The 72,089-nt window shown below is 38.7% G+C and overlaps 5 protein-coding genes across 5 annotated transcripts in view; 2 read left to right on the top strand and 3 right to left on the bottom strand.

The window, feature by feature from the left end:
- efhc1 (EF-hand domain (C-terminal) containing 1) overlaps positions 1-3,054 on the top strand; it is an 11,530-nt gene extending 8,476 nt beyond the window's left edge. The window contains exons 8-10 of the mRNA XM_036581133.1: positions 288-501; positions 1,733-1,912; positions 2,691-3,054. Coding sequence (XP_036437026.1) covers positions 288-501; positions 1,733-1,912; positions 2,691-2,716 — 420 coding nt within the window. The 3' untranslated portion in view covers positions 2,717-3,054. The remainder of the gene's footprint in view (positions 1-287; positions 502-1,732; positions 1,913-2,690) is intronic.
- A 3,524-nt stretch (positions 3,055-6,578) lies between these two features.
- tram2 (translocation associated membrane protein 2) lies at positions 6,579-21,130 on the bottom strand. The gene is made up of 11 exons (XM_036581149.1): positions 20,925-21,130; positions 18,305-18,368; positions 18,106-18,215; positions 15,775-15,891; positions 15,584-15,642; positions 14,169-14,253; positions 14,000-14,070; positions 12,239-12,343; positions 10,801-10,944; positions 9,611-9,768; positions 6,579-6,854 (listed from the first exon to the last, which is right to left on the bottom strand). The coding sequence occupies exons 1-11, from the start codon at positions 21,042-21,044 to the stop codon at positions 6,778-6,780; spliced, it is 1,110 nt and encodes a 369-aa protein (XP_036437042.1). The 5' UTR covers positions 21,045-21,130; the 3' UTR covers positions 6,579-6,777.
- An 8,893-nt stretch (positions 21,131-30,023) lies between these two features.
- xkr5a (XK related 5a) lies at positions 30,024-49,572 on the bottom strand. Its single transcript, XM_036581132.1, has 8 exons — positions 49,491-49,572; positions 46,072-46,255; positions 44,410-44,594; positions 43,599-43,811; positions 41,416-41,585; positions 35,731-35,842; positions 32,052-32,591; positions 30,024-30,793 (listed from the first exon to the last, which is right to left on the bottom strand). Exons 1-8 carry the CDS (start codon positions 49,570-49,572, stop codon positions 30,357-30,359), a joined length of 1,923 nt encoding a protein of 640 aa, XP_036437025.1. The 3' UTR covers positions 30,024-30,356.
- A 3,452-nt stretch (positions 49,573-53,024) lies between these two features.
- Positions 53,025-63,446, bottom strand: prdm1c (PR domain containing 1c, with ZNF domain). The gene is made up of 4 exons (XM_036581150.1): positions 63,348-63,446; positions 55,658-56,348; positions 54,447-54,575; positions 53,025-53,220 (listed from the first exon to the last, which is right to left on the bottom strand). Exons 2-4 carry the CDS (start codon positions 56,330-56,332, stop codon positions 53,119-53,121), a joined length of 906 nt encoding a protein of 301 aa, XP_036437043.1. The 5' UTR covers positions 56,333-56,348; positions 63,348-63,446; the 3' UTR covers positions 53,025-53,118.
- An 8,051-nt stretch (positions 63,447-71,497) lies between these two features.
- Positions 71,498-72,089, top strand: part of LOC118815180 (prolyl endopeptidase) — a 16,367-nt gene continuing 15,775 nt past the window's right edge. Inside the window, exon 1 of the mRNA XM_036581128.1 lies at positions 71,498-71,668. Within this exon, the coding sequence (XP_036437021.1) occupies positions 71,627-71,668 (42 nt within the window). The 5' untranslated portion in view covers positions 71,498-71,626. The remainder of the gene's footprint in view (positions 71,669-72,089) is intronic.

The raw sequence follows: 72,089 nt of genomic DNA, 5'->3' as shown, positions 1-72,089 counted from the left end.
AAGCAGAAACTAGAAAAGATTAGCTGCAGCGAGTTGTAACTTACCAATTGTTGCTCAGTGGCTGCAGTTATTGTGAAAAGAATGTGCTGCAATACAAATAAGAGCACAAGTAGAACCCTTCTCAACCAATCAGGTGTACTCAGAGCTAACAGTTGTGAAAATGTGTTATTTGTAATGGCACTACATTGGTAATAATAATAATAGTAATAATAATAATAATACACAGTGCTTAATTTTAGGCTGCTTTCAAACAGTTAAAAGAATGAAATCTCACTGTTTGCGTGCAGGACTCCCAGAATCCTCAGGACGAGGGCCGCCGCTTTGTCCTCTCCTATTTCCTGTCCAACGACATGGTCAGCATCTTCGAGACGTCCAGACGGAACTCCGGCATCATTGGTGGAAAGTTCCTGGAAAAGACACGCATCCCCAAACCAGGAAGCACTGCGGAAAACCCGGAATACTACGGCCCGGCTGACTTCGCCATAGGAGCCACTGTGGAGGGTGAGAGCAACCGAACCTCTGGAACATACCAACATCAGGCATGTCCAGTTCTGGTCCTTGAGGTCCAGAGCTTAGGTTGTGCTCTAACACTGTTCAAACCAGTCTTCAGGGCCGGTCCACATTTTTTGCTCTAATCTCGCTCCAAACATGTGCCTTTTAAGGGCATATATATCATAGAAAACCAAATTTTCCTTGCTATACTAAAAGTTTGAAATATTTTGTAAACAAGACTCCAAATGTACCATTCACTTCCCACACCATACAGCCCAAATATGGAAACAAGGCTGCAAAAACAGCCCATTTTGAATTTGTTGTTTTTGTGAGGTCACAAAAACCAACATATTTACATACAGTCATGTGCAGAAGTTTGAACATCACCAGTGAAATTACACATTTGATTTTCTAAGTAAAAATACGTGAACACATCCTCTACAAAGAATAAACTTAAATATGACATTTTCCTGCAAATATTAGTGCACATTTTCTATTTCTTTTGTTTTACATAATGGAAAAAATGAAACATAAAGCAAAAAATGTGCCATAACTTTTACATAGGCCATGTTTCAAGTTTTTAATTAATTCATTTATTTATATTCAGAGCTGAAAAATGTACATTTATTATTTTTGATAAGGTCCATCGTCTGTCAAATATTTGGGGATAATTAGCTTTTTTTTATAATTAACATTTTATTTCCACACACAATCAAGTTCGCAGATACAGTTACCTTGGGACATACATAAAGGTTGGAAAATGGTCTTGTAAAAATGATACATTATAACTGTTTTTTGGTACATAAGCCTATGCAAACATCCTAAGTGGACTTCAGGCTGCCCTTCAGTGCTACCAAGTATTGTTTCTTCAAAGAAACAGTGGAACTTAGTACATCCAGCATCCATCCACACAGGGACTGGAGTCTGTTGAACTTTTCTCTTTTTGGGTCAGTTTGTTCTCAAATAAAATGATAAATCTTCAAATTGAAATTAAACTCAAAAAGGAATTACTTCATTTGAATTGAAACGAGTAAAAGTAGATTATTTAGCCCTCAAAAATGAGAAAAAAAATGAAAAATCTTATCTAACCTGAAAATGTTTCGAGACACGACTGAATCGTATTGAATCAAATTCAAAATTGTGCATATTGTTACACCCCCAGTCATTAATGTCACTAATCTGCTCTTCTTCTGTTCTCCACCACATGCTGACTCCCGTTTTACCCTTATGTGTTGATTAGTGTTTAGGCACCGGTTTGTGTTGACGGACGCTGACCAGTATGTACTCGGCTACCTCGAGTCGGTCGCAGAGCAGGATCGAATCCCGGAGCAGACGCTGTCCTCACTGAGACAGGCTTTAGGTCAGAGCAAAGCGCTGGACTCAAACCACATGCCCCAGAACCTGCCTGAGGCGACCCCAGGTACAGTCACCACAACTGCAGATTGAAAATCAGTCGGTAGGAGTGGACAACATAACGATATTTTGTTAACAAATTGTGTACATCGCAGCCATCATCCACACTTGTAGACACTGGCCAAAGACATTCTTCATAAAACAAAGACAATAAGTGTCACAAAGGTGAAGCACCACTCTTATGAAGCACCAAATGCTATTTTAGGGCTGATATCCTTTTCAGTGCAGGGATTGCTGTGTAGACAGTTATTTGCTGGCGGGTTGTGTATAGTAAGGAGAAAACAAATGGCTAGAAGTGACCTGCCTGCTCCCTGGCTGTGTTTGTATGTGCCTATTTCTGCTTGCGTAAGTAAAAGAGCACCTCTTGTGGCAGAAATAATGGCTTGTCTTGCACCACTATTACCTACGGTGTTCCACAGGGGTCAGTACTAGGGCCAGTTTTATTCAATATTTTAATGCTCCCATCCAGTTACATTTTTCTGGCTGTTTAAATAGTCAAATTTACATGCACACCTACCAGACATGAGTTTGAGGGAGACATGCAGCGTTCAAAACACACAATTCTTTTAAACTTGGTCGACTTGTTACGTAACCTCTAACAGACTTGCTTACGTGGTTTCTGCTATTGAATGACACACTGTTACCTATAAACATGGCCTAAAGTACGTCACGTAGCTAAAAATAGCAGTAGCAGCCATTTTGAGGCCTGAATTTAGTTTAGATTGGCTTTTTTACCAAACTATTCCTTGCTATTGAAGGTTTTTTCTTTGTTTTTTCCTTCACAGATGAAGGACTTCCACCTTCTTCCTGAACTTCTAGACTCCTCCTGCAGCAGAGACGCTCATTCCCTTTTTCAGACGGCTAAAGATTCAGCCGTTTCTATTCTGTATTGCACAATGTCATTTAATCCCTGTCAATACGATGCATGGTTTTCTTTTCATCATCACTGGCTCCAGCATTGCCCCTCTTCATGACATTTCCCAGCTATTTTGCTTTATTGTTTAGTTTCTGCCACTCTGAGGCTAATAATGATGATATAGATGCATCCCTGCATAAATAAACCATGTGAGAACCATTTTGCTTTCTCTGTGAAATTAACGCTGGCATTCAGAGCAATTCTCTTCAACCAGAAAAAAGCCTACAAAGAACGTTCACTCCATTTGTCAAAAAAGATCAATATTTATAAAGCACTGTCATGTACATTCACATAACCCACAAATATATAAAGCACTGTAGTAGAAACTCCATTAATCATAATGTATTATAGAATCTGTGCAACCAGGCATTACAGCTCTGCAAGTGTGTGAGTTCATGCAGGGGTCTGTGTGTGTGTGTGTATCGACGGCCTCGATCAGGTGCAGTACATAAAGCCCAGGGCCTAAAATATGGCCCACCAGTAAACACTATACAGTCCATAAGTACAATGGTTCTCTAACAAACTGAAATACTTGCTCTAATAAACACCTATATAAAACGTCATAGTGCCAGAGGGGTAAACATGGAGGTTTGTGGTTCTGGGTTTGAAGAAACTGGCCCCTTTAAAGGGGAATTCCACCGATTTCTCAAAATTTCTGCATAAATGAATTATTAAGATGTAAAGAAAGTCATTCAGGATGGTTTGGTGTGAAGTGCTCCGTTCTAGAGAAACTTAAAGCCAGACTTGTTCACGGTGGTGGTGATAGGAACCAGACGTCTGCCTCTAAAAGCTCCCTCACAGAAAGTTATCACATGAAATTGTTACAAATATGCTGCTGATGCCTGATTATGTTTTATGATGGTTTTCATATACGTTTTTGGTCTAAAAGGTACTTTTAAAATCCATTCGTAATGGAGACGTACATGCAGATTCACTGGTGGTTTCTGGTTTAAATAAAGTGGCTATATTTGTGTTCAACATCGCGACCACTACCACTGTTGTAAGTTTCTCTAGAACAGACCATTTCACATCAAACCACAATGACCGACTTCGTTTACATCTCGACCACTGAATTATGTAGAATTTTTTTTTTTAAATGTGGTGGAATTCCCCTTTAAAAAAGTTGTACACTCCTGCCTCAAAATTGGCCTTCACTTTCACAACAGGAAGACTCAACTAAGAGCTGCATTCCCTACAAGGCCAAATCTGGCAAATGAACTAGGGTCCTCTTTCCTAGAAGCATTGTGTGCTAAATAACAAATGCCCTTTCAAACACTTTCTTAAAGGGGAATTCCTCCACTGATCTACATTTCCATCAATTTCGGCATAGTCCAGTGGGTAACATCCAAACAAAGTCATTTAGAGTAGTTTATGATATGGCTCATTGTAGAGAACCTTGCCAACTCAGATTCTTTACAGTGGTGGTTATAGGAACCAGGGGTCAACCAGGGGACCAAGCTTTCTTTGGGTACAGTTTTGCCTTAGAACACCCTGCAGGTAAAATGTTCATATCTAAACATTATCTCAAAACTATCATAAAACAACGCCTCAGGCACTATGTGGTGTATTCATAACCATTAAACCTCTCAGACGCCTGGTTCCTATCACAACCATTCTGACTCCGTTTGTGTAGAATGGAGCATTTCACATAAATCAATGAGTGACTGGTGGAATTCCCCTTTACAAGTGTTGCAATAAAGCTGCTGCCGCACAGATACCAAAAGTTTGGACACACCTACTCACAGAAGGGTTTTCCTTTTTTTTCCCCCCATTTTGCATTTCAGAATAACAGTGAGGACATCAAAACAATGAAATAACACATATTATCGTGAAGTAACCAAACAAGTGTCAAACTCTATTTTCGGTTCTTCGATGTAGCCTCCCTCTTAAAGACGTGTAGGTTCACTGGTGGTCCTGGAGAGTTAATAAACTGTGACCCCTGGTTCCTACCACCACCACTGTAAAGAAATCTGAGTCTGTAAGTTTCTTTATAGCGAGTCATTTTACATCAAAGCACTCTGACTGACTTTCTTTACATCTTAATGACAGAATTATACAGAAATTTTGAACAACTGGTGGAATTCCCCTTTTAAGACATAGTACCAAAAAACACCCTGTTTAGTTCTAAGGGATAAAGACAGTTTGGAAATGCTCATGTACAAACACAAAAATGACAAGAAAAGCCCTTTTAAGATTACGAAAATCATTCAGTAAGGTGTGTCCAAACCTCTGACTCACTGCACATGCCATATATATGCAGCCCTTACAGGTATTGATGTGTAGATACTGTATGATGTTTTTGTTACTTGAAACATACGATTTCTTAAAAATCTGGTCTTTTATCCCTTTTATTTTCAGTTCCTGTTGCTCAGTTGAAGGCACAGATAGAGAGGGTGTCTACGAGACCCAGCTCTCGACAATCAGCCCTTTATTTTTTAAAGTGATAGTTTAGCAAAAAGAATCAAATTTACACCTTTTTCTCCGTTACCTTAAATGTAGTTGATCAGCCAAGACATGTTCAGAGTCTGAAGTCTGATTCTTTAGTCTTGCACTGGAGCTACAAGGCTCATTTAGCTAGTGGTGGGCCAAAAATGTATATCACACTATAACATTTTTTTTTTTTTTAAATAAAACCCCTTTAGATGCTTAACTAACCCATTTTTGTAGCTTAACAGTGGCTTATTTTACTGGGATGTCCCATCATTTTTTTTAAAAAAAAGAACCATTTTAAAGAACTCAAGTAAATCTGAGATATATTTATTGTGCAAAATATTAAAAAACAAAACAGATAAACCTGTCAATACTGCTTTCTGGCAAAAACAGTGCTAAACGTTAAGTAACGCGTAAACTACAAAGCTGAAGTCTGGTAGCTTTTTGTTTGAGTATTCCGTTCCACCTTAAAAGGAGCAGCAGCTACATTCTGGCATCGGTACAGGTGATTGAACGTAACTGCTGCACCATTTAAGGTGGAACGGCAAATTTGAATAAGACGCCAACTTTAGCTTCGCAAGTCATTTGTCCCACACGCTTGCCCCTCCGACAGTTACGCTGCTGGAAAATCGGAAAATACAGCCACTCAAGCTATCAGTACCAGCTTGTCCATGGCTTGTTATGCAGACAAGGTAGGAAGACCACAACACTGTCTGACCCAGTCAGGTGGCTCCTCGTCCACGTTAGGCTAAGGCTAACCCTAAAAGACTGGCTATTCCTTTATGTCCACAGCCTTGAAAACAAAGCGGACTACTTTGTACTACATGGACTAGACAGCAGGAGGAGATCGAGGGTCTTAATTTTTATTTGAAACGTGACAGAAACATCTCTGACTCAGACACTCAGCTAAACGCGCTAACGTTAGCATGGTTTGCATTGTCTGTACGTCGTGTTATCTGTGATTATTTGTGATATACTGCTATAACGGTTCTGGCAAAGCTCACATCTGAGGACAAATTTCAACCACTACTACATGTAGCTACCAAGCAACGGAAGCTTATACACCACCAGTAAACATAGTGCTGACCAACTAAATTTGGGATAAAGGAGAAAATTACAATAATTTGATATTTATCGCCAAACTATCGCTTTAATATTCACACTTTGGGGTTGACCTGCTCACTGGGGGTCCTTCCTGGACCGCTTTAGGTCCTTTTAGCACCTCCCCAGGGCAGGTCAGTAATACAGTACTGATTCAGAAAACATTGAAGGCAAAAATGGCTTTAGAAGCTGCTGATGGGTGAGGAAAACTGATAAAGCAAATGCAAGGAATGTAACAAATACTGATAATGAAACATAAAAAGAATGAAAAGAAAAGCTGATGGTCTTTCGAGGGTGCAAATATCAACGTGATGTCACATCCTGTGTGAAATGCTGAACCACCCTCAGTCTCTGAAGATCTGAGCAGGAAGCAGTTCACGATTCCTGTCCTGTGTTGCACGACCAGCCCTAAGGAGGAGGCGGGGTTAAGGGGCTTTAAGCTTCTTCAGTCTGGGTGACGTTCCGTTCTCCGCCTTAAGAACTCCGTTCTCATGGTGACCAACTAGAAGACACACCAAATAAGAACGTTTAGTCATTTTCAAAGGGAAGTTCAACTGTTTTAGAGCAGCAGAGCAGCAAGAGTAGCACAGCAGACTGTATCTCCAACGCCAGAGAGGAAAACAATGTTCATAAATGTCTATATAAGGAAATTAAGCTGCAAAAACTGACAGTTATAAGTTAAAAGGAGTGTTTCAGCTCAGACAGAGAGGTACATGCAGGAGTACCCAAGGAAAATGTCTGAGTTTCTCTGCCATTTCACATTAAATCACTCAGAATGACTTTGTTTACATTGCAATTCATGAATTATGCAGAAATTTTGGGACAAAACCACAAACAGTGGAATTCCCCTGGAATACACAGTAACAAAAACAGGCTGTTTAATTCTAAGGAATAAATTAAAGGTTGGAAAAATTAAAGGTTGGAAACTTCCTCCCACAACAGCAGCATCTTCAGTCAGCAGTTCTAAAAAGTAGCCTTTTCTCTTGTTTTATTTATTGTATTGACACTTTTATGAGCTTTTATTTATTTTAAATCATTACATTTTTCTTATTTCAATAAAAAATGTTGTTTTATATAATGTACACTTATTGGTTTTTTTATGACTTATTTCTAGAATTTTTATATTTTATACATTTTTCACCCCCATTTTTTTCTTTTCTTATGCTGGCTTTTTTATTAGCCCTCCACTTTGAGCTGCGTTTTAATGTAAGAGGTGCTATCTAAATAAAAAGATTATTATTAGTAGTAGTACTATTGTTATTGTTATTATAAAATAAAACATAAAATATTGCTGATGGGCCCTTTATATGTACGATAATGGAACAACATTTTATTCCTACACTACTAAAAAAAAATTAGATTGTGCTTCATGATTTTGTAGTAAAGCGAATAGTTCTATTTAGAACCATGAACGGGTTCTTTGCATTGCGAAAGAGTTCTTCAGATTGATGGAAAATGTGCATAAATGTGCTAAAGACAGTTCTATATAGAGCCTTTTTGAAAAGGGTTCTAACACGGCACCCAAAAGCATATAGTACCAAAAAGGGTTCTTCTATTGTTACGGTGTCAAGCTTGTAACAATAGAAGAACGCTTTTTGGTGCTACACAGAACCCTTTTTAAAAAGGTTCTATATAGAACCATCTACAGCACATTTTCTATCAATCTGAAGAACCCTTTCATGATGCAAAGAACCCTTTAGTCATGTAATGGGTTCTCTGAGTGTTCATGGTTCCATATAGAAACATTTTCTTTACTAAAGAACCCATGAAGCACCATCTCTTTTTAAGCGTGTAGTACAGGTCGATTATTTCTATTCTATTCATCATAGAGTTTCTCAATGAGCTTCAAGGGTTTGATACGACAGTGATAAGTATAAAAAAAAAAATGGTATAAATGGTCAGTTACACTTGTTATAAATACAAAGTAATGAATATTACACTGGTAATATGTTCGCACACACCTATGCAAAGAAACCGGATCTGCCCTGTGGAACACTCAGCACTGTCGCTGTGTAACTGAAGAGCGTCTGACGCATATTTTGACCTATTAATACAAAATTCCTTCCCGGTCAGGTTTCTCCCGCTCACAAATGACAACAATTGAAGGATGTTATCTAAAATGCTACAGCCTGCACAGAGTAGAACCTGTATCACTTTTCAGTGGTGACAGTGCGTCACGCAATGTTTGTCTCTTTAACACCGTAACAGTGAGATTTTCAGACGTTTGTAATCACTTGTGACAATTTATTATATTATATACACACGATAATAACTTACGCAATGTAGATATATCAATGTAAATGTACATATTTTAAACTAGAATGGTATTTTCAGATGTTTCCTCCAGTGTTCCAAGTATTTTATGAACACAAAACATTAAGACATTATTAAACGATATACCAGGGTTGTCACAATCATAAGATTTTAGCTGCTGATTGTCATAATTCTGATTAATGATTTAATTATTAGCTGTACAGTCGAATCAATACACTCATTGAAACGTCTAGAGTTAGACAGTATAATGTGTAGAGTCGAGCAAAGTTTAATGTTCTTCTTCATAAGTGAAAATAAGGAAAACACTATTTTCCATACGACCCATGACGTCTCGGTGAACGCTTTACTGCTTTCTGTTATTTGCCTCAACTCGCCCAGTTTACATTGTTCGTATCTAGCAACTGTGGTTGTGAAAATTATTCATCTCAGATAATTGTGATTAGGTGATTATGTAATAATTGTGACAGGTCTACAATGTACTGTATCTATTTGCAATCATTTCTCATTGTCTCCACTTTTGAAACATGACGAATTCTAGATATTTTATTGTTCACTCTTGATTCTTTTTCAGTCATTTTAGATTAACCTATAGTTATTTCCAGCTTCCTGGTGTCCCGCCAGTTATCTGAAAACTGAAGTTGTACAGGATGAGCATGTTAGAATCAATTGATATATTTCTTTATTTAAGGTTCATTTTTCCATTTAAACCTGGATAACGTACAACATGTGTTCTCCGCTTTGACTTATTTTTACTTAGAAAATCGTCAAATCATGTCATCTGACTGTGTGTGGGTGGGGGTGTTGAAGTTTTGCATACAACTCCAGCTATGATAAAACGCACTGTTTCTTTAAATGGAAAAAAATATAATTTTAGAGTCAAATTTGAGGAAATAAAACAAATGTGACTACATGAAATGACTCGTTTGAGTATGAGCGTTATGTGTGTGTGTGTTTGTGTGTGTTTGTGTGTGTGTGTGTGTGTACCTGAGTCTCTTTTCAGTGCGCGGGGAGTTTGCTGCTTGGCGGCTGCTCTTTTCCTGGCCTGTTCCAGTCTGTACTCCCGTGTTCGCCTCAACTGGAAACGGAAGAACTTCCACAGCAGCCACGACTGGGTGGAACACACTAAGAACAACACCAGCAACCTGAACACACACACACACACACACACACACACACACACACAGATCAGGGTGTGTGCATAGCAGTACATCTCACCGTCGTTACGGGTGTAGAGTCTATTGTAAACCACACATTGAGTGTAATAAGTAAAAATAAGTGATGTGAAGAACTCTGGTTGCGCCTTAAACAGGCTGCCTTCACATGATGAAACTTTCATGCAACTTTAGTTGCTCGAAACCTACATGAAAGTAATTGTACTTGAGTTGCATAATGTAGAATGTCTTGCAACTCACGTGAAACTCAGCCGCAACTGCTGGAAGCGTCTCAACAAATTTCGTGAAACAGCCAATCAAAACTTTTTGAAGAAAACTAAAGCTGTTGCAGTGAGTCTAATCGAGGGCTGTCTGATGGGATCAGAAATTAAATGTGAATTTTTATACACTATGAACTGTCAGAACACTAGCTAGTCAGAAAAGTCAGAACATAGTCAGAACATTAACATTATTCCGTTTATAAAGTAAATAAATTACACCGTACAGAACAAACTGAGCTGCTAAAAACCTGTCAGTTGTTTGCAAAAATCCCCAGAGCACAAAAAAAAACACCATACAATTCTAATTAAAGCCAAAAATACCTACTGTTTATGTTCTTCCCTCAGTTTATTAGTTGCCATTTGTGATCATGTTATTAACTGCATGCAGTCTTTAAACAACTAAATGGACGTTTTCTGCATTTGAATTTGCTTTGTTTTCCCAACAAATATTCAAATGCTGAATTTTATTATGTCCACAGCTCAAGTCTTATAACAACTCAGGTGACTTAAACTCAAGCATAAGTGCCTCCTTGTCCTGACTGGCTGGACGGTGGTGGTCCACAGCAATCGTTTTTCCTCCGGACTTTATTACTCTGAGCATATATTTTGTTGACTGCTGCTGAAATGTGATGAGAACTTTGCAGAATATTGCAAAAAATTATTTCAGCTTAAAGCGGCTGACCTTACTTTTAACAAGCCCACCCTGAGTCAAAGTGTCTGTGTGAGACGGTGTGCGTCTAACCTGATGGAGAGTGTGTTGAAGTTGCCTGCCTCCCAGTCGAGGGTTTGATTTTCTGACCGCGCCAAACCGAAGCCCACAGCCAAGAACATCAGCGTCAGAGTCACCATACGGGTCAGAACAAACCCTACTGACCACAGCTCGAACCTGTAAACACAAAATAAATATATATAACAGCTGCTGGTGTATTAGGTCCAGCTATTGCCCATTTTAATAATAATAATAATAATAATAAAAAAAAACAAAAAAACATACCATATAGTAGGGCTGCATGATTCTTGATTAAGGGAAATTTACACTTAGAAGTGAGGTCACTTAAGATTCGATAAGATTCTAATTTTGTAAAGAACAACGTGCATATTTACTAAATACTTGCACGGTAAATGTTGGAAGATGTATGATAGCAGCTCAGAGATCAACATAAACATTTATTATGACCAAATCTGTGAATAAATTGCTTTATTAAGTGTTATTTAAATAGATGAATATACAAAATCTAAACAAAATAAACACAAAAATCCAGACCAGAAATCGACTGCTTTACCGCAAAAAAATGATATCAAGTGAAATAATCTTAAATCTAGTATCTCTTATTTTGAGATTGTTGTAAATTGATCATGAGATTATTTTAATTATTTACAGACAATTTTACTTGTTTTAAGTGATGAGTGAAATTCTCTCACTACTGTATAATAACACTGCTCATTTTAATACACTTAAAACAAGCAAAAACTGAATCGGTCAACATAATGAGGTCATTTAATTTGCCAAGATACTATTTTTTGCAGCACTCTGGTCTATAAATCAAATGTTGCCTATAGAGAGATTACAGTACTTTACAGTAAGGCTGCTGCAGTGGCAAAGATGATGTTATGGTGGCATGCATGGAAAACGCTTTGGATATTTAACTAATACTTCACTGACCTTAACAAAGAATAGGCCTGTATTTCTGCATTAAGCTAACCTGAAGCTTTGAGCATGGACTCATCATCCCTTGATGCGGGAAGCTTGCTGCACGCTTCTGATGACCGCTTCTGATCTAAAAATGTGCTTCTACTCTCTGGTATAATTGCATCAGTCCCCCCCACACTACCATATCAGTGTCACTGCTGTGCTGAGAATGGACCACCCAAATAATATCTGGTCAATGGTGGTCCTGTGGTGGTCCCTTTTGAGTGATGCACACGATAGAGGGGTGTTGATGAATTGCAGAAACAGATAGGCTACAGTCTGTAACTGTAAACCTACAAAGTGCACTTGCATTTGTATGCAAAAGTTTTAGCACCTGTGGTCAACATGTATTATTAATTTATGATCTATCGTTATTGTATGTATTGTAAATTTATTGATCTATGGTAAGTATTTCTGATAAAACGGTCATTGAGGGCAGCAACAAAGTCAGCGACCCCCCACAAAAAGCATGTATTTGTACGTCTCTCACATTTTATGATGTGTCTCATCGATAAAGTAGATGAGTCTGGAAAGATGGAAGCCCATCTCAGAGAGGTACTGCAGAAACAGCAGCACCAATCCCACACGCGTCAAACTGCAGAGAAGGAGAGAAGGAACAAACAGATGTATATACATGCAAACAGACAAACAGGTGAGAGTACATATCAACCAACACAGCATGACGAGTGAGTGAAATATGAGCAAAGCTCCTGATAATATTACAGTATCTAAAAGCTAAACAGCTGAACAAAAACAAAAACATATGCATTTGCATGTAAAAGCTTGGTCAAATGACACGTTTGTTGACTTTCTATGTGAAAATAAGTTGACACATCCTCTACAATGAACACACTTTTTTAATTTAACATGTGGAAAACAAAAGCTACAGCATGTTTATAGATTACGTTTTAGTTTGTTTTGTTTTTTTTCCCCAAATTGTTAAACTCAGCAAATCAACAGAAATTGTCCACTAAAATTCACAAAAAATGCAACATTTTAAGTTCTCTGTAGAGGGTGCATAGAACTGTAATTTGCAAAACAGCTACAAATAATGCTTGTAAATATGAACAATATTGAAAATTCCAGTAAAAATATGATAAAATACAGTGTGTAAGGCTGTGTTCAGACAACAGAGTGCATTCCACTCAAACGCTATTGGCAAGATGCGGATTCCACAGGCTCCACTCGTTCAAATTGAGTGGGTAAGCGCCGCCGTCACTTTTGTCACTTTTTAATAAACCTCTGCTGATCGTTCAACACAGTTTAACAATAAATGGTCTTAAACACTGGAGTTAATGTAGAACTGCTAATTCACCCTTTAACCCTGAAGATCAGCACAGACTGCTGGTCACCATAGCAACACCTCACCTAGCTAGTAGCTAACGAAACGGCAAACAGAGAGATTTAAGACAAACATCGATAATTTGGAGACAAACTGACTTTATTTTCGAATTTTGACAAATTTGAATTCATAATCACTCCAGCTGGTTTCCTGATACATTTAATCTGCAACAAGAAACTGACAAACACTAAAAAGTCGTGAAGCTGAAGTCAGTTTCTCATTCCACCTTAAATGGTGCAGCAGTTACATTCTGGCGCCTCAGGCACCATTTCAGGTGGAACGGGAAAATTCGAACAAGAAGCTGGTGAATGAAAAGCGACTTCAGCCTCGTAAAAAGTCGAACATTGAGAGACATTTTACAAGAAACAATTCCAGTTATGCGGAAAAGTTTCCTGCTGGAGATGCAAGAAAAGCAGGTACAGCTGAGCTAAAGCTTAAAGCAGAGCAAAGTAAGTAGCACATACTGAGACATATTTATAGCCAAGAGGGTAAGATGGATATAAAATATTGTGGCTCATAAGGTGGTTTCATTTTTGTTGCAAGGACAAAACGGCTCTTCTTAACGTTTGTGTTGCGACCCCTGGGCTATACATTTAGAGTGATGTGGTGTTGAACTTCCTGCTTACAACACCATCCATAAAGATCTGCTCCGCACCTTCTCGGCTTTCCAAACCTCACAGTTGAACCCCTTGTGGTTCAGACATGGATTTTTTGAACCCACTCTGCTGTCTGAACACAGCCTTAACAGGGACATCCAGTCTTGTTCACAAAGAGCTGGTGTGGTTCCAGGTTTTCATTCCAAACAAGCAGGAGCACAAAGGATCGGTCCTCAAACTGACCGCGAGTGCTCCTGCTTCTGTGGCATAAAGGCCGCAGCCACCGTATGATTCTGTAAACGCTGAGACTCACTTTAACAGGTACGCCGCCAGAATATGAGACAGGTACAAAGAAATATACTGCAGCTGACGAGGAATCTCCTCCTGCAACACACAAACACAGATCAATGTCTACACTTGCTCTTGTTTACACTCTTATACTCGTTTATACTTGTTTCCCTCTTTTCCTCTGCCCCCCTCACCTTCCGCACTTTCTGAAAGTAGAGCTCAGGCAGAGCGTGAAACCAATAAGCCAGCTGAGTGAGATAGAAAAACTTCACCTGGAACCTGAGAGTGAGAGAGAGAGAGAAACAGAGAGAAGAGAGAGCGAGACAGAAAGAAAAACAGAGAGAAGAGAGAGAGACAGAGAGAAAAAGAGAAAGCAAGACAGAGAGAAACAGACAGAAAGACAGAGAGAGAGAGAGACAGAGTGAGAGTCAGAGAGAGAGAGAAGTGAGAAAGAAAGAAAAAAGAAAGAGAGAGAGAGAGAGAGAGAAATGTTAGCTTGTATTTCTATGCTATGCTAACATTCTTGTTACTCCTTGTTTATTTTATAAATTGTCAGGAAAGAAAACAAAATAGTTTGATTTAGTTTGATTGAGTGATTTTTGATTTAGTTTGTTTAGATTTAGTAAAAACTAGTGATGCATTGAAATGTAAGTTCTTGACTGAAACCAAAATTTAGGACATACAGTCCCAAAACAGAAACAAAGCTGACCGTAAATAAATAGTTTACCTAAACTGAACTTCCTAAAATGATTGAAGTACGTTTGCTATAGAACGTGCCACAAAATCCAACATCCTCAACAACAGAGACGGCTGGTCATCCAAGGCAAAGAATTCCATAAATTTTTAGTTAAATTTTGCACTTCGGCTGTCATTTGTGAATTTCTTCATGCTCACATGGACGTTTGGTTTTCAGATGTTGAGTTTTCAAGTGGTTTCAAACCTCTAACGGAGAAGTGTTTGGATGTTTTCTCTCCATTAGATGCTCAACATGAACAGAGGTTATAAATGGCTTGTCTAATGTCTCTTGTAGAAACTGTGAAATAGCTCCACATGGCTGACATTCTCAGTGCTGCTGTTAAACTGTGTGAACACGTCTGTAAAGGCTGGTGGAAAAGGAAAGCAAACAAGGGTGGTAAACTTCATAGCTGCAAACATTACATTCAGTATGTAACTGCTTTTAAGGCGGAGCGGAAAATCTGAATAAGAAGCTGGCAACTTCTTATTCAGCTGTGTGGAACATACAAGCGTTTATAGCTTCTATGTCTCATTTTCAGAACCATAAAGACTTCAATTTTAACACTTTGCTGTAGACTTTTTTTATACGCTTTTTTTGGTCAAAATTTTCAACCTTTTTCTTTTTTTTTGGCCTAAAATTTCGCCAGCTGAAATGTTGGTGCATCCCTAATAAATAATACACAGTAGCTATTTTATTTATATGAAATTTTTGTCAAGTTAGTTGTCTTGACATGTGAAATTCTGGATAAAATTCTGGATATTGATAAATTATGTAATATAAAATTTATATTAACCTAATTTTAAATGTTATAAAGCTTTCTCAGTCATTTTATACAATTATGTATTTTGAACTGTGATGTATGTACGTGTGTACCTCAGGTGAGAGTGAGGGTAGTTCTCCCACAGGCTGCTGGGATGCAGAATGTAGCCTTCCTGCACAGAGATGAGAAGAAATGAAAATGATATTAAAGTAAATAAAGAATCTTATATATATATATATATATATATATATATATATATACAATATTATATTTCTGCTGGGGTGTGTGTGGGTATGTGTCTTACAGTGGCGAGGATATAGAAGCTCCATAAGCTGGAGACCAGGTAGAACACACATAGCTGGCCAGACTCGTTAAACTTGGTGTTTTTACTCTTGGACAGGTGGAGACGTCTGTTTATTTTCTGCAGAGAACAAACAAAAAACACACACAACATGAATAAACAAAAGATTTACACTAAATTATGTCTGATTTATGGCTGCAGATGATGTTGGTATCCATACTGTGGGGAGGGTAGAGATGTAATGGCTACATTATTCACTAAAGCTGGTAGCAGTATTGAGTCAAGAGAATGAATAGTCACTTAAAAGTCAGAGGCATCAAATCGTGAGTTTTTCAAACCACATCATTCGTCTTTACGTATTAACGTCACACGCGCAAGCTCAAAAAGAAGGTCCGGCTCAATGTTTAGGTCTCAAATGATCTCAAAATCAATATTATACTGCTAAAGATGTGACGACAATAGCAGATAATTCACTCACAACCTTGGAAAATGCCTCCTTCACCAAGTTTTGACTGAGTTCTCTTTCGAAGCGCTCGCAATCATCAGATTCAACCACTTGGGAAAGGGGTCCAATGCACAAACCGCATTATAAAATGTTCTTCCACACGAGGCATGTAGTTACACACTTCCACCAGAGAGGTCTCCAAATCCCCAAACCAGCTTTAGGTTCCACTACATTTAATAATTTAAGTCATTTATTAAATTATTTTCTTCAGTAATTTGTTTAAAGCACTTCACGGTCAGGATATTTACAGTCATTTTTACATTGTTAAAAATAAACAATCCACTCATGTGTTACAGTGATTGTACCACAGTTAAAGGGGTGTTGTCTTACATCTGTCTCACATTCATTCCACAAAATAATATACGACAATCTTAACAATTAAACTATAGATAATACCCAATAAGGATGGCTGTTATGACGGTATTATCACAGTTCGCTTTCTGAGCACACTGCAGGTATCAAGGCTCCGGACACGCCATTGGGATGATAAAAATAGCGTGCGGGATGATGTTTGAAATGTTTTGGGATGCTTAACGGATGACTGAGCGTAATGCACACAAGTAATGTCTTAAAATATAAAACCATAAAAAGTCATAAAAGCACGCCACTTGTTTACGTCCACCCTAAATACAGCAATGTTTAATCCAAAAATGCTACTTCGTTTAATAAGTAGCATCGTTTATTAAAATTTCCACCACTAGCATAATGCACATTTCCGTCAGCCCATCAATGGGAATTCCCATGTAATGTTAGCATCAAGCCAACGAGTGTGTCTTTTTCATACTATACCTTAAACATGGACGATTAAAGCTTGTAACACACACAGAGGAAAAAATGTTACTTTAATGTTTTGCAGTCTTTCTAATTTGGTCAAATATGGTAATACTATTCACAGACTACAGTTGAGTGATCGTTGTGTACAGTGATTAGCCAGCAATGTCACACAGCTCCTAGACTTTAACCCTTTCAGACTATTACCTGGATAACAGCTATGATTGCAATGATGAATAAAGTGATGCTTTAAAACATTACAGATTTAGATCAAACTCACAGCTCACTGTCAGAACGAGCGTGTACTGTAATGTGCATAAGAAATAGCTAGTATACAGTAATTATACACAATCATTAACATCATTTCAGCTCAAAGAAAATTTACTGAAACACTAAAACATACACAGTAAAGCACATTACAGGCTTCAAATGTCAGAGTTTAAACTAGTGCTGCCATCAGTGTTTTACCCAATGTGGGAAAGTCAATGTGCACCACCGTTAGCTTGGTATTTGTCTTTACTTTGCAGTCTCCAAGCTGGGACTGACTTCTTTGGCACTGACAGTATAACATGTTATCAACACTACTTATAATGCATTATATTAACAATTCATAATGTATAATAAACATGGCTATAAAGTGTAATTCAGTGTAATTAATTTTTATAAATGTTTATAATCATGTTTATAAATGTGCTTGTTATAAATGTGTTTATAGATGCTTACAAACGTGACATTCATAGAAAGTGTTACCATAAAATCTTTTAAAATGTTCCCCTCTACATCTCTGTTCGTGCTACTGGACTTTTTAGCCTGTTACCAAGAAGCTCTGTGGATGTCTGAGCTGAGAGTTTGATGGACATGATGACAGTAACTAGGAGAGGCGGGACTTGTTTAAATTTTGAATTTTGGTCAATTGTAGACAGACGGAAAGCGAAATATCAGGATACACACTGTGTATCGTGAACAACTTTCAGTATCACAATAATACATTACTGCCATATCGTCCTCTCCCAAATACCCATTACTACTAATGTGATCACATGCAATGTAATACTCACATCCAGTATGTACTCCTGGACTACTGCATGGAGGATGATGGTGATGAAGAGATAGAACAGGACAGTGGCACAGTCTTTCCAACCGTAATGATACAGAGTCACCTCTCCGTCTAGAAAGCACATAAATCTGCTCATTCTGGGCTTTTTCAGGTGAAAGGTTGTGATGAAAGGACAAGATGCATGTATGTACGTGTTGTACCTGGGATCAGTGTGCTGACGTTGTACTGTGGCTGAATGAAGAGAATGGCTGTTTTTGCCGTGGCCTGTAGGGAGAGACAAACAGACGCCATTGAATGAACACTGTTTTTTAAATATATCAAACTGTACTGACAGTATTATTTATTTGTTACTTATTTATTATTTACTTATTATTTATTTGTCTACTTATATCACTTTATAAAGAAGAATATCGCTGTTGTTGGAAGAAAACCTCGTATCTCCAAAAATTTTGGGCTGTTTCTTTAGGTCCATTGATCATCAAATTTATACACAATGTAAAGGACAACAGGCATTTTCAAGTTATGTCAAAAACTGAAAAACGTCAAAAACGGAGATACAGGGTTTTCTTCCAACAACAGGGATACACAAGATTTGTACATACATATGTCTTATTTTACTGTTTTTTTGCTGCAAAATCAGTAGCGAAATAGCTTAAATATTCAAATTTTTAGTTCCACCTTAAATTGAGGCGCCAGAACGAAACTGCTGCACTATTTCAGGTGGAACGGAAAATTCAAATAAAAAAACAACTTTTGAGCTTAGCCAGTAGCTTGTAAGTACATCATGGAGAAGTAAAAAAAAACTTTATTATTATTATTATTATTATTAGTTACACTAAAGTTACAGAGCCAAAAACACCAATTGAACAAAAAATAAGCTCAAAACAAACTGCTTGGAAGTAGGAATACTGCTATACTGCTTTATGAGCACTAAACAGTGGTTATAATATTCTTTATCCATCAGATACATCATAACAAATATTGTTGCTGTGAAGGTGACCAAAGCAGTAACACACTCAAAGTATCAAATAAGGCATGGGATCACAATGTGACCACACAGTGGGACCTTGTGAAACCAGAGCTACTCTGGGGATCTAAAACATCTCTGGTTAAACTGTAACTTGCTTGACTAAAATGCAGTGACAGCATTTCATGTCCACGATAACAACATTGCGCTCGTTGAATATCGCGATATACCTTATTAATGAACATCGGCGCATGTCTATAACACTGAATGACCCAGAGGAGAAGTGTGAGAATTCAGTTTAATGTCTCAGAAAGTTTGAAAATGTCCATGTGCAACTTCAGGCGGATCAGAAACAGTCTGGTATGGACTCACTTCACCTTACATAAAACAGCCAGTGTGAGGAATGAAGAGTAAAGTTCCTAGACTCCCTGAAAGGGCCCAACTGACCGAGCATATTAGCACCAACGTTAGGGGAAAACGGTGGTGATTAAAAAACGCAGCCAGCCATTAGCTCATGAATAACTGGGGCTTAAAGGGGAACTCCTCCAATTTTTCAAAAATTTCTGCATAATCAAATTATCAACATGTCAGCAAAGTCATTCAGAGCGGTTTGGTTCAAAATGCTCTGTTCTAGAGAAACTTACAGAGTCAGAGCTGTTCACGGTGGTGGTGATAGGAACCAGACATCTACCTCTAAAAGCTCCCTCACAGAAAGTTAGTACATGAAATGATTATGACTACACTGCCTGACAAAGCCTGACAAAGTGCTTTATGATAGTTTTGTGATACATGTTTGGCTTAAAACCTATTATAATCCATTTTTTCCATCCTTACACTGTAAAGGCAAGAACAGTCTCCAAAGGAAGCGTATTATTTTCTTAGTTATGACTATTTTACCATCATCAACACTACAAACAAAAACTCAGAAGATACTTGCAGGTTCACTAGTGACCCCTGGCTCCTATCACCACCACAGTAAAGAAATGAGTCTCTACAATGAACTACTTCACGTCAAACCGCGCTGAACGGCCTTGTTTACATCTCAAGGAGTGAATTATTCACAAAGTTTGAAAAACTGGTGGAGTTTCCCTTTAAATAGAGGAGAAATAGGTCTCGACTGTAAGGCCACTGTAGTCAAGCTCAGCTTAAGGACTGAGACGTGGCAGTTAGACATCTGCAGCCGAGAGAGAGGATGGGGAGGAGTGAGGGGTGTCTGGGCAATATTAGCAAATAAGAAAACCAGTGTCAAAGCTAAATCCCAGTTTTGAGTCGTTTAACTCCCCAAAACTTCCATCACTAAGGCGGCTGCGATGGAGTTAAGCCTTTTGCTGCTAACAGCAAACCTGGCGTTAACTTTGCGGTGAACTAACTAACCTAACTAGCTTTATCTAGCTAGTGTGGAGTGAAAGGCAGATAAGCTAACTTTACAGCCGAGATGTGCCAGATTTCGTCAAAGATTCTGCGATTTTTAATCACTCAAACAAACCAAATACACCAAATAATCCTCCTTGACACCTACGAGCTTCTGGCGAAGCTGAAAAGTTAGCTTCATATTCGAATTTTCCGTTCCACCTTAAATGGTGCAGCAGTAACATTCTGGCGCCTCAGGCGCCAGAATGTTACTGCTGCACCATTTAAGGTGGAACGGAAAATTCGAATATTTGAGCTACTCGGATTCAACTTTCCGTGCAAGAAAACAGAAAAATAAGCAAAATTTATGTTTAATCTACCAGCACAGGCTGTGAAAACTTAACCCTCCCTCAGCAGAAGCTGTCAAGGAAAAAAACAACAGCTGAGCGAAGCGAAGAAAAACACAAACAAGAAGAAGAAGAAGAAGGGAGTGCTGAACATACCTCGAACATCAGCCCTATCAAAATAAAAATGACCAGACTGAAGACGATGTCTGCGTGGTTCTGAATGAGGAACTCTTGGCTGAAGAAAGGGTAGCTCTTATTTCGTCTACGAAAGGCCATTTCTAAACTTCCAGACTTTTCTTTACTTCTTTTTTTCCCTCCACCTCCGTCCTTCTCCAAAACTTCACTGTCTGCTAGGAACTTTCTGAGCGTTTCTGCGCATGCGCGTCTCTTAAAGGGAGCGTTGTGGACATTCCTGATTGCAGGCGACGTAAGCGGAACAGTTAGATAAGCTGTGGCTGATCTTTTGGTTGAATCTGGTCAACTGGAGATTTAAACAAGTGGTCATTTCCTATAAAAGTATAAGGATCATAGTGCTCTGTTGTATCCATTAGCCTCTGTATTGGTGGATTTCTTTATGAGGGGATTCCCAGTGCTTGTGAGAAGTATTCACATGTTGTAATAGATGCTGGACAGTGTAGTGCAGGGGTGCACAACTCCAGTCCTCGAGGACCGGTGTCCTGTACATTTTGGTAGATGCCCTACTCAAACACATCTTGTAAACCTGCCAATTAACAAAGAAATTGGATCAGGTGTGTCTGAGCAGCAAGATCACCAAGCTATGCTGGACACCGGCCCTCCAGGACTGGAGTTATGCACCCCTGGTGTAGTGAGATGACACTGATGGACGGTACAAAATTATGAATTTTGTCAAATCAATGAGGCTGAGAGACGCAATGCAGAGCTACAGAATATTACATAACAGGACAAATAACATGTTAAATGCTAGTTTTAGGCCAGAATCCCCCTCTTATTCTCCAGGGTATATTTTGGTTTTTCTATCTGAATTTACATGACCAAATCGTAAGGCAAATTATTCAGTAACTGCATGAAATAAATGTACATTTTTATTTTATTTTATTTTATTTATGTATTTATTTATTGGTAAAAGCTCCCCTCAAATTAACAGGACGTGTTTTATGATCATACACATATTGATATAACTTACAATTTACTGCTGAAAGCCAAAAATAATTTTTACAGAGTATCACTGAAGAGACGCCATCTATTTATAGTTTATAGCCCAGATTTGTGGAAAAATGGGTCGACTTTCAGTAGAAAAAAAAAAGTGTGTTCAGCTTCTTCTATTATAAGGGTTTAAAATTATATCACCCATCTATTTGACTGGAAAGAAGACAGTTACAGCTCTCATATGACCCCCACCTTCTGAATGTAGCTTATGGAATATGAAAGTTATGAAGAATATGACGAAGTGCGTTTTGGAACCACCGGTGGTCTCAAGGAGTTGAAGAGGTTAATGTTTTGACCCTTGACTCAGATCTTTTTATGTAATGTGAATTGAACTCAACAGCACAACCAGGGAAAAAAAACAGAAAGAGCAATTTCATCGTATACAAACTACCAAAACAACCTGCTATTCATAATGCAAAATAAATTCTGCTCCAAACAAAATTAGAAACATCATAATTAGGACACATCTCTCATTTATTGAATTTATGAAGGCCTTACAGCAAACAGTAGATGGATTTTTCACATAGAAACATTATGTAACCCCCATCGTTTTGCTTGTATTACTTAAGCTACCATTATTATAAAACTGCATGCAAATAATTATTGACGATTAAATGTCATTTTATGCATATGTTCAAATCTTTTTTTTCTCTTCCAAACCTCTCAATCAGAGGAAAAGAAAAAAAACAGCAACAGTAGCTGGTCAAAGTCACACCAGTTCACCAGATATTAACACACACAGATGTGATATGGAGCACAACTGTACATTCCTGCATTGTGTAGTCCTTGAGTTCTTGTAAAAATCATATAAAGCAGAAAATGTTGTACAAAGAATATGCTATATATTGTTATTTCTTAGTCTTTTGCCAAACATATATAAACTGTACAGCTTTGTACAATAGTAAAGGTGAAACAGAAAGGACAGAACAGGTCATTAACACAGGGAACACTGGTTACAACAGCAAAATGGATTACAAAACCACCAAAAACAAGTCCAAAACAATGGATTTTACATGTACCGCCATATACATATCATTAATGTACAGGCATCCAGTCAGACTTTTAAATTACTGTGTGTTTCAGCGGTCCAGTCAAGACATCTCTGAACTATAGCCTGTCTTACATGGTCCAGTCAGAGCTGACCTATATCCACACTCCGCTCCACAAATGCATTCTTTCATAGCTACAGTTGTTGAGGCTGTACAAGCTTCACAAAAAAGAGCTCCTTAGTTCAACAGTTCAGTTCACTTTGCTCCCTGACAGAAAACAGTATCACATTTCCAGTTTGACTTTTTGGAAACCTACAACAAGAAGACCCTGATAGCAAGAGGAGAGTGGGCTGCTGTTGGTCCACTAATGGCAAAGCTGGCGGTCCACTGGTGTTTTGCTCAGCGTTTTCTGGGCGGCCCACCAGTGGTTAAGCAGTGTATTAGACAAAATTTCACTTATCATCCACTCATAGTCCAATTTACCTTTTTTTTTCTCCTTCCTTCTATTCTTTAGTTATACTTTGTAAATTAGTTTGGTAAATCATTTTAATCTAGCTCAGTGTCAGTAACAACATTTTCTATAAAATCACTTTACATCAGGACTAGTCTTTTTTTTTTTCTCTCAGTTGCTTGTAATATTTGTCTTTTTTATTTTCTAAAATAAAAGGCTCTCCGCATTTTGTACCTGCTTGGGGAGATTAAAAAACTAGTGAGAACTTGTATGCAGGACAGTAATCTGGGTGGTCTGAGGGTGGACCAGCAGTGGCCAACAGCGGGGTGCCAACCCTATCAAGCCAGAGGACTGAAATATGTTTGCCTCTGGGGAGTTTTGTTCTAGCAAGCTGAAATCTTCACAGTAACCTGTTAGCTACTTAGCTAACCAGTTGGTTGCATTTCTCACTGATTTAACATATGTTGAGGCATTAATGTTTGCCTCTAGCTACACACTATCTATGTAATAATAATAATAATAATATATATAACATTCCATATAATAGTATGCTGTATTTCACAAGTATTGCACTTTATTTATTCATTTCATAAACAAAATATAACATTAAGCTAGGCTGACATGCTACCAGGCAAACAGCTAACAGGCTAATAAGATCCCTTCAGAAATGTTCAGTTACAGGGTTCAAATTTAAATTACTGAAAGGGTCATATAAAATGTTACTGAAATAACAGAATGTCTATTCGGTCATCATTTGACTGTGTTTTGGCTGCAGCTGACGTCAACTGCTCAGGGGAACCACGGTTAGCTTGGCGCTAATGCTACACTGGACAACCCTAAGGGAAATTAGCATAATGCTAGCAGTGTTAATTGAATGAAAAACGGCATTATGAGGGACTGACACGGCTGTATTTGAGTCTCGTTCATGAAATGACAGGAATCCCACTGCAAAACCAACTGTTTGGCTAAGCACAACACAATGGATGAGCTTCCCAGTTGTTCCCAGTATTTCTTGGTACTGCATTATTGCGTACTGTGTCTTGCTGCTCCTGTTACCAGGGACCTAGCTAGTGCCCGAATTCAACCAATTCACTAAAAACAGAGCAAATCGAGACACAGCCCTTGAGTTTCAAGATAACATGCTACGCAACCGAGCTGAACTGTGTTGTTGTAGCTAATTGAAACAAGGCAGGTCAGAAATGATAATGACGAGTTTGTCACCATGCTAATGTTAGTTCGACAACAGTGTAAACTTTCACACACATACACAATAAAATATTTTGGGGGATTTTAGTCAATTTTCTCCATAATTTAGTCGTGGCTAATTCCCATCCTCTAGCTAGGTGTACCCCTTTGCTTTCTAATACACTCTTAATTTATGTAATTTAACAAAAACTGAGCTTCTTTTTAAATTTGAATGGAATTTTGGCTAAAATTGTGTAAAGCTTGTCTGGCCTAGCAACATGTGCTTTGAAAAAACATATTATGGAGCATGAATAGGTCAGTTCACCTGTACTTTCAGTGGTCCAATCGGTATTTCCTGTAATAAATGTCTTGTTTCAGTGGTCTAAAAAAGGCTATGACTGAGGCCTCATCTCAGCTCAAAACTAGGCCATTTTGGGGGAAGATCTATGCTGCGGGGTTGGGCAAATATCAGTACAAATAATACTTCTCAATAGAACTGTCATGCATTTTCTGTAACACCTTTTACACTTGCACTCTAAAATGTTCTGGCAAAATGATCCAAACCTGAGGAAGGTCCACTGCTTGTTGTCCACTGTAACCCAATGAGCTATTTAGTTCAGCTGTACAATTCCCCTTTTACAACAAGCGGTGATTATAGCCCTGTAACACTGGTTCACCTCTGTAAAGTTTGTGTTTATCAATTAAAGAGCACATACAGTAAAACAGACTCACATATAAGCCTGATATACATTACTGGTCAAAAGTTAGAGGACATTTATTTCAGATTTTTTATGATTATCCATGTTGTAACCCCTTAAACTCTACTGGCCCACACTTCAATTCTGAATAATTCATAGTAGTTACAGAATAAATTATAGTAGTTATTCAATACTTCATAGTAGTTACTTAATAACTAATATTAGTAACTAAATAATTCACAGTAGTAACTAAATATTTCACAGTAGTTACTTAATAATTCATAGTAGTCACTGAATGACTTGTAGTTACTGAATAAAAATATTAATAACTGAATAATGGGCATGCAGTTTAAGGCATAAAAGTGTACAAACCTGTATATAATCACTTAATATATCACTATATGTGTGCTTATAAAAGAATAAATAAGAAAAATAGAAAATAGTAGAAAATAAATTGGTGACTCAAAGCAAAGGGATATCAATGTGCACATTAATTCAAAGTTAAGTAAAACATATTGGGCGCTTTCCCTCAAAATGAATACATTTTTGGAAAGATTATTTTACATCAAGTGCTCAAACTTTTGACCAGCAAGCGTCCAGAGCAGTTTAGTGTTTCTAACACAGTGATTCAGCTCCTGAAGACCTTGAATAACTACTGAAGAGGACCAGATCTAAACCTGCATACAAAAACACTATACAGCACAAATTGGAATTTTTTCTTTTCTCAAATTCAACCAACTGTATAAAAAAAACAATCTAAAGTCTCTCAGGCTGCTTTTCGACAGCTGTAATGCTGTGCAGCTTAAATCTGATTCCTTTTTCTTTGTCAGATAATAATCTGTAAATGTCTACTTCAATATATTATTATAGGAAATCAAAAATCAAGCCAGAAGCTAACAGACTTAGTTAAGTGACTGTTCGCTGTTTAGACCGCATTGAGAAGCTGTCTCTAGATAAAGCTTCCTGACCCAGGATCACATAGAATTGGGGTGGACAATATGATGATATTTATCATTACTGTTATAAATCACATCACAATATGTTTTTCTGAGCATATCATGGCTACCATCGATACTTATTCATAGTTTTTAAATACCTAAAATGTCAACTTCAATTCCAAAAAAGTTGGGACAGTTTTGTGAAATGCTAATACAAACAGACAGCAGTGATTAGTAAATTCGGCTTTGAGGTTTTATCTTATAGGCTCTGTTGTTTTTTTGTTTATTTTGGTAAATACACATTCATTCCAAATATGATGCCTGCAACTCTTTCTAAAGAAGTTGTGACAGGAGCATGTTTACTACTGTGTTACATAACTTTACTTTTTAACAACACAAAGTTATCGTTTGTGGACTGAAGACACCGATCAATTCAGTTTTGAAATCTGCGCAACCATGCAGAATGTGGCATGATTTTGTCATGATGAAATAAGCATGGACATCTCTGAAAAAGATGTCATCTAGAAGGCAGCATATGTAGCTCCAAAATGTGTGTATATATCATTCAATGTTGATGGTGCCTTCACAGATGTGCAAACTCTGATTTCTGAACTTTACGCTGGTAACAGTCTGAATTGATGGTTATAGTTCTTTTCTTCTTTGGCCTGGAGAACACAATGTCTATTATTTCCACAAACAACCTCTCGCGGTCTTCAAACACAGACTGAAGATGCATCTCCTTTTACAGCACTTAAGTGAGCACTAATATAAGTACTTTATTGAAATACCTTATTTCACTCATTGAAATGTATTGCACTATGTCTAATTCTGCTGCTTTTCTATAGGTATGAACATAGGCTTTTGTCTCAAGCATTATCTGAGCTCAGGAGTAACTTTTTCTCTAACCTATTTGTACTAGCAAAGATACTTTCTCTGAGTAGACAACAAAGCACTTTTGTAAGTCGCTCTGGATAAGAGTGCCTGCTAAATGCTGTGAACGTAAATTTAAATGCCTGTCCCAACAGGTAACAAGTTCAGAATGTGTGTACATTTACAAAAAAACAATGAAGTTGAACCATTAAATATCTACTTTTGTACTGTCTTAATTTAAATGCAGGTCATAGTGTATTTTTACATCACTGCTTTCTGTTTTTATTTGCATTTTATATACTGTCCAAATTCTTTTGGACATATGGCTCAGTCAGCTACAGAACTATGTGGCTTCTGTTTAGAGACGCTTTGTGAAATACAGGATAATAACAGCATCAGAGATGAAGCCCCGACACTGAGACCGAATCAAAAAATAGCTCCCTACTTGGCATAAATACAATAAACAGTGCATTACAGCTTGAGCATAGCCTGGGGAGATGTTGCAAAAGCCATCGGCATGGCACATTTCTGCACATGCAATTTCACAGACATGATCAGCGGCTGGCAACCGATCACTCTGTTGTTTTAGTCTCTGTTCCAGCAGAGCTGATCTGCATGTAATAATATTGCATGCTGTTGTAAATGTACGTGTCGTGGTTTGGCGCTCGTGTCAAACAGGCAGCGATTTCAGATTCAGTCAGACAGAAGTGAAAAACGGCCTGCGGCTTGTGCTTTTCAACCCCACCTGCAGCATGTTGATTTATACAGAGAGAGAGAGAGAGAGAGAGAGAGAGAGAGAGAGAGAGAGAGAGACAGACAGAGAGACAGAGAGAGAGACAGAGAGAGACAGACAGACAGAGAGACAGAAAGAGAAGAGAGAGAGAGAGAGAGAGAGAGAGAGAGACAGACAGAGAGAAAGGTTTACAGCACACAAACATCTATTTTCAGTTTTCACAGCCATAGAATAATGGAATATTTATAATGTTATGAATATCGTGTCATGGTATGTGTTCAGTGTCACTGCTCAGGTTTCAAATGTTCAATGTGAATTTTTACATATGTAGCATGTTTTTTCCCCATTTCAGTTCTTGTTTTAAAGGCAAAAAATCAAATATACACAGTCGCCACCCTTAAAGGGGAACTCCACTGATTTTTCCTTCCTAATTCCTACAAAATTAAATGGTTAAGATGTAAACAAAGTCATTCAGAGCCGTTCGATGTGAAATGCTCCATTTTAAAGAAACTTACCGAGTCAGAATTGTTCACAGTGATGGTGATAGGAACCAGACGTCCACCTCTAAAAGCTCCCTCACAGAAAGTTATGACAGTGTGGTGTCTGAGACATTGTTTTGCAGCAGTTTTGTGAGAAAATTTAGGCATAAAATGTATTTTAATCAGTTCATTTTAATATATTCATAGTGGAGGGATACAAAAAAGGTGTTCTAAAGCAAAACAGTCCCCAAAGAAAACGTACTTCACATTTTCTGATTATTTCAGATTCAGATTTCTGACTATTTTACCATCATCAACATTATCATTACATATAAAAACTCAGAAGACGTGTAGGTTCACTAGTGTTTTTGGATAGTAAATAAAATGGCTATATTTGTGTTGTAGTCATGGCGACCCCTGATTCCTATCACCATCACTGTAAAGAAATCTGAGTCTGTAAGTTTCTCCATTTCTCATCAAACCACTCAGTTTGCATCTCAAGGACTGATTTATACAAAAATTTTTGAAAAATTGGTGGAATTCCCCTTTTACCCAAATGCACACAATTAGCCAGGGCACGTTTAGTGTCTGAGGTTTGCTCCTTCAGTTTTGTAGCTATGGGGCTAATGCTAATAAACAATGTCTAGCTAACAAACAATTAGCCAATTAGCATTGTCTAAATGATCAAACACATACTGTTATTTAAAAAAGAATAAAAGTATATGAAAAAAAATAAACGTCAGCCAACTAGCTGGGGCCAAACGTGATCTTGTATAAAAGAGTACATGTCTAGGAATAACGTACTAAACTTTTGGTGCTGGATTGCTGCTAACAAGCTAGCTAGCGAAATGCTATCATTAGCTAACTTTTTTGCTTGCAATAATTTATGTTTACTTGTATCGCACAAGTGACATATCAATGTCATTTAACATTAAGTAATCTCTAATAGATTTGCTTATGTGGTTTCTGACACTGTATGATACACTGTGATCGATAAACTTGGACAAAATTATGAACAAAATTCAGGCTTCACGATGGCTGATAGTACTGTTTTTAGCAATGCGATGGACTCCTGTCCACATTACAGGGTGGTTTGATGTTAAATGCCATGTTCTAGTTATAGTAACCAGACATCTGAAGCATTTAATGCCTCTAAATGCCACATAACAGAGATATATTACACCAAATGGTTTTAAAGGCGTTGCCTGGTGTCTGATACAGTGTTTTATGATAGATCTGAGATATGGTTTTAGCTTAAAACGTATAGTTTTCATCCATTCATAGGTAAATACAATTCAAAGACAAAACAGAACCCAATGAATATTTTTTCTGATTTATCACTATTTTACTTTCACCAACACACTTAAAAATGGTTCATCAAGGGTTCTTTAGTAAAGAAAATGGTTCTATATAGAACCACGAGCACTCAAAGAACTCTGTGCATGATTAAAGGGTTCTTTGCATCATGAAAGGGTTCTTCGGATTGATGGAGAACGTGCTGCAGATGGTACCAAATACAACTTCTTTAGAAAGGGGTTCTATATAGCACCAAAAAGGGTTCTTCTATTGTTACAATGTCAAGCTTGATACAATAGAAGAACCCTTTTTAGTGCTATATAGAACCCCTTTCTAAAGAAGTTGTATTTGGTACCATCTGCAGCACGTTCTGCATTAATCTGCACCCTTTAAGCATGCAAAGTGTTGTTTATGTGTTCGTGGTTCTATACAGAACCATTTTCTACTAAAGAACCCCTCATTTTTAAGTGTAAGTATTACATAAAACTGAGAACACTTGTAAGTTTGCTGATTATTTTGGATAATAAGTACAACTGATATACATAAAGGCTTTATTAAACATGGTGACCTTTGGTTCCTATGGCCACCAGTGTGTGAGCTGGTCCATCAAACCACTCTGAATGACTTTGTTTAAATTTAAATGATTGATTTATGCAGAATTTTTCAACCATTCCCCTTTAAGCACGTCTCTTGGCTGCATTTAGGAGGAAAACTGTGTAAATCTGATTTTCCTCCAAACTCTCCCTTCAAACTTTTCTTCCTCAGAGGCCTGAGTCGTCCTCCAGGCCTCGTCGAGACAGCACCAGCTGTCTGCGGGGGCCGGACAGGTGGGGAGCAGAGCCTTCCAGAGGCCCTGGGGCATCCAGCCGGGGGGCAGAGGTGTAGCAGGGGCCGCCCCGACCCAGGACTCCCATCATGAGGTCGCGGTCGCTGGAGGCCAGGCTGGGCTCCCCGAAAGCCTCCATGGCAGCTCCTGAGCCGAAGCTGAATCGTGGGTCACGGTCCAGGCGGTCCAGGCGGGAGTTGCTGGCGCTACTAGGGGATTGTGGGTCAGCGCTGAAGTAAAGCGTGGAGCTGGACTCGGTGGGGCAGTAATTAGGCTCTGGACTGTCTCCAAACACAGACTTCCCCTCAGGAGAACTGCGCTTACACTCCGACTCCGGAGACTCTAGTGGACTCTCCATCTCCAGACTGTCACCTTACAGAGAAAGAAAGATAATAAAAATTTAAATACAATCCTTGTCATGTTTTGTTGATTTTGTAAGTGCAAATAAGTAGACAGCCTCTACAGAGAACAGATGCACAACTACACTCTTAAAAAAGCTGGTGCTTTAAGGGTTCTTTAGTAATCAATCAATCCAATCAATCAACCACCAACCAACCAACCTTTATTTAAACTCGGAGTACACTGAAGGAGACCCTCATTTACAATGTAGCCGAGCCAATACAGAGATCAGAGGTTGAGAAGTCAAATAGTAAAACATAGCAAAGAAAATGGTTCTATATAGAACCATGATCACTCAAAGAACGCTTTGCATGATTAAAAGGTTCTCTGCATCATGAAAGGGGTTCGTCAGACTGATGGAGAGTGTGCTGTAGATGGTCCTATACAAAACCTTTTTGAAAATGGTTCTATATAGTACCCAAAAGGGTTCTTCTATTGTTACAATTTCAAGCTTGTAACAACAGAAAAACCCTTTGGGTGCTATATAGAACCTTTCTCAAAAAGGTTCTTATATAGAACCGTCTATAGCACATCATGCACATTTTCCATCAATGTGAAGAACGCTAATGATGCAAAGAATCCTTTGATCATGCAAAGGGTTCTTTGAGTGTTCATCATTCTAAATAGAACCATTTTCTTTACTAAAGAACCCTTGAAGCACCATTTTGTTTAAAAGTGTACTTTTTATTAGTTGAATTTAACATACTGGGGAAAAAATAAACATAAAATGTGTCCTGTGCAGAAGTTAGGGCACATTTTATATTTAATGTTTTTTTTCCCCAGTATGTTAAAAATAGACACACAAACAGAAGCTGCTCACTAAAAGTTAAAGAAAATGCCAGATTTAAGCTTCTAGCACAGTGGTGGTGATAGGAACCAGGGATCATGATGTTACAAATACAGCCATTTTATTCACTATTCAAAACCACCAGAGAGTTTTTATATGTAATGTTTATGACGGTAAAATAGTGATAAATATAAAAATGCATGCTTTGGGGACTATTTTGTCTCATAAAGCCATTCTTGTTCATACATTTTCAAAATACATTTTAGTCCAAAACTTTCATAAAACATGTCTCAGGCATAAAGCACTGTATTCATAACCATTTGATATATATAACTTTTTGTGAGGGAGCTTTTAGAGGCATTAAACTCTTCAAATGTCTGGTTCCCATCACTACCACTGCGAACTAAGTTAACTAATTTGTTCACGAAAAAAATTATGACGTACTGTTATCTTCGTCCTGCTCCTCCTCCTCTTCCTCTTCGTCCTCTCTCGCCTCGCTCACGCTCTCAAACTCCTCCTTGCAGTCCGACAGAGGAGCCAGAGTGTCGTCTTTGCTGTCAGACCGTGACACGCCCCCCATCTCTCCTCCGTCTACACTCTCTCCTTTCCTACGCTCCTCCTCCTCCGCCAGTATCCCTCCAACCCCCCCGGCGCCATACGCCTGATTTATTTTGGCTGGGTCACCGGTCTTCAGCGCCAGTCGAACCAGCAGCCAGTGATGGTGACGGCACTCTCCGTCCGCCTTGACCCCGCAGCTGCCCGCGTGTTCCAGCAAGGAGCTAGGGATGCCCGAGAGAGAGAAGGAGGGATGAGAGGAGGAGAGAGGCAGAGAGGCAGGAGCCAGGCTTTTGTCACCCAGAGAGAAAGAAGACTCGCCCTGGTCCAGACACGCGCTGCCCATGTGGGCTCCATGACGCAGACCCTGAGAGATTTCGGTGGACTTCGGGTGCAGGAAGCGATAATACAGCACCAGAGACGTCAGACCTGAGAGAGAGAGAGAGAGAGAGAGAGAGAGAGAGAGAGAGAGAGAGAATATATACACTATATGGACAATCGTATTGGGACACACTTAATCATTGAATTTATTCAGTCCCTTTGCCACAGGTGTATAAAAATCAAGCACCTAGCCATGCAGCCTGCCTTTACAGACATTAGTGAAAGAATGGGTCGTTCTAAAGAGCTTACTGAATTTTAACATTGTACTGTAATAAGATGCCACCATTGTAACAAGTTAGTTTGTTCAATTTCCTCCCATCTAGATATTCCACGATCAACTGGGAGTGGTATTACTGAAAAGTGGAAGCGTTTAGGAACCAGAGTGACTCAGCCACAGAGTCAGACCACGTCAAGTTACAGAGCGGGTCGCTGAGTGCTGAGGAGCATAGTGCATAAAAGTCTCTAAGGCTCTGCTGACTCAATAACTGCAGAGTTCAAACCTTCTTTGGCATTAATATCAGCACAAAGACTGCGTGTCGGGAGCTTCATGGCAGGGTTTCCATAGCCGAGCAGCTGCATGCAAGCCTTACATCACCAAAGACAATGCCAAGCATCGGATGGAGTGGTCTAAAGTGCCACCACTGGACTGAAGCAGTGGAAACGCATTCTGTGGAGTGATGAATCACGCTTCTCTATCTGTCAGTCTGATGGACAAGTCTGGGTTTGGCGAATGCCAGGAGAACGTTACCTGCCTGACCACACTGTGCCAGCTGTAAAGTTTGGTGGAGGTGGGATGATGATATGGGGTTGTTTTTCAGGGGTTGGCCTAGAACACTTAGTTCCAGTGAAGGGAATCTTAATGCTTCGGCACCAAGACATTTTGGACAATTGTACACTTCTAACTTTCTGTGAACAGTTTGGGGAAAAACCTTTTCTGTTCCAGCATGACTGAGCCCCAGTGCACGAAGCAAGGTCCCTAAGGTCATGGCTGGGTGAGTTTGGTGTGGAAGACCTTGACTGACCCACACAGAGCCCTGACCTCAACCCCATCACACACCTTTAGGATGAACTAGAACGGAGGTTATGAGCCAGGCCCTCTCATCCAACATCGGTGTCCAACATTACAAATGCTCTTCTGAATGAATGGGCAAAAATTCCCACAGACACTCACCAAAATCTGTAGAAAGCTTCCCAGAAGAGTGGAAGCTGTTATAGCTGCAAAGGGGGAGCAACTCCATATTAATGTCTATGGATTTAGAATGGGATGTCAGGAAAGCTCCCTATAGGTTTAATGTGTAGGTGTCCCAGTACTTTTGTCCATATAGCGTAGATTTCATATAACACCGTTCGGAATCACTTGTACAACCAATTCCAAAAAAGGACATTATGTGAAATGCAAATAAAAAACAGAACACAGTGATTTGTAAATCCACTTTGACCTGTATTTAAACAGCAGTACAAAGACAAAATTTTTCATGTTTTATCTCATCAACTTCATTGTTTTTTTTTGCAAATATATGCTCTTTCCAAAACTGATGCCTGCAACATGTTCCAAAAAAGTTGGGATCTGAAGTGCAATTTAAGACTAGGAACACTGTCCAAAGTTCAGAAAACATTTTAAATGAGGTGGTGTAATCATGCTTGGTTATAACAGGAGCATCCAGGAAAGGCTAAGTGCTTAATGAGCAAGGATAGGTCGAGGCTCACCCCTTGCATCAGCAAACAGTCCAACTGTTTAAGAACAACGTTTCTCAAATAGTGACTGCAAGGATTTTAGGTATTTTAGCCTCCATGGTGCATAATATCAATCAAACAGATTCAAAGAACATAGAGAAATCTCTGCAGGAATGCTGCTGTAGTCATAAATAGCCGGAATGTCAACATGACAAATAAAAGCCATATGTCAACATCCAAAAACGCTGCTGACTTCTCTGAGCTCAAGCTAATCTAAAATGGACTCATGCACTGTGTAAACGTTTATTGTAGTCTGATGCGTCAACCTTTCAGATTGTTTGTGGAAAAAAATGGATGTTGTGTTCTTTGGGCCTAAGAAATAAAGGACCATCCAGACTGTTACCAGTGTAAAGTTAAAGTATTAGTGGGCAACCTGCACATCTGTGAAAGCACCATTAACACATTAACACATTTTGGAGCAACATATGCTGCCTTTTAGACGCCGTCTTTTTCAGGGACATCTATGCTTATTTCAACATGACAACAAGCTCCATTCTGCATGTTACAACAGCAAGGCCATATATTTGGAAAGAGCACATAGGTACAAAAAAAGCTGTGTTTTTTCTTTGTTTTCAATTTCATACATACAAGTTAAACAGAATTTACTAATTACTGTTCTCTGTTAATTACTGTTCTCTGCTTTTATTGGCATTTCACATACTGCCATACAAGTCCTTTGGAACTTGGTTTGTAAATAATAGATTTAAACACACTGTGTCTAAAATGAGTGAATATTCATTTTCCTATACTCTAACATAATTTGCAGTAGTGTCACGGAGCCAGGTGTGGTCTCAGCCATGAGAAACTTTGGAGCTAAATGTAGGTGGAAACATACTCTTATTAGGAAGGGAACAAACAGGGTGAAATTTCGAAACCAGTCCAACACCTAATGAAGGCACACTGTCTAGCGAACAACAAGCCTGTCATTAGCACATGGATGTAACCTAAGCAGCAGAAATACATTTAGCACTGAGATAAAAATGGCATAAGAAGATTTAGAAAAAAGTATTAATCTGAGTAAACTGGAGTAACATGGAGTAAACTTTTTCCAGCATTTAGTGCTGGTGCTATAAAAATTGTGTAGCATAAATAAAAAAAATGATAAAATTACAGAAAATAATTTTATACAGTATTTATCTCAATAAATGTAACAAACTGTCATTCACATTGAGAAATTCAACATTCATTTTCTCTACAATAATTCATTTGTGGGGTTTTTTTTTTCATCTTTTAACAGCAAGAAAATCCAAACCAGCAATAATTCATCCAAAACAGGTTTACTGCCTAAAGGTAAGGCTCAGTATAGTTTGATCTTAGACAGTTAAAAAAATTTTCCCCGCTGCATGAAGTTGCACAGAACTGTACATCAGCAACTATGGACATCTGTACTAGTTGTTACAAACCTACTTACCCATCAGACTACAAAGGCTACAACACAGACAGACACACTCACCCAGCAGAAAGCTACACAGGACAGCAGTAGGGACAGTAAGGCTATCCCAGGATGCCTCGCTCAGGATGTCGGAGGCAGCCAGTACGAGCGTTGTATTCTCCAACAGCATCACCTGGAGCAGGAGTAGGAGCAAGAGGATCATTTATTCTGACGCTGGCTTTATGCTAACAGTCAAACGTTTAAATCTACTAAGAAAGTTTGAACCTACTGAGTAGGGCTGGGAGTTGATCTTAAAAAGAACAGATTCCCGGATTCCCGGGGTTCGGGAATCGAGAGTCGACTATGTGCACTCAGTTAACTGTTCAAAGTGCCAGAATTTGAATACTGAAATCCAACGCAAATATGAGAGATAAATTATGCCACATTTTTAAAAGGATTACTACTCATTTTCACTGATTCTAATATAAATGTATTACTCATTTTGCCTTGCCTTTTTTTATAGTTGCTGATTTTGCTGATGTATTTGTTGCTTCTGAAATCTTTCTTTTGACTTTTGGCACATTTTCACAGGGGCCGGGTCCTAAAAGAGGGCGCTCACCTGCAGTATCTGTTGGTCAACTGATTTGGACTGGCAGGTCTTCTGAACACTTAGCCCTGCCCACTCTTAGAGCCATAAATTTAAGTATATAAGGGAAACTTTTTTTGTTGGATGAGGCTGCACCACCTTTTGGGTTTATAGATGCTAGAGCTAACTAGCATAGCAGCGTCTGCTGAAAGGCTAATTAAAGCTGGGATAACACTACACGACTTTTACCCCCATTTTAGCCCCAACTCTCAGTCTGGCCTAGTCTGGACTGGTCAGCTCTAGTCTGCAGATTTTTGGGTCAGTTGGAGTCAACAGTTGGAGAGAGAGTGGAGTCGTGCCTGAGGGGCGCAGACTCAGATTTTTGGCCTCCCGGTTGTGTTTCAGACCAGTCGGAGTTTATCAAACGACCCGACTCTGAGCATAATCTAGTGTAAACTGGTCAACGACTCAATCTGAATGGATTCCTGTAACAGCCAATGAAAACTGAGAGCGTGAAAGACAAAAATACAGCAAGTAAACAAAGAAAAAAATGGCGAAAAGTCTCTCACGGGTGGAGCGAAGCTTTTTAATGAGCTGAGTTTAAGGCACAATAGAGTTTATGTACATTTAAAACTCTTAAAATACCAAACTGATCACATTTTTAAATCCATGATCCTCATTTAAGCATGTTTACCTGCTGCTTCTTTACTGTGTTGGTGCAAACAGCAGAGAAAACAGCAGCAGCAGCTCCACCTTTGTTTATTTGCGTCTCCTAGTAACAAGAGAACGCGACAGTTTGCGTGAGTTTGAGTGAGGTCAGTAAGTCCATTCGGTTCAGCAACAGCTTAAAAGTTGAGTAGTGTGTGATCCCTATTCGTTCCGTGTGTGATCCCCAATATTTCGGTCGCCCAAAATTATCTGCAAAAATAAATTGTCTGTGAAATGCCCAGTCTTTTTATAATCTGCTAAGACTTTAAAAGTGTAGTGTCCCCAGTGCTTAAACGAGCTTTGCAGCTGTTTAAATCAGAAAAGAAAGATTTCAAGCAGAAGAGAGATTCCAGAAGCAAAAATATATATCAGCAAAATCAGCAAAGAGAAAAACTAATGCAAAGACTGGCAAAATGAGTCATAAATGTATACCAAAGTGAGAGAAATTAAGTAGTAATCAGTTTGAAAAATGAAGTTCAAATTAACTCTCATTATTTGTATTTGCAACATTTTTTTATTTTTTTAAACTTTTTTACTTAACATTTTGCTGGTGAATTTTATTATTTTAGTAAAATAAAATAATTTGGCACAAAATTAACTCCACAGATTTCCCTCTGATGTTTTTCACAGCTTATTTTTTTACATTGTTTGTCCTTCACAACTAACCAGATATCCATTCATGACCTCTTATGGATACTCGAATGTCAAAATTAGTCGGCATGCACATCACAAGAGTCGGCTCGGTGATGTTTCCATTTGCCTGCACCCGTGTCACTGTTCTACACAGCCTTTCCGAAAAATAGAACTCACACACTGAAAGTCCAGCTGTAATTTACTTTAGACAAAGTGGAAAACGAAGTAAAATGTAAAATTAGTTATGAAAAACTGGCTTAAAATCAAACAACATTGCCATTACCAAAACATCTACCTACTTCAATGAGTTGACAGAGGAGAACCATGTACTGTTTAGCCCCAATCCGTCAGCTAAAGTTATTTATCTAGCATTAGCTCTCCAAATTTCCTTGCTAAGCTCAACTATAATTAATATTATACACAGTATTTTGTCCTTCTCTATGTCTAGTTTTTTTTAAATCAAAATTATTGTGTGGAACTGATATCATCTAAATTGATGTACATAATCTGAACTGACTCCGAAATTTCTGGAATTGACCAGCTCTCACAGAGCTACTCAGACAGCGTTCAGTTTCAGTGGGATTTTCCCTATTTGAACAATTTTCCACGTTTCAGAATAAAAGTGAAACACATGAAACTTCATATACAATGCTACGATCAGTGTACATATGTCTGTATTTCTGGTTTTAAAATAAATGAACACATAAGCATCAACTTCATCAGATCAAAATGTCTTTAAGATTAACACACATTCAGTCATATGTGTTCTGACTGGAAATGTAGATAAGACCACCCCCACACAGCACTCATTTCTTTTCATACTGATAATCTCACTACTAGTGCTGATCTTTGCACTCCAGCACTTTCGAAAAACAAAACCAGATTCAGTATCAGTTTCACAAAGGAATCACGCCACCCTGATCGTCTAAGCTGTTAGGAGAATGTGTTTAAAGTGGGGGCTACAATTTCTTATTCTAAGACATCTGTTGATGCACGCTTTGTGTTGGTCATCCTCAAGGCCTCATCAGTATTCAGTGGTCACTTTTCTTTCCACTGATGAACAGGGTAGAGGAATTGTGCAACATCAGATGGGCTAATTCTAAAATACACAGTGAACCTATATAGCATGCGTTTCTTATAAAATGGCCACAGAGCTGACCCACCCAGACATTGTGGGTTACCAAACCGAATGTGTATTAAACTTAAAGGGGAGCACGCTTTTCAGGCCCCTGAGTAAATATTCAGAACAAAAATCATGATATTTTGCAGTTTTACTACTAAAAATTCTAAAGTTTTTATTCAAAGGCTTATAATGTTTGAAACATGAAATGTCACGTTTTTTTCTCATGTTTTCTGACAGATTTTAACAGATTATATCAACATAATGTCTTATTTTCTCAAGATTTTGACTGATTATGCTGTAATAATGTCTTTTCTTTTGAGAAATTGACTGATTGTGTTGAAATAATGGTTTATGTTCTTGAGATTATGGCTGATATATATGTCTCACCTTCTTGCGATTGTGACTAGTCATACTGAAATGCCTTTTTCTCGAGATTTTGGCTGATTATGTCAAAAGTGACTAATTATGTCGAAATAGTGGTTAGTGTTTTTGAGGTTATGACTGATCCTGTTTTAAGTAATGGTTTACCGGTTTACCATTACTGGAAATTGTTATGACAGATGCTGTAATGTTCGGCGTCTTGGCTGTTAACTAGATTATGCTTAGCAAAAATCAGCATTAGCAAACATGCCACGACATGACGCTGATACAAAATCTGTCATGACAACTCATAACTGAATATGGCATGTTTTCTATGGCATGCTTATGTCAACATTATGCATCAGGGTTCAAGTAAAGTGCTCCCAAAGAGTCTTAATCACACAGCGCTGTGTGAGAGACTGTGAAAGAGGTAACAGTCAGAAAGTTGCTGCTGCTATAAATAACCTGAACTGCACTTGTACTGAAACTGTGTGTTCATGTGTTTTCGAAACACTTCAAGCCAGAAGATTTCAAGTTTGGACTTTTGAACAGCATCAAATCCAGACTGAACTCTTCCAGAATGTTTTTCTGGTCGGTTCAGAAACAACTCTGATAATATATACACATCGCCATACTCTGCTGTACTGAACTCCAAGTTCTACTGTCATTGGTTCTGTTGCCCTGGTTAGTAAGACTGGCTTTTCTGTTATGAGCTTGAAGGAGGTGTGTTGGTGAATGGTTGAGGAGACACTCTTTCCACTGTGAGTTTGAAGGGGCTGAGTGAGTGAGGAGTGTACAGACTGTGCTCTTCGTGCCGCTGTGGTGATTCACGGGAGATGAATCTTCTCTCTGTTTCATATGTACCCAAAAAATATCGCTGGTACATTTTTCCTTTGTTTTTTTTTGTTTTTTTTTCTCTAAGTTGCTTTGATGGCAGAATTGCATTTTTTTCAAACGTCTGGCATGACGCAGCACCTCCGGACACGTAAAAATAGCCAAACATGACTGTTCCCCTTTAATTCAACCTAAGTTACAGTGGCTATCAGACATAAGGCAGCCAAAACAACTGCCCAAACAGGGATGTGAATCCCACTCTCCAACATACATGACTGTAACGTTGCCCACTATTCTGTCCAACCAGTGAGTTATAGCTCTATTTAATAGCTTCATCTAAATCAATAAAAAAAAAAAACTTCTTTTTTTCATAATAACATGCTTTAGTGAGTTACAAGCACCTTTGCTGCTGGCATTATGTTTGGTTGTTGTTCAAAATAAACACCTTAGAATTAAACAGGTGCTTTTGTCGCTGTGCCTTTAAGACTGATGTATGTAAATGACCTCTGAGGAAATTATACCATTTTGAAGATACAAGGTTTTCTTCCGACAACAGCGATATATATACATGTGTACATACACACACATATATATATATATATATATATATGTATGTACACACACACACACACACACACACACACACCAGACTGCAAGTGATTGTAAAGCCATGCCGATTCGTTTTCCACACTAAAAACAAGCCGTTTTCCATCGTTACAGCAACAATTTTCATAATTCAGCTAAACACCGGGGCACTTAATCTGTACAGGAAGGCGCAGTGAGGAGTTTACTCTACCAGAGCTTTTAAAGGCCCCATTATTATTCAATACTTTAAGAATAAAATTGAATAAAACATTATGTGCACATTTTATTTAATATTATTTATCACTTTTTTCTGAGAACACCGGCCGTAGACAAGGACCAGAGAAACTATCTCTCCAGGTTAGAGCTAATTTAGCTGCTCTACGCTAACTTACTGTCATTTTAGCTCGTTTTTCTGCAGTGAGTTAGTTTGAGGTGAGCTGAAGTCTCAAAGCACATCTGCAGTTTATTTTCAATTCCACTCACATGAAGTAAATTTGCTAACAAACCTCTCTCCTCTCTCTCTCTCTCTCTCTCTCTCTCTCTCTCACTCTCTTGGTGAAATTTACTACTGGTGTGTGAGGCTACACACTTCATGAATGTGAACCCCAGTTTCCCAATGTATTTTTTAAGCTGTTTAGCTGTAAATCAGTCCTCACTAATTCTCTCTCAGTTCTTTTACCAATCATCGCCTTTCACACGTCACCATCAGGTTACTTGTCCATCATCAACGATATCCGACTGCATCACCCTATCGCCCAGGCCTACTGCATTCCAATCACCATTCATGACAATGATTTTCACTGTGCTCATCAGCTTCCCCCAGAATATAATGAATCACTGAATCAAATATTTTGATTCATTTGAAATGGACAGAACTAGTTTGGTAACTTGAATCAATCAGTAAATTGAATCATCAAGGCTGTGATGTAGATCTTACGGTATAAAAGCTGGCCATGCGGTAACGCGAGGGGCCGTCCTTCACATTCAGAAAGAGGAAGATGTGCACACCCCCCAGGATGAGGTTAAATGCACGCCAAGACCACCGGCCCACACAGATGTCCGTCTGCTGGGAGACCAACCAGAATGCAGCAATCAGCCAATGGGAACCTACCACCAGAAAGAGAGAGACAGAGAGATATTACACTTGTGTGTATCATTCTCATCTACAGAATTTAGTAAGAGAGCATTTTGTGGTAAAACACAATGGGTCAGATTCATAAAACACACTGCCAGATTTACAGTGATGATAAGAGCAAACAGCGTAGCGGAAACATGTCTGATCATTCATTAACAAGGATTATAGTTGCGTTTCACGGCTTGCATGATTTAAGGTGTGGCCACAAGTTTACTAAATTTAAATATGATGGTAGCAAATCATAACATGACACAATCCCGCAAAAAAAATAGTGCCTGAACCATTATGATGGTAACTTCCCTGGTAAGAAGCTGATAAATTATATTCATATTATATTTTATATTTCAGGTACTGAACTTAAAACTGCCCCATCTTCCTGTGTTAAACTCCATGTTTGGCGAATCCCCCTCCTGTGTGTGGAAAGTAGGTTTGGAAGTTGGAATCCAAATACGTGAAGAGTCATTTGACATGTTGAGATTCAAATTACATATCTGAATTGATTTTATTGCAAGAAGTTTCATTTAATTTCTTAATTAAAGGTTTCTGTAATTTTTGGTTTTCTTTGTTTCTGTTTCTTTATCATTTCCATTTTGGCAGCCAACCGGAGCTTCACTTGCCGTGGGTCTTTAATACGTATGGGCTCATTTACATGTTGATTTTGATTGGCTCTTGCCTAGGACACCAGTGAAAATACTGCAACAGTTAAAAAGACACCCGTGTGCTTATCATCGCCACGGTGACTTCATGAATGGCTCTTATTCATGGGTAGTGCTTTACTGCCGAGTTTCATGAATCTGGCCCAAAATCTTTCACCTTTTAGTCAATTTAAACTACTTTTAAATATCAATTTAATTTTATTTAACATTTAATTTCAAATTGCCACAAATTCTTTTTAGTATTTTGTCAAACTCTTTTTTATTTTTTGGTACGTCACAAAAATGGACCACATAATTTTTGAATAGGAGCAGAATCAATAAACATCATAAATCTCCACTTTCACTTTCAGATCTACACTGAGGCATTTTTACACCCCTATTGATTTACATTATGCACATTTACTAGGATTTATGCAAGCATAGCCATTTTTGGGGCCAGTAACTAGGTTTCCATTTTTATACTTTCATGCATATTTTCCATCTTCTTATTTTTATTCATATATTTATTTTTTTACAGAAGGAATAAAAAAAGACTTCACATAAACAGCCGATATTAAATAAATTCTCCTAAGTTTGCATATAAGTCTGCATGCTTGCTTGACGTAGATACTTTTTTACTTTTTTTGTGAATCATAAGAAATTTGCTGAAAAAAATGATGAAAATGTGAGCAAACGATGCTTCTGTGTTTGTGGCCATGGATGCGATAGAAGGCAGCAGCTACCAGCGAACTGCTGTCAACATCAAAGCGTACCTTTATCTATATCTACATTAAAGAGACAGAAAGTGCCAGCTGCTATATTTAATATATACAAACATTACATTATATAAAGGATATTTGCTAAGCTCAGTGTGCTCAGTGCATTCAGTCTCCCCACTCTTATTATGCAACATATAACTAATAAATAAATCTAAATAAAACTATAATAAACAAATCACCATTAAAAATGTTTTTGTTACATTTTGATATCCAACCTTGAGCGAATTAACAACTCAACCTGAAGAGGGCAGTGATTTACTAATAGTGTCGTATCTATATGAGCAGAGAAAAAGAACAATTATGGCTGAAGCCAAAGTCTGGGAGCATTTTAAATGAGCTTGATTATTAGTCGTTTAATTAACAATCATAATTGACTATCAAAATATTCATATTTTGCAGCCCTAAATGCAACCAAATTCCCTTTTTTTAATAAAATTTCAGGGTTTCACTTGAACTGGATTTGACAGCTGGTTGAAAACGTAGTTTGTGTCTTTAGGCGAGTGAAACCTCACTGGGCACATTAAGATGATGATGTATGCGCTCAAATGTGAGTTGCTGTGCCATTACTCACTCATGACCCCGATGACCCAGCAGCCGAATGAGCGTGCGAAGAGTGCCAGGCTGGCGAAGCGAGCGGCCAGCATCCCCGCCCTCCACAGCAGCTGGCACAGCAGGGCAGCGGGCGGCATCAGTAGGTGACCGGGCCGTGTGAGGCAGCATGACCGACTGTACAACACCAACGCCCAGGACAGAGACAGCAAGCAAACAGCGCTACACAGAGCAACTGTGTGGCACAAACACACAGATAAAGGAATATAACAATCAGTTAGGCATCATCCACACAATAACAGATCATCGCATAATGTCTGAAGCTTGCTTTTTTAGTTTTGTACCGGTGCTACAAGGCTAATGTGGCTAACAAGTAATAATAGCTTATACTTCACCAATTAGCACGTAAGCAGTCCCTTGGATTGACCCGCCTGCACAGCTTTACCAAAACTGTGTTCGTCCACTGTCTCTCTGTGTTCAAGTCATAGAAACGTATCCAGAGGAGGCTAACAACCAAGCGAAAGCTCACCTAGCAAGCGCACCAGAGCTATCAAGCTAGCTTATCTGTCTGTCTGTCGTCTGTCCATTCATTTATTTGTTCATTTGACCGGCCACATCAGCAGCAGCAGTAACGTGAATAAGATCCTTACCACCTTTAAAATGTTGCCATATATAAGCTGGATGTGCACTACTTGTTAGCTACATTAGCTTTTTAGCTCCAAGGCAATACCGAACAAGCACACCTCAGACATCAAACATCTCAGCTGATCGACCACATTTGGAATAAGGAGGGAGTAACTGTGTGAACGTAGTGGGCTGTCATAGAGGCTGACCTGGCGAGGCGAGGCTGAGTTCGGTTGCTGTGAGGATGTACGTCTGTATGAAGGACTGAGGGAGCGTGAGGAGGAAGACCTCCAGCAGACGCAGCGCCGACACGTCCGCCTGCTGCATCACCAGCTGAGCGTGAGACTGCGCTGAGCCCTGCGCATGCCACACACACACGCTGCAGTCCCACAGCCTGCGAACACACAAACGGTAAAGGGGAATTCCACCAGCTTTTCAAATTTTATGTATATTTAAATGGTTAAGATGTAAACCAAGTCACAAAAGTGGTTTAATATGGAATAGTGAGTTCTAAAGAAATTTACAGAGTTCTCAGCCGTCATGATATCAGATATCAGAAGTTTTTAATGCCTTTAAAAGCTACATCACAGAACATTTTCACACAAAACGGCTACAAATACATTACCTGATGTCTGTGGCTTTGATTTAGGGCAGTTTAGAGATAAGATTTTGGTCTAAAACAGGGGTGTAGCAACACGTAGGCCTGGGTTGCCTAGGTCTACCCAACAAAATGGGGAAATAATACTTAAGTCAAATTTTTAAAGATAATGCACTTTTATTTGATTTCTATGAGTGCTGTCACTGTATTATGGCCAATCATGTCATTACGCTCTCTGCCCTGCTCCGCCTTATTTTCGTAACCCTCTGATCAATTGTTGCTATCCACCATTGCTTCAAGCCTTCAGTTCATTATTGGTGCAGTAGTGTATGTTGTTTTCTAGCCACCAAAGCTAAAAACCATCGTCGGCACCAGTTTTAAGCTGAAATAGTGTGAAAATGCCAAAGCAAACATCTAATGTTACATCAATGTATCAAAGGGAAGACAACTGGAACATCTCAGTTGTTTGAGTTTGACTTATTATTAAATTGTTATGTTGTCTTCGCTGGGCAAACGGGCTTGTGACATGTGGACATGTGCTTTAAAGTGAAGGGTGCTGCAGTGTTTGTTGTGTTTATGTGAGTCTAGTATTGTGGTTGGTTGCTATAGCATGGTGAAATGACCACAGGGGGTGGAAGTGTTGGAATATGTAGGGTGATGACTGCATGGCTGTCAGGAACAGGTTATAGCTTGATATAACGATACTGCAGAACATTAGTGCGTTTGAAAATTGTACCTACCAAACTGGCCAACCCACTTTTTCACAGGCCTACCCAAAAACTTATTTTTTCAGATTTATCACTATTTTACCATCATTAACATTATGCCTATAAACGCAGAAGCCATGTAGGTTCACTGGTGGTTTTGGATAATAAATAAAATGTCAATATTAGTGTTGTAGTCATGGTGACCCCTGGTTCCTATCACCACCACTGTAAAGACATCTGAACCATTTATTATTTATTTATTATTTATTTATTTACTATCCAAAATGACCTGAACCTACATGTGGATTCTAAAATGTGATTTAGACTAAAATCCAAAACTCCTGAAAAACAACAACGTCTGAGACGTTAGGCAGCATATTCATAACCATCTCATAATAACTTTCTATGAGGGAGTTTTAGAGGCAGACGTCTGGTTCCTATCACCACCACTGAGCATTTCACATCAAACCACTTTGAATGACTTTGTTTACATCTCATATTCTGACGCATATTGCAGAAATTATGAAAAATCAGTGGAGTTCCCCTTTAATAACACACATACACACCTTTTGAAGATGCCCAGGTGGAGTGTGTGTAGGGTGATCATGCGACATGTCTGCTGTTCTCCGTCCGCCCTGTACCACAGGAAGCTCAGCACCTGCACTATCGACCCCGGCAACAAAAAGGCAAAGGTCAGCCCCGCCCACAGCACTTGCTCCTGCCACAGGTAGAGCCCAATGCAGAAGAACACTGGAAAACAGAGAGAGGGAGAGAAATACTGTTCAATCCATTGTATTTAAACACGGTGCTGGAAATTTGTAGTGAGTGGTATAGTCAAAAATTTATATCATGGTAAAATTAAAATTTCATAAAGTTTCAGTATATATCATGGTATAGTGTACGTACATATACATACACAGAATATGCAATTTAGGCAAATATATATATTAGGTATATGTACTGTGCAAAAACCTTAGGCACCTTAGTACATTGTTTAAATTTATCTTGGCAATGAATGTGTTTTTGTTTGAAGGAACACCATATGTTATGTTATTACAACTACTTAGATACGTGGACTACTACTAATATCATTTGTTTTTATTGTATTATAAGTGTATAATACAATAAGTGTTACTGTATTATTTTTCTAAGTAAATGGACCAAAGGAGGAGACGAGGAGGACGAGGAAACGACAGCGAAAACGAACAAAAGAACAATCTGAACCGTAACATGAAACCAAGGGAACAGAACTACGCAGCACTTACAGAGCCAAGCAAAAAGATAAGGACATGGGGTAAATATACAAGAGAAGACAAACAAGGAACACATCAGAACAAGACAAGACACAGGAGCAGGACATCAGACAAAAACAACAGCACATGGCCAGATACAAGGCAGGGCTTTCTGCATGCAGTAACACTAATGTGGTGGTGTGTTAGTGTGTGTTGCGCTGGTCTGAGTGGATCAGACACAGCAGTGCTGCTGGAGTTTTTAAACACCTCAGTGTCACTGCTGGACTGAGAATAGTCCACCAACCAAAAATATCCAGACAACAGCGTCCTGTGGGCAGCGTCCTGTGACCACTGATGAAGGACTAGAGGATGACCGACACAAACTGTGCAGCAGCAGATGAGCTATCGTCTCTGACTTTACATCTACAAGGTGGACTGACAAGGTAGGAGTGTCTAATAGAGTGGACAGTGAGTGGACACAGTGTTTAAAAGCTCCAGCAGCACTGCTGTGTCTGATCCACTCAGACCAGTGCAACACACACTAAACCCACCACTACTGCAGTGAGATCACCCAAATACTGCTCTGTGAGGGTCCAGGGGTCGACCACTGAAGAACGTAAACTAACAAAGTATGCAAAACAATTACGTAGTATACAAACTATATAGTAATGAGCTGATAAAATGGACAATGAGCGTAGAAACAAGGAGGTGGTCATAATGTTGACTGGCTGATCGTGTGTGTATATATATATATATATATATATATATATATACACACACACACACACACACATATACATATATATGTTATCTGTGCTTATTATTATTAGTAGTAGTTTTAGTATGGCTATTATTATTCATTTTAATAGTAGTAGTAGTATTACTTTACAACAATAGCATATAAATATGAATAACAATAATACCAACAAACAACAACAGTAATCATACATGTAAAAATATAACAATACTGTAATAACATTTATAAAAGTTTTTGTTTTAATTGTTGTAAATACATAAAATAAAGAAAGTAGTCCACATTCATATATACATTGAAAAATAAAACCTTTTAACCACTATAAATGTTTATAAAGTTTTATTTTATTGCCTATGATAATCATATTATTATTATTATTATTATTATTATTATACTTTATAAAAACAAAAAACAACAATATTCTTTATTACTATAAGTAGTAGTGTAGTAGTAATAGTAATCAACAACAATACTTGTTATTATTGCTGTTATTAATACTAACATAATAATAATAATAATAATAATAATAATGTTGTGTTGTTATAATTAGTATTATATAGTGAATAGCTAATCACAACTCACATCTAATCACATTTCAAAACACATTTCACATTTCAAAACAAATAAAATTTCTTCTTTTTCTGTAAAAAGTCTAGATAAAAACACTACCTCTATAGGCACACAGTTTATAAAGCCCTGTTGTAATGAATACAGTGTGGACCAGCAGCTGCAGTAAGCAGTCCTGATCTTTACACAGCAGTAAACTGCACAGTTCATTCACTTTCTAAAGCCAATAGCCATCAATTGTACTGTACTGTGCTGACTGTAGGCCAAAGCCTTGCACACACACACACACACAGAGAGCAGAGCATGTGCACACACACCGAATACACCAACAATCAAACATGCACACACACACACAGCATCAACCTGACACCTCAGTCTTCCACCTGATCTCGGCCCAGTGCCGAGTGCGAGACTGATCTACCTGCACAGGTGAGCGGGTTATCGCTCTAGGATGTGTGCGACTGATCAACTGTGTCAACACATATATTCTCAACTTCAACTCTCTGTAACCAATTTAAGCAACATCTAACTAACATGAGCTTGCTAAGCAAAATTCTGCTTCTTTATGTAGCTAAAGGGGAATTCCACTGGATTTTTAAAATTTCTGTATGATGAAATTGTTAAGATATAAACAAAGTCATTTAGAGTGGTTTGGTGTGAAGAGCTCCTTTCTAAAGAAGCTCACAGTCAGAATTGTTCACAGTGGTGGTGATAGGAACCAGACGTCTGAAGAGTTTAATGTCTCCCTTACAGAATTAATAGATGAAGTAGACAGATCAATAATTTTGATTTAAGATTTTGGCCTAAAAGACATCTAAAAAAAAAAAGTGGCCAAAGAATTTTTTCCAAGACCACCGTTTTATCACCATCAACATTCTACATAAAACTCAGAAGGTTCCACTGACAGGTTTTGATAAATAAAATGGCTATATTTGTCCTGTAAACATCGCGACACCTGGTTCCTATCACCACCACTGTAAAGAGTTTCTCTACAATGGATGTTTCACATCAAACCACTTTGGCTGACTTTGTTTACATCTCATCCACGTTGACATTAGTGCTTCTACTGTGACATCAGTCTGTCCTCAATACACTGTTTGTCAAGAAAGATTTGCCCAATCGACGTAGTGCTCCCAAAACAGAGCAACAGAGACACTACCACCGTCTGCAGTGTCCTACGTGCGCCCCCCCCCATACACACACACCTAGTACGCGGGAAAGGTGATGCCTCTGCAACATCTGCCGTGTCAACATGCAATTAAACCAAGGTAGTTAGCGGGCATATGCACACGTTTTGGCCCCGACGGCCTCTCACAGCTCCGTGCCCCGCAGCCGCATGCACGCCTGTACCTAACAACGCCGTGTTTGTTTGAACGGTGTGCTGCGTGGTGATGCAGGTGCGCCCGTGCATGTCTTGTGTGAAATCACTCACGTGCGGCTCGCTCGGCTACGAGCACGAGCGCCGAGGCGCCGAACAGCAGCACCTGCCAGCACGCGCTCCAGCGGCCCGACATGTTTTGGGTCACCGGCGCGCGGGGGCGCGAGGGCCGCGGACTCCGTCTGCCGCCGCGGTTCGTCCGTCCTCGTCCATCGCGTGCGCCGTCACTCCCGTCCTCCTCCCGAGCTCCACAATATCTGACGTCATGGGCTCGCGATTTAAAGAGACAGGGAGCGTGGGAACGCGGATGCAGCGTCACGCGCCGAGGCTCTAGAGGGCGCGAGCTTACAACACGCATATCCGAAAACAAGAAGTGCTGTTTGCAAATTTTATTTTTATTTCATTGTATTTATTGTTATTATTGTTATATATTATATGTTCATAGGCAACCATGTAATATATTAGAGCACAGTGAGCTGCACAGCTGAAAAGTCCAACACAGACCAGCACAAATTCCATGCTGGTCTAAGCTGGTTTATACTGGTTCATGCTGGTCTAAGCTGGTGTATACTGGTTCATGCTGGTTTAGTGCTGGCCTGGTGCTGGTTTAGCTGGTCATCCAGCATGAGCATGCTGATTGACCAGCGTGCCAGCATCCAGAACACAACACATGCTGGTAACCAGCCATGTTGGTCTGTGCTGGTTTCGGGTGTTTCTAGCAGGGTATTATATATAATTATTGTTAAAGGTGCCATGGAATTCATTTATCCAGCATTTTAAATTGCTCTCTGGTGTCTATATAGAAGGTACGTGACTTTGGTCAAGATGAAAAATGCCCAGATGCAGTTTTACACGCCCATTTCCAACCCTATGATTTGGCCCTGTAAACAGCACACTCTGATTTCTTCGATCAGAGTAAGGTCTAGACATCTGATTAAGAAATCCCATTAAGAGATCTGGATTTTAGCTCAGTAATCAGATTTCTCAGTGTATGTGAACTCTTATCCTTCATTTAGTCAAGCACGTTGTTGGTTTCAGCTTCGCTCCAAGTATTTTGCTGCTTCTCGCGGAGACGCTGCTCGCTTATTTCTGATACCGCCGTCTGGTTTGCACATGCTCAGACTGAGAAATCCGAAAGAAATCAGAGTAAGAGTTCACATACACTGAGAAATCTGATTACTGAGCTAAAATCCAGATCTCTTAATGGGATTTCTTAATCGGATTTCTCGACCTTACTCTGATCTAAGAAAGCAGAGTGTGCTGTTTACATGACCATTTGAATAATCTAATAACTGCAGAAATCTGATTATGATTAGATTATTGAGTGCATGTAAATACACTCATTGTTGCAATCAAAATAAACATGTATTTTAATAGTCATATGGACAAAGTAGCAGTAACAAATCAGACAGGGGCAGTAACCCTGACAGAGAGAGAGAGTGGTTAGCAAGAATGACCTCAAGTACACCTTGGAAGAAAAGCAGCATAATTTTATTGCTGAATTATAAGCTAATAGTGCAGAATCCATATCAAGAAGCATATAATTATGTAAGTGTAAATAGCATGACGTTACTTTGAACATCAAGTGTCATCATTCTGTTTGCACTTAGTGTAAATAGCATCTGCCAAATAAATAATAAAACGCTAAATTTTATACAGATTGAATACAATCTGCAAATTTATATTATATTAATATACAAATATACATGATTCATAAGTTTGTCTGTTATCATGAAAATTGAGGAAGATACAATTAGAAAAAGCTAAATAAAATAAAATAATAAAAATTTCATACAAGGTGAATACAATGTGCAAATATATATTAATATATTAATATAGAAATATATTTGAAGGAAGATACAATTGAAAAAAGATCATCCAAAATACACAAATGTACTCAGTGTCTCAACACAGATAGGCAAAATATGCTTCAGTACTGCTGTCAGAACTCTTTTCAGCTCCAGTTATAGGATTTTCTAATGGTGCCTTATACATTCATGACATAGTATTAATTTTCTGGAATACAATCTCATTAAATTAACATACAATGAAGTTACTTTACCATGAACACTTTGTCCTTCTCTTGTAAGATTAGTACTATTTAAGACAGTGACAGCAAGCTCCAGGTGTTCTGTAGTTCTGCTCCAGTTTACAGAGGTAGCTAAGTAAGGGCGCTGGCCGGTGGGCAGGAGCCAGTGATAGTTTGGAAAAAAATTCAAAATTTACACAGTTTTCCTCCCGCCAATCAAACATGTTTGGTGTCTGAAATTTCTTGCTTTAGTTTTGCACTGCAGCTACACGACTAATGTAGCTAACAAGTAATAGTAGCTTAGCATGGTACAACCCATAGTAGATAGTTCTGGGCTGATTCTGGCTTTCCTACTAGTATCCTAGTGTTGGATGATGTTAGGCGTGCGGGCCAGATGCTGCACAGCTTCATATGGTTTTGCCTCGTGTTTTTCTTCAGTTAGCAAAATTTTTCTGACCCATTTGTGGGCAACATCCTTGATTTGTTCTGGCCCAGTATACTGCTGAGTTTTTGGCCCTGATCTGGCCCACACACTGTAAAGTGAGTAGAACTAAAGGATGGCCCAAATCTGGCCCCAGTCTGGCCCAACTACATTGTTGGTCCACAACATTCACACCGGAATTGTCCTACAAAATAGGTCCAAAACTGTCTGCTATCTGGGTATCTGTGGGCCAATTCTTGTGGTAGTCGACCAACACCCACATAGGAAAGCCAAAATCGGCCCAGAACTGTCTATCTGGATATCTGTGGGCCAGTTCTTGTGGTTGTCGACCAACGCTCACATTGGGAAGCCAGAATCAGCCCAAAACTGTCTGCTATCTGGGTATCTGTGGGCCAGTTCTTGTGGTAGCTAACCAACACTCATGTACGAAAGCTAGAATAGGCCCAAAACTGTCTGCTATCTAGGTATCTGTGGGCTAGTTCCTGTGGTAGTCAACCAACATTCACACAGGAAAGCCAGAATAGGCCCAAAACTGTCTGCTATCTAGGTATCTGTGGGCTAGTTCCTGTGGTAGTCAACCAACATTCACGTGGAAAGCCAGAATAGGCCCAAAACTGTCTGCTGTCTGGGTATCTGTGGGCCAATTCTTGTGGACCAACACTGTAATTGGGTTAGATTTGGGCCACATTCATTAATTGAACTTGTTGTACAGTGTGTGGGTCAGATCTGGGCCAAGGACCCAGACGTATACTGGGCCAGAACAAAGCAAGGATGTGGTCCAGAAAAATTTTGCTAACTGGGAAGGTGCATGCTTAAATCATCACACACTTTCCTCAAACTGTGTGGAGTTGTTAAGTAAACCTCTATAAACATGGACAATCGTATAGACCAAATTCAGGGCCTGGAGATGCCTCCTGCTAATGTTTTTAGCTATCCTAGCATAGTTTTGGATAACAGTGTGTTAAACAACCACAAATTTTGGAAATGTCTTGACAACTCCACACGGTTTGAGGCAAGTGTGTGATGATATAAGCAGTTTGCACACTGCTCATTATTGGGCTATAAGCGCCCATTACTTATTAGCTACATTAGCCTCATAGCTCCTGTGTAAAGCTAAGGGAGCAAACGTCAGACGCCAAACATGTCTCGGCTGGTCATTTAGAGTAAGGGAGGAAATTGTGTGCATTTATTTTTTCATCAAACTGTTCCTCTCAGGTGAATGTGCTCAGTGCTTGGTGCTTGGGTTGGAAACATATGTGGCGCCTCAGGTGAGTCTTCAGATTACTGCTGCTGCTGAAACGGCGAGAACAGCTCTGATCGAGAGAGAGAGACAGAGAGGTTAGCATGTGCCTATGCAGAATAAAAGGGTACAATAGAATAAAATACGATATTTTTTTCAATGGAAGAAGCAGATTAAAATACACTTTGACTTTAGGCTGGATAAAATAAGAAATGTCTACTTCATGTTTTTATTTTTCTTCTTCTTTTTTGATATTATTTCATTCATCTTACTTTTTCATTTAAAGCATAATGTTTCAGTTTCCAGTGTAAAAAACTTCAAATTTAAAATGAATCACTAAAAAGAATAGTACTTTTGTTAAAGTCGCTTTCAGTTAAAATACTTCCTCTATGAGTTTGAGTCATGACTGTTATACTGGCCAAACTAAGTGATAACACGACATACAAACAGTGCAAACCACACCAGTGTTAACCCCTTTAGGTAAACATCTGAGTCAGGGATGACTCAGTCCCGTTTCAAATGAAAATATAAACGCAGCAGACCCACAATCACCTCCCTCTGTCTAGTCCATTTCATTCGAAATAGGCCGCTTTGTTTTTTCAAGATGGTGAACATAAAGGCACAGCCGGATGTTTGAGGTCAGCCTTGGCCTAACAAGGACACCAGAGCGATGAGGCCTGGCCAAAGATCCTCCTGACGCGGTCAATGTCACGGTCTTCCGGCCTTAACTTTTAGAAATACATTGAAGCTGAAGTTGGCCTCTTAGTTAAAGTTCTCAATTTACCTTAAATGTTGCAACAGTTACTTTTAGGAGCCTGCTCAGGTGCCAGAATGTAACAGCTGCTCCATTTAAGGTGGAACAGAACATTCAAACAAAAAGCTGTTGAATAAGAGGCCAATTTTAGCCTTGAAGAAATGAAGACATGAAACAACATTCAGCACCTGCAGTGCTAGTGTTTGAAAGCAGTATCTATATATTGTTCAGTTTTGTTAATAATAAGCCAAAAAAGCATCTAAACTGGATTTATTTAACCTCTGAAAAACCCAGACTTATTACAAACTAACACTTATTATTCAGTAACTACAAGGACTTTCATGCAAACTGGCTGAGCTATTCTTAGGCTATAGATGTGTGTAATTAGACTTTGGGCCCACAGGCAGGCCCTGGCCACGTAAAGGGGTTAAAAAAAATAGTACAAGATATACCGAAAATGTCAGAATGTTTAATCATACAGTGCTATACATTTTGAAAATTTTTGAAAACTGTCCTAACTAGGCTTAAATAATGCCTGGGCTCACCGAACACTTGTATGGTTTCTCCCCTGTGTGCACCAGCCTGTGCTTCTGCAGGTGAGCCAGCTGAGTGAAGTCCTTCCTGCAGGTCAAGCATTTATACGGCCTCTCTCCACTGTGGACCCTCAGGTGGACCTGAGGTGCAGAGAGAGAGGTTGAAGAGGAGAAGCATGAAATTGAGTGAAGGAGAAAGCCAGGCTAATGAAATGCATCCATGATACCAATGATGTGCAGTTATTCTCAGCATCACCACTAGGGGGCCATAATTGGCATAGAGGCCAGTGTCTAAATTTTAATCACAAAATTGTTACCAGAATATTACCAGAAGCTGCATGTCAGCTTACTAAACACTCTATCAGCATGCAAAATGTAAAGTTTAATGGTGCCTCTGTGGATAATTAAGCAATAGAACACAAGACGGAGTGTGTCATTGCCAATATCATCACAGCTGATAACACACAACCTCAAGTGCTCTATTACTTCTATATAATAGTTCTGCAAAATGAAGAGAAGTAAAGCAAAGGAGCCCCAAACGTTGTATCAAATGTGCTTTAATATCAGCAATTCCTTTAGAATTACAGATAAAACTTTGACAATATCAGGTTCAGCTCAGTTTGTAAAAGATTTCATGGCCCATCTTGTTTGACAAATTGTATTCAGTTCATTTCTGGCTAATTCGAGTATGTTTAGTTGTTCTGCTGTTACAGTCGCTGAATGAAAAGGTGGCTTAACCTACGCTATATTCTCCAAAAGTATCCAGATGCAGGCTCTAATGAATGAATTCAGATACTTTAGCGTGCACACATTGCAGCCATTAACACAAATATCCAGTTGCACACTTACAGCTTGTATAATTTCCAAATAAAACCATTGCCAATAGACTGGGATGCTCTGGAGCAGCTGCACATGAGCCTAAGGTCACCATGCCCAAATTAAGCACTGGGTAGAGGGGCATAAAGCCCCCCAGCATTGGGCTGTGGAGCAGTGGAACTGCGTTCTCTGGAGTGATTGCATTGTTGTGGCTGAATGCAATCAAATCCTCACAGCAATGTTCCAACATCTAGTGTAAACACTTCCCAGAAGAGTAGCAGCTGTTTCTGCCACAAGCTTCCTATTAATACTAATTCATTCTAATCAGTAGAAACTGACAATCAGGTGTCGACAAACTTTTGGACAAATAGTTCATCTGCTACCGTTTCCTGAGCTGACTCACTAACCTTCAGGTTGGACAGCTGGCTGAAGTTCTTCCCACAAACGTTACAGTCATACCGGAGCTTCCCGTTCTGCCTTAGTAACGGGTAGGGCTGTTTCCTGACCCCTACGACCTCACTGCCTCCATCAGTGCTCAGATCTAAGGCCTCTTCATCCTGGTTTCCTCTGGCAACTGAGCTGGAGTTGAAAAGTTCAGGGATGAGGGACGTGTCCACGTCGGAAGAACCGGAAGAGTGACTGGTCGCATTAGTAATGGCCTTTTGAACCTGATTACGTGGCATTGATGGAAAATCTGGCATTTTTAATTCTACTGAACTAGAAACTCTGGTGTCTTTGATTTTATTAGTCAGAATTACGTAAGTGTGTGGAAGTGTTCTTTGATGCAACATCCAGTCAAGTCCCATTGGCTGCTGGCACAGTCTGGGGCGAGGAATGAGTGAAAAATGCCCATGGATGGGTGGTTGTGCATAGTAAGGCCATGGCTGTCCACCGGCATGTGGTGCTATTTTAATGACCGAAGAAGGTGCCAAGCCACTTATAGGGGTCAGTGGTATTGCCCTGTATTGGTGTGGGGGGTAATTCTCTCTCAAATAATAGGCTGACTGACGGCTTGGTGGACAGAAGTCCCTCTCCAATATCTCCAACACTGTGTGACCTCTCTTCCTTGTCGTCGTCATCATCACTGGACTCTTCAGTCTGCAACGAGAAACATTAGAGAGGATGTTAAAGAGACAACATTCTTTCTGTGATAGCCACTGTAGATTCCCTTATTCTATTACTATCCAGTCCAGAGACTGGTCACTTTATAAAGTTTGAAAGTTAATAAAGTTTATAAATAAAGTTTTGTTATGAAACATCTTTTGCATGCTAAATAACATAATACATAATAATACATATATTTATTATCACCAACAAAATAAGACCCAAAGCAAGCATATGTTCTTTATATTGATTGTTTGTACAATTTTTAATGGAAAAGTTTCTCAGCTCTTGGAACTACTATACGACGACTGCATGAATGGTTCCTAAAATCTGAATAACATTCAGAATAATTTTCATATCATAATAATAAACCCAGAGCATTTTAACACAAAGCATACACACTACAAACAATGGTGTCTTGTCAAGTGAAATGATATTAAATCTAGTTGATATGTCTAATATTTCCCCTTTTGTAGATGATTGTGCACTTATATTATTATTATATATATTAATATATATATATTATATTAATTATAAGATTTTCTAGCTTCTTTCCCAAAAACATTTTACTTGTTTTAGGTCATTTATTAAGTGAAATTATCTCACTATACTGGCAGATATATTCACTGGTTTCAAGTACATTTCTTAAAACAAGCACAATTATCTGCCAATATGGTGAGATAGTTTTACTCGATAAAATTGCTTAGTAAAAATGTCTATTAATAAGGTGAATAATCTGAAATTAAAACATACAATGACCTCAACAGGAGAAATATTAGATTTATTGACTATAATTAAGATACTTTTACTTGACAAGATACCATTTTTTGCAGTGCACTGATTTACATTACTATTGGGCAATGTAACAACATTCAAAGTCATTGATAAAAAATGATCGGAAAATATTACATAAGCTATATTCCATGTTATCTGGATTTACATGTAATATTGCACACATTACACACATTTTATACACTAGAAATAACATTGGGAATATTCAGTATTCTGTTTGGATCTTTATCCTGATGATGATACATATGTTCATTTTTCAAAATTTGGCAGATTTCATGTGCCTAATTCATTGTCCAGTATACTGGACAATGAAATCAATCACATCTGTGAAGGCACCATTAATGCTGAACTATATATGTTTTGGCAACATATGCTGCCATCCAGACGACGTCTTTTTCAGGGAAGGCCTTGATTATTTCAGCAAGACAATGTCAAACCACATTCTGCATGTAGTACAGCAGCATTGCTCCATATAAAAAAAGTCTGGGTGCTAAACTGACCTGCCTGCAGTCTAGACCTGTCACCACTGAAAACATTTGGCACATTATAAAATGAAAAATATAACAAAAGAGACCTCGAACTGTTGAGCAGCTGAAATCCTATATCAAACAAGAACATGGAAACATTTCACTTTCAAAACTACAGCAGTGTCTCCTCAGTTCCCAAACACTTAAAGAGTGTTGTTAAAAGAAGAGCTGATGAAACAGTGGTAAACATGACCCCGTCGCAACTGTTTTAGAGATAGATAGATGTGTAGCCAGTATCAGTCACACAACACAGTACAGTAATAATAATAAGGGTGAAACAATACAAAAGGAAGAGTAAATATAAAAAAATCCTATCTACAGGCTTATATACAAATAGAAATATACAAAAATCTGGAATAAGATTTATAACCTGAAATGAAAAAGGCAGTGCAAAAATGACTGTACAAGGAGGCGCAGGTAACGGCATATCATGATAATACTGAATAAATATGTGCACATATTGGTACCGAAATAAAATGTCTGGGTGTGGAGTGTCCAGATATGCAAGATGTGCAAGAAGCACATTTTTGGAACGTGTTTTTGGCATCAAATTCAAAATGGGCATATTTTTCAAAAAACAATAAAATTTCTCAGTTTCAACATTTGATATGCTGTCTTTGTACTATTTTCCTTTAAAAATATGGTTTACATGATTTGCATATTATTGCATTCTATTTTTATTTACATTCTGCACAGCATTACAAGTTTTTTTATTTCTTATTATTTTTATTCTATATATATATATATATATATATATATAATAAGAAATAATAAGAAATAAAAAACTTGTAATGCTGTGCAGAATGTAAATAAAAATTTTAATGGAGGTTAATGAAAGAAGATCTTATTCTAAGTCATTTTTAAACCATTTCTGTGGGTCCGTTTGTCATGAAATTTTGACACAACGTAAAAGCCCACAGCCATTTTCAAATCATGAGAAACAACTAAAAACAGCAAAAATGGAGATACAAGGTTTTGTTCAGAGAACAATATATTACTGTATTATTATAGTGATATTACTATAATTGTATTTGCAAAGAAAATGCGCTTTACTATGTTTATTAGGCACTGTTTGCTTCTTTTATCTCGATTTTCAAAGCCTTTTATTATCATATGCGTCTTATTCACTGTACAATAACGGTTTGAGGCACTGGCCACTAGGGGGCTCTTAACCAGTGTACAGTTGTATTACGTCCTTTGCTGTGAAAATAAGAGTTTTGCTTGCCAGCTTCTATCAATCGATCAATCAATCACACCAACAGCATTTTCTCCATCAAATTTCATGCAGTGGGCTCTTTCACATCTTAAAACAAACACCGAACGTATGATATAGTGCGAGGATTTACATTATGAATGTACAGAGTGAGAACTGAAACTGAATTTGGCTCCGTGTGCCCTCACTGTGAGTAAGATCGGTGATGCAAAGTGTAACGCTGAATGTGTTTGGCATTCTGTGGAAATGAAAGCGTGTGGATGCCAAAGATTAGAGAGCGTGTCGGTTTTAGTGCAAGCGTATGTGAGCGTACAGATGGATATTGTGGTTTCTGTGCTGACTCATTATTCAGGCTGGTGGGTAAACGGTTCGGAAGAAATTATGATGACGTCTGTCTCTCTCTGCTGTGAGTATGCAAGGCTTAATTTCTTTAATCAGTTTCTTTCCCTCTCATTCTCTTTGGTGTATGTAGTTTTGCGGGTCAAATCCCGTAACGGGAACATCTGGGGACAACCATGAGAGATTCTGAGCTGAATGTGGGTGGAAAATGTAGATTTCGATTGCATAAAGCTGTAGTGGGGAACTCCGGTCCTGGAGGCCCTGATTTCTGCACGGTTTGGTGATTTTCCTGCTCAAACACACACCTGATTCGGCTGAGCAGTTAAGGTTAGTAAAGTGTCAGAGCAGAGAAGACTGAAAGCTGTGCTGGACTGTGGGCCTCAGTTCCCCTCCTTTGGTATGAAGTTTGCATCATTTGATCTGACAGGCAAACTTAATCTGTTAACTGTCTCCCCATTTTTGCCTGAAACGGCATACTCAAAGCAAAAGCAGTGCTGTTCCCACACACTTTGGGCTACAGTCATGATCTTGATCTCACTTGAAAGACAAAACTCTCAAGTTTTTTTCCCAACCGTGAGAATTATTGTGTGAATTACTGACACAGAGTGACAGAGGCTAGAATGGAGGAGTTTATTTCTGCCTGACTCACAGATCACTAAACTGATCTCTAACTTTTGCTGTGTTATCAAGACCACATATTTTGGATTGCGATGTCTCTGTGGAGAGCAGCGAGGCTTTGAAGGTGAGAACACACAGATTTGTTGGCGCTCCATCATTCAGTGTTTATGTTGCAAACGAGATGATTGTTACTGCTGTGAATAACGGATCATACACGATGCGTAAAATAACCCCTTAACAGGCCAAGGCCTGCTGGTGAGCTCAAAGTTTTATTACACACTCCTGTAACCTAAGAATAGCTGAACGAGTTTGCATTGAAATCCTGTAGTTACTAAATAAAAAGCCTCAATATTTAATAATCCTGCGATTTACAGGGGTTAAAAACCCAGAAGTGAACACTTTGACAGAAGTCTGCTGGTACCAGTATAGTGATCTAGATATAATTAAACAATAAGGAGGTCATAGGTTCCTTGTTAAGGTAGTGAGATTGAGTAAACTAACTCTCTAACTTGTGCGGACGACGGATACACTCAGAATTTTGTAAAAAAAAAAGGATGAGAACTGATTTATATTAAGCCCTTAACATTCCAGGCTTATCACATGCTAAAATGTATTATTAAGTAACTGCAGGGACTTCAGTGCAAACTAATGGAGCTATTCTTAGGCTATAGAAGTGTGTGATAAAACGTGTGGCTTGGTAATGGCTTAAACAAGGGAGAAACTGGTCCAAAAATAAAAGCGAGCCGGGGAAATATGTCAAGAAAAAGCGCAAGTGGGCGCGTACTGTAATGAATTGTCCCCAGACCGTTACTCTCGTTACCAGATCAGTTTGTCAGCTTTACCAAACAGCATCTGCTGGACATTGTGATGAAAAAAATGAGCCTTTCAGAGCAACATATCCTTCAAATATTCACAATCACCCCCTCTATACTGTAAAATAGAACTAATTTTTGTTTGGTTTACTTTGTTCATTTGTTAAACTTACTAATGCAAATCTAGTGACACATACAACTTCTTGTATACTGCCTTAGGTACTTAAGTAAATCTATTTATTCATCCATCTTCTAAGCTGCTTATCCTCCTGGGTTGTGCTGGAGCGTATATTGGGCGGAAGGCAGGAAACACCCTGGACAGGCCAGGGCAGACACACACACACACACACCCACACCTAGGGGCGATTTAGTATCTCCAGTTCACCTGACTGCATGTGTTTGGACTGTGGGAGGAAACCTACACAGACACGGGGAGAACATGTAAACATGCGACCTGCATTCATATATTTCTTGTGCGAATGACTGACGCATTCTGAAATGTATAAAAGTCTGTGTTTTAGTTTCTCTCTGCTGATTGGCTGATGTTTGGCCTGTAAGATTATATTATGTGCTACTACTAAGTTAAGCAACAGTACAGAGTAAATGCACAGACAGCCACCTTACAGATTTGCAAACGTGTAAATTGAGAAATGACGTTGAGGTCTCTGTGTTCTGCTCTGTGAACATGTGTGTGTGTGTGTGTGTGTGAGCCACTTCCTTGCTGTGTCAGTAAATGAAATCGATGTGTGCCCTTTTTAGTGGTACAGACGAGGAATGATGTGTCACAGAAACCCAACACACACACACACGCACACACACACACACACACACACACACACACTCATCTCTTCTAACTGCTGAATGTGTCAGACTTCTACAAGGGTACATGTGTGAGAATAAATATAATATATAAAAATTGGGTATACATTTTAGATTGTAATTGATTATGTTTTAATATGTTTTTTACATTTTATGTACTATTCTGTGTATCGATTACTCAAGTGTGAGTAACAAACAGTAAATTATATATGTACAGATTACAGATTAATATGTTTATATCGGACAAACGCCTTGTATCTCAAGAATGGTTTACAGGACAAGGAAAAAAACATTCTCAACTTTTAATGTTAAGTTATTATTAAGTAACTTTTAAAGTTAAGTTAGTGTAACATGATGTAACATTTCTATAGGTCCATCCATGGAATTTGATCACAATGTAAAGGACAGCGGCCATGAAAAAAAATGATAAAAATGGAGATAACCATAATATAAATACGCATGTATGTGTAATTAATGCAACGAAAATGGAAACATTTATGATATATATATATATATATATATATATATAATAAATAAACTGCATATTACAATACATAATATAAGCACTTATACATGTGTGTATATGTATTTACATATATATATATATACATATACATATATACATATATAAATATATATATATATATATATATGCAAGTAAATAAATTATGCAATGAAGAAATACAATATTGTAAACAATAATGTTATTTTATTATTTATTATCATTTGTAATAATATCAGTAGTTTTACTATAGCACAGCTTTAGTATATGAATAATTTTTTGAAAGCTGCATATTACAGAGTCAAACGCACACACGCAGAGGAAGGGCCGGTCCGAGTTTGATCATGTGATGAGTCACAGCTGTGGGAATATTCAGAATGTTGGAGCCGTAGTCAGAGTGAAACTTAATGACACAGCACACGCACACGCACACACACCCGCACACGCGCTCATACACCCTGCAGAGAGGATGTCAGCGTTTGAAAGAGTGAAACTGTGTGCAGATGTTTGAGTGAGAGTGGAACTCACTGCATTCATGCCTTTCTGTGGTGATTCTTTCAGGACTAATTAAGCCAAGCACACGTTTACACGTATACACAGTATCCTGAGGGCCGACTGCGACATCCTGATTAGATCTGTGTTGTATTGACTTTAACTTCTACCCTAACACTTTTAAAGCTACCTTGCCCACTTTTAAACTTTCTCCTGCAATGCATGCTGTTATATCACTCTGTATAACAGTAAATCTTACTTACACATAAATTGTAATGAATGCAGATTTGTCCTCATAATCTGTCACAGAAGTAAACATTACCAGCTTTGGGCTGCTGTAAAAATCACACGGAACTGAAGAAAATCAGCTGTTTTACATCACACTCCCCTTTATTTAGGTCACTTTAAAGGGGCTTTTGAGTTTAGATACTCTGACTTTCACTTAAACAGGGTTTCTAAGTGTAATACTTGTGTAATTGTGTCTCACTACATTAACTTTTCAGTACTGTTACTCGGAAGTGTGTAGTAACTCAGCTCAATTAACTTATTTTCAGATACAAATACAATACAAATCTACGCTTTTCTCAGTTACATGTTACTCATTAACATTTAGGTACTAATCGCCTTTTAATTTCCTGTTCACTTTCATTCTCTTATGTTGATTTTAGCATCTGTACTGCTCTGTGGTTGGTCACAACTCTGACTTTTGAGGTTTAGCTCACTTGCTGTATCAGTGAATGGAGCAGACGTCTACTTTTACTAGTAACCATGTAACATATTTGTTTTTTAACACTTACAGAATATTTCAGCTTTAGATTAATAGCTGAATATTACGCCTGTAGTTGAAAGAGTTAACAAATCAATGTGTTTTACACTCACCGTGATTTTCGAGCCAAACTGTGTGCCGTCTCTTCTTCTTTTTCTCTCCTCTTCTATCCCTCCTTTCCTCCTCCACCTGTGTGTGTGTGTGAGTGTGTGTGTGTTTGTGTGTGTGTAGGAGTTTGTCTCTCTCAGGTATTAATACAGCCCCCCCACTCCCCTTTCACTCCTCCTCCTTTCATCACTCCCCTCCCTCTCCTTCTCTCTCTCTCTCTCTCTCTCTGCTTAACACACTTTCACTTATTTGCATATTTGCGTGTGTGTGTGTGTGTGTGTGTGTGTGAATGTATGTGTTTTATAATTAGAATCACAATCAAAATCATTCAAATTCAGAATTAGAATCAAATTCAAAATGAGAATCAGAATCTGAGTTAAAAACAAAATTAGAATCAGAATCAGATTTTGAATCACTTTCACTTATTTGCTAATTTTCCATGTGTGTGTGTACATATGTGTATTTGTATGTCCGCATGTGTGTGTGTACAAGTGTGTTATTATAATCCATATGGGAATCACAATTAGAATTACAGTTTAAATAGAATCAGAATCATATTCAAATTCAGAATTAGAATCAAATTCAAAATCGCAATCAGAGTCAGAATAAGAATCAGAATCAGACTTAAATACAAAATTTGAATCCGAACCAGATTCAGAATCAAAATCACAATCCGAATCAGAATCAGAATCACAGTCAGAATTAGAATTAGAATCAGAATCAAAATCAGAATGAGAAGAGAATTAGATTTAGAGTCAGAACCACAGACAGAATTAGAATTGGAATCAGATTTAGAATCAAGACCAGAATTAGAATTAGATTTAGGATGAGAATCAGAGTGAGAATGAGAACTGATTTAGAATCAGAATCACAGTCAGACTTGGAATTAGAATCAGAATCAAAATCAGATTTAGAATCAAAATCAGAATTAGAACTAGGATTAGAATCAGAATCGAAATCAGAATTGTTTTATTTGCCTTCACAGACAGTGTTACTTATTTGAAAATTATAATAACACACAAAATGAAGTAAAAAATACATAAAAAAAGCTACACAGAATGAAAATTTCAAAATGCACAAACTGTGCAATTGGAGGTGGATACGTATGATTGATGCTGTAATGGAGAGAAAACATGAGTGTTCTCGTATTACTGAGTCATGATGAGAACATTGCTATTCTCTCTCTCTCTCTCTCTCTCTCTCTCTCTCTCTCTCTCTCTGTCTATCTCTCTCTGTTACCAACCGCTGCTGCTTCCTGTGACCTTTTCCCGACTGAACAGTTTTTCTGAGCACACACCGTAACCCAGACCTCAAAGACAGGCACACGCACACTCATGCTACTGTGTACTGGTGAGTGTATGTTTCTGTATGAGTGTGTCCGAGTCCTGCTGTGCTCCTCCTAACTCACCTTAACCTTCACCTCAGCAACCAAAAGTTCAGAATTTGCTGTTTCTAGGAAAAAGCTGCAGTTTTTGGGGGCAAAGCATTTTCACTCATGGAGATGTCAAGATGGTTTTGGTGAAGAAACAAGGCTTATCTCTATGGTAAGACTATAAGGAAGAATAATAATTTTATAGTACAATACTACCACAATACTCCACGACCTATGACTCTAGTGTTGGCTGATGGTCCTAATTATTGAGCTCAGTTGTTTCAGCCACACAGGTGTATAAAATCAAGCACTTAGTCATGCAATCTCCATAGACAAACCCTGGCAGTAGAACGGGTCGCACTGAAGAACTCACTGATTTGAAATGTGGCATAGGAGGCCGTCTTTCAGTTCATGAAATTTCTGCCCTGCTAGATCTGCCCCAGTCAACTGTAAGTGCTATTATTGTGAATTGGAAGCATTTCGGAGCAGCAACAGCTCAGCCATTAAGTGACAGACAATGCAAACTCACGGGGCTTCTCTGTTACAGAGTTCCAAACTGCCTCTGGAAGCAACGTCAGCACAATAACTGTGCGTCGGGAAGTTCATTAAAATGGTTTCAATGGCTGAGCAGCTGTACACAAGCCTTATCACTATGTGCAAAGCCAAGCGTCGACAGTGGAAACTTTTTCTCTGGAGTGATGAATCACACTTCACTGTCTGTCTGACGGATGAATCTAGGTTTGGAAATGTCAATTGTGAACATCAGTGCCTGACCTCACATCAGCTCATTTGGCTGAATGGGCACAAATTCCCACATACACACTTCAAAATCCCAGAAGAATGGAGGCTGTTATAGCTCCATATCAATGGCCTTGGTTTTGGAATGGGATGTCATACAGGGCTCAAACAGGTCTGATGGTCAGGTGTCCACATACTTTTGGCCATATAGGGACAATTGAGAAAATATGAATGTAATAAAAATATGAATGTTTAGAGCAAAAAGAATTGTGGAAAACATGTCAATATCACTGAAAACGAGAGAAAGTTTTAGCCACTGGACGTTAACGCAGTAGGTTTTCGTGTCGGCTGTGGGGGCTTTAAGTGATGACTGCTCCTTCAAATGAGCTAATGCTGAAGCTAACACTTGAGCCAGGTGTGCTTAACTCAGTTATTTATGTAAACAGTATGGTTCGCTGTTTTGAGAAAACCATACAGTCAAAGGAGACAAATGTATAAAGCCCCCCACAACGGGTAGAGGAGCAGTGGAACTGGGTTCTCTGGCGTGATGAAGCTCCATCCGATACCTTGGGGATGAGTTGGAGTGATAGTTGCTATCCAGAATTAATCAGCCAAAATCAGTACCTGACATCTACAGACTTTTGAACATACAGGCCTCTTTTCCACTGTCAAGCCAAATGGTTCTCAGGGCTGTACTGGGCCGTTCCTTGTTGGTCTGGACTACTTTCTTTTTCCATCTGTTGTGTTGCTAAATCAGAACCAGGAAATACTGAAGAAAACCTCACGAACAAGTGGCAAACTGCTTACAGGCTAATAGCTATGCACACACCACCCACCACAAATCATGTTTGATTCGGTCTCTCACCCCAACTCCAGTCTCTTGATGTCCTCTCAGATTCTTTATCTGAACACCAATTACTGAAACAGCCTGTACTGCAGTGTGTTTCACCTGTAGCTGGCTAACTACACTAGCATTAGTTATATTTTTTAAACTTTCTGTCACTTCAACGCCAGTCATTTAAAGTTGTGCTCTCAGATATAAGTCCTTATCCTCCAAAAAGGTATTTTTAATCATTGGTTCACTAGAACCGAGCCCGTACTGTAGTGGGAAGCACGATACACTCGCATTAGCTTAGCCTAGCAGGCTACAGATTAAAGCACTACAGAACAAGTCTGATTTCAGCTTTCTGTCACTCCAGCACTGATCAGTCAACTTTGCTCTCACTGTTTTCAGTTTTCTGTTGTAGTTTTTATTATCTATAATTGTGATAGCAGAGCACCGGTTAGTCAAATCTAACCTGGGGTGTTTGGATCTCTTTAGCTAAGCTAAGTTAGCTAGCAGGACCCTAGTGGCAGCTTAGTTAGGAGGCTCCTGCTCCAGACACCAGAGAAGAGGTTTAATTTCGTCTTTCTATTCCTTAAACATCAGCCACTCGACTTCACTCCCTCAGATTTAAGTCATTATCATCTAAATTTGTGTCAGTAAAGCTTTTGTTAGTCAGAACCAAACCTGTTCTGTGGTGAACGAATGCTAACCAGCGTGCTAGACTGAAGATTTAATGTTTATTGAGGGGTGGATTTAAAAATCGTGCGCTGCTTACATTTATTTGCCGTCTGTGTGAGCAAATTGAACTTATTTGATTGTTTTCGGGTTTGAAATAACGCAGCAGGACGTGGTGGCACAATATTGACAGAACCAATCAGCGAATTGTGTGAACTACCTGAATTACCTGTGTGAATGACCCACTTCAGTCAGAGGATCCTCTGTATAGCCTATAAGTATTCATGTGAACAAAGTCATTTCAGCTTTTCGTTTGTGCATAGACATTGTGCAAGTCAGAAACAGGCAGAAAAGCACAAAAACAATGCATTTGCATAGCAATATCTAATGTAGATCAGCGCTTAGATGATGCCTCTCGTATGTTCACTGTTTGTTAGTGTCAAGATGTCATTAGATTTTGATGTCAGCTGTAGTTTAAGTAACATTCAATTCATTATATGTCTTGGTTTTTAAGTAACTCCTTCTTTAAAGGCTTGAACTTGAAGTCTGTCTTTTAGCGTTAGCTATTTAGTTTTCTGCTACCTGCTCGGCCTACTCTAGCGACACATATGGACAAAAATTATGTTCCAAATGTATTTATTTAATACATTTTTGCGATGTAAGATAATGGCCAAAAATGTATTTCTTAAACATATTTCAAAATGCATTCATTTGTATTTGTAATTATATTCTTTGAGTTGTATGTAGTTTTAACAAAGGCTGCAGGAATAAATAAACACACATGAACCGAATGAATGTTACTGACTTTGCATTAACAATATACATATCGCTGGAAGAAAACCTCGTATCTCCATTTTTGGCTTTTTTCAGTTTTTTACATAATTTGAAAATGCCTGTTTCCCTTTACATTGTTTGGAAATTTCATGATGAATGGACCAAAAGAAACGGCCCAAAATGACTTGGAAAAAAGTCTGGTTCCATTGACTTACATGAAAAGTAAAGTAGGTTTTTTCCTTTTCCTGTAAAGTTACCATTTTGGAGATATGAGGTTTTCTTCCAACAACAGCGATATACAGTAAGACACTCACACACAATGTATTTCAAATAAACAAGATATCAAATCATAACTGCATTTTCTGCTGCATATCAATACCTACAACACTCACTTTTGTCATGTTAAAAGTTCATTTTCTAATATTTAAAATGAAGATACTGGAACACAAATTCATTTCAGAAGGTATCAAACAGTAAACAGTGCAATAGACAGTATTTTGGCTATTTTAATACGTTTTCAAATGTTTTTGATAAATACACTCACATATATTTATTTTTGTACGGCACACTTCTGTGTGTAATATTTCCCCATACATATATGTGGTTAATATGGCGATATATTCAGAAAAAACATTTTAGTGGAATGTATTTCAGCATGGACTGCAATGCATTTCAAATATAGAAAAATATATGTCCATGTCTTTTTTTCCATATGGGGAGGGCAGAATAAATCCAGTTATAAAGAGAATATAACGTGTAAAACAAACAAAAAAAAGAGTCCGTTAGCGTCAACCAGTGAGTTTCAACTGGCAGTCTGTCATCTGGTCGCATTGTATGGACACAGATTTCAATGCTGACAACTGGGATTTTTCAAGCAGTCTTTCTGAAGCCACATTCACATGACATTCACATGCTCGCAACATTGCTGCTCTTGTTGTACTTTCATCTTCACTCAGCTGTAGTGATAGCCACAAACTGCACGTTGTCCCAGAAAAGCCTCAGAGACATTTACTATGACAAAACGATACCTTAAATAGTAAGCACACATTCTATGACTTCGCAAAAACACTAACGAGCGACACTTCCGCTCCCCAACCAGACATTTCAGCCATAATCTCGGAAGACAGTTGTCAGAATAAAGTGGATGAAAATCCTCTAGAACACCCTGTAGTTCTTTGTCCTAAGGGAACAAACTACACTGAACGTGTTACACAGTAAATGCACAGTTTGTTTGGGTATCTGACAATGTGATCTCTGTAAATTTGACCTTTTGTTTCCACTCATCACTGCTGTCGTCTTTTGCCACTTCAAACTCAATGTCTGCTTTTGCTCACAGACAGGCAGTTTCAGTTGTTTTCTGCCTCAATTGTCGCAGCTCACAACCACAGAAGGCCGGGAACAAAGTCACAGATTACATCAGCTGTGTCTCTTTCTCTTTCACTGTCACATCAGCTACTGAATATTTATATACTTGCGTTTTGACTTAGCTGCACATGCATTTTATCAATATGACTATTACTTTAACCTTTCGCTCTTATTACATTTGGGGCTTAACGGGCCTGTATCATAGGAAACCTCACTTTCCATGCTTTTTTAATGCGGCGTTTACCAATGTCGAAGTTTAAAATAGACCATTCATTCCCCAGTCCATACAGTCCATATATGGAAACTGAGCTCATTTGAATTCACTGGTTTTGTGATGTCACAAAAACGAGCACATTTACACTTATCTACCTATTCAGCTCACGCCATTTAGGCCACGGTCATTCATGCAAAGGTTACAAGGAGCATTTCATCCAGGCCTGCTTTTTGAATGAGGCATGATACAGGACAGCCAATCAAAGCACAGCTCATTTACATAACCCAATCTTAAAGTTGGAAAATGGTCATGTAAAAAATGAAGTATGATGTAAAACCACCCATACAAAAATGTACACTGTTAGCAAAAAAGGCTCTACTAATGAAGATTCAGTGGGTCTGGGTTTGATTCCCCGGCTGGGCGACCAGGGTCCTTTCTGTGTGGAGTTTGCATGTACTCCACGTGGTGTGGTGTCCTAGGTGTGAATGTGTATGTATGTCAGTCCTGTGAAGGACTGGCGACCTGCCCAAGGGGTTTCCTGCCTTCCGCAGGAAACATGAGCGCTGGGGACCCTATTTAGTGCTATATGGAACCCTTTTAAAAAAGGTTCTCTGAAGCATATACACCAGGTTGTCCGTCTTATAGAGTTATTTAACCATGCATTCATTTATGCAGTCAAATGTTTCTTTGACTTTTCACAGTTCTATATATAACTATTGTTTTTACTAAAGAACCTTCAATTTTTTTATTTTAAAGGGCCGATATCCTACATTTTTTTGCATTTTATTTTTAAAATGCATTTTCTTGCATTTATTTATTTTTCATATACAAAAAACTGTAATAATTCATTTCTACTCTTTACATGACCATTTTCCAACTTTCCGACCCCTTTTCTCTTACAATCAGACGGGCTGTTTTATGTAACTGTGCCTTTAGGACGTATATATGTAAACAAACTCTATTCTGACTAGCTTGTCTCTATTGTGCCTCCTAAAAAAGCAGTCCAGGCTGAAATACTCCTTAAAACTTGAATGTGGATTGGGTGGCTGTATGCCAATCAGGCAGATGTTTACCATTGTGTCTGGTTTTCGTGACATCACAAGAACAATGGATTCCAAAAAAAAAAAACAGTCTGTAATTGCACTGTAGATCTCATACACGGACTGAGGAGTGAACATTATGTTTTAACATTTTATTCATGTTTACATATAATGTCTATTATCTCAAAAAAAGTGAAGAAAATTTGGTATTAAACAATATGGGCCCTTTAAGAGTATACAGGCCCTTTAAATGGAGTCCTTAATAAGGGACCCAGAGTGAAAAAAAAGGTTCTCAGATAAATGTTCCTATAAACATTTTCCTCTCCAGTGAATTTTACTCCTGAAACAAAAGTAAGACATGTTTGTTACAGAGAGAAAATGTTGATAACACAGTTAAGTAGCCTTGTATATTTGCTACGGAGCCCCTAAAGTGCCTTTGTGGAAAAAAATTGCAAAGCCATTGTGTTCCGTCGCAAAACGTTTGCATTCGCTTGCTAAAGTTTTGTGTTCCATTGCAAAATCCAGTTATTGTGAGGGAACGCAAAGCCCCCCCTCTGGAGCCCCGCTGGCGACACCCTATATAAATAAAAATAGTGCGTGGCCACGACTTAGTAAGTCGTGGGAATGAGATGATTAAGTCGTGGCCACGACTTAGTAAAGCGTGGGAACGAGATCCTAGTGCGTGACCACGACTTAATCATCTCATTCCCACACCTTACTAAGTCCTGGCCACGCATTGGGATCTCATTCCCACGCATTAATAAGGCCACACATTATTTTTATTTATACAGGATGTCACCAGTGGGGCTCTTAGTAAGACTCGACTTAGTAAGGCGTGGGAATGGGATGATTAAGTCGTGGCCACGACTTAGTAAAGCGTGGGAACGAGATCACGGCTTACTTAGTCGTGGCAACGCATTAGGATCTCTTTCCCACGCTTTACTAAGTCGTGGCCACGTATTATTTTTATTTATACAGGATGTCACCAGCGGGGCTCCGTAGGGCTCCGTACATTTGCAAGGGAATGCAAAATTATTGCGACGGAACGCATAATCAACGTAACATGCATTCAACCACGGGCCCTTAGAGCCTCCGTAAAAATTCCCCTTTTGCCTCCAAACAGCAGGTGGCGCCAACAAAACGTGCGTTGTTTTTCCCCCTCTATTCTGCCGGTTAGGGAACACTCAGCTATCAAACTCTCTCTTTATTTTCGTTCAGCTGAAGCTCTCAGCAGACCGAGCTGCGGAAGTTTTACCGTAAAAGCCTTACTTTTACGAAAAATGCCTTTCCAGTATCCGAACGCGTATCGCGACGAGGCTGTGGTGAGTGTTTTACTGGAGCCGCTCTGGTTGCAGTAGCGCGCTGCTAAACGCTACTGAGAATGAATGGGTGCTAACGGCAGGTTAGCATTAGCCGAATCTATAGAGAATCAATAGGTGGATGCTACCGTTAGCATTAGCCGAGTCTGGTAGAGAATGACTGTGGACGCTACCGTTAGCATTAGCCGAGTCTGATAGAGAATGACTGTGGACGCTACCGTTAGCATTAGCCGAGTCTGGTAGAGAATGACTGTGGACGCTACCGTTAGCATTAGCCGAGTCTGGTAGAGAATGACTGTGGACGCTACCGTTAGCATTAACCGAGTCTGGTAGAGAATGACTGTGGACGCTACCGTTAGCATTAGCCGAGTCTGGTAGAGAATGACTGTGGACGCTACCGTTAGCGGAGCTTTGTTTTGTAACG

The sequence above is a fragment of the Colossoma macropomum genome, unplaced genomic scaffold, assembly GCF_904425465.1.
Source record: "Colossoma macropomum unplaced genomic scaffold, Colossoma_macropomum, whole genome shotgun sequence".
NCBI lineage: Eukaryota > Metazoa > Chordata > Actinopteri > Characiformes > Serrasalmidae > Colossoma > Colossoma macropomum.
Note: the sequence above shows the minus strand (reverse complement) of the source record. Positions and strands in the feature narration are given on the sequence as shown.

Coding starts and splice junctions, on each gene's coding strand:
- tram2 (XM_036581149.1), bottom strand. CDS start 21,044: ATGGCCTTTCGTAGACGAAATAAGAGCTACCCTTTCTTCAGCCAAGAG. Junction 15,643..15,774: donor GCTTCTATATCCTCGCCACT/GTAAGACACATA, acceptor ATCTCTGTGCAG/GAAGGCTACATTCTGCATCC. Junction 14,254..15,583: donor TACCCTCACTCTCACCTGAG/GTACACACGTAC, acceptor TCTCACTCTCAG/GTTCCAGGTGAAGTTTTTCT.
- xkr5a (XM_036581132.1), bottom strand. CDS start 49,572: ATGTCGGGCCGCTGGAGCGCGTGCTGGCAGGTGCTGCTGTTCGGCGCC. Junction 41,586..43,598: donor CTGGGTCATCGGGGTCATGA/GTGAGTAATGGC, acceptor TTCTGGTGGTAG/GTTCCCATTGGCTGATTGCT. Junction 35,843..41,415: donor GCATGGCCAGCTTTTATACC/GTAAGATCTACA, acceptor CTCCTGCTCCAG/GTGATGCTGTTGGAGAATAC.
- prdm1c (XM_036581150.1), bottom strand. CDS start 56,332: ATGATGACGACGACAAGGAAGAGAGGTCACACAGTGTTGGAGATATTG. Junction 54,576..55,657: donor GCCAGCTGTCCAACCTGAAG/GTTAGTGAGTCA, acceptor TCTGCACCTCAG/GTCCACCTGAGGGTCCACAG. Junction 53,221..54,446: donor AGAAACCATACAAGTGTTCG/GTGAGCCCAGGC, acceptor TCTCTCGATCAG/AGCTGTTCTCGCCGTTTCAG.